Here is a 72,089-nt window from a genome sequence, read left to right on the forward strand (position 1 = left end):
ACACTAGTCAGACAAAAGTAACAATCAGTTGTGTGGTCCTTCGGTAAGCGCCACATCATGGACACTCCGAACTTCATTGCTCGCTTCTTTCCTTTCATCCACTCAGTTAGTGTTACCACACATGATACCCAATACACATGAGGTGCCCATGATTTATCTTGATCGACTAGGGGATAATCAAAGTATGCTTTGTATGCTGTCCGTATCAATTGCGAAATTGTTTTCTCTGTGATTTTGGTGTAAACTTACCATACATGTAACAGAAGAAGTTTGGATTTGTAACACAACCGAGTTTACGATTTCGTGCTGTAGCCATTGAGTTCCAACTTGACTATATTTTTATTCAAATCACAGAAACAAAATATTCTATTCACAACACGCTCTCCAATACAACTACATAAAGCGGATGAACTGCAGCAACTATAATTCCACCACGATAAAAGACAAATAACACAACAATCACGAGAAACTCCCACCGGTTTCTTTAACACGGGTAAAGACCTAGACGACTGATATACGCCACATGTTTTTCTTTTTCTTTAGTTCAGCAGTGTTGCCAGCAATATAAACAAAAAATATTCGGCTGCAACGTAGCACCGGAAGTGACGTCACGCGTACCTCGAAAATAGTACGTGCTGGAAAATTTTGCGTTACCAATTTGGATTCAGCCCATCGGAATTAGCAAAGAACAAATATTGGCACCGCAGTTACAAATTGGCTGTCATATAGTGTAATCAGTGTTCGTCGCAGTAACTGAATACGCTAAATTTGTAGAGTTAACATGAGACGTTATTGACCGGAATTGAGATAAATTGTTTAATTGTTGTTAGGTCGCGTTCGATCACTTACAATCATAGTGCTATCACCACGCTTAGTGACGTAATAAGCATAAATTTGTAGGGGTTAACAAGTAAAACCTGTAAGCTCGATGGAATTAACCCTTTCGCTGTGGAAGGAGACGGAAAAAAATTTCCCTAACCTGCGAATGTCGATTATAGTCGACGTATTAAAATTTGTCTGTATCTTGGTTTTGTCGATTGTAGTCGCCAAAGGTTTTCTGTGTGATTTCTATTGTTTATCGAAAACAATAGAACACAAAAAAATGAACGGTACAACTTTGGCAACTACTCTCGACAAAGCCAAGATACGGACAAACAAATTTTAACACGTCGACTATAGTCGACATTCGCATGTTAAGGAAATTTTGTTTCTGTCGACAAAAGTCGACTTCCTCTGTGAAAGGGTTAAAATTTATCCGAATTGGGCCAGACGGCTTGATCGTTGTTTGATCGCCACGCGCGTTGACATAATATGCATAATTTTATATGTGAAGTTAACAAGTTAACCTGTTCCTCCCTCAATGGAAGCAAAATTCAGAATTGGGCCACATTGCTTGATTGTCGTTTGAGCGCGCATGATCACCACGTATAGTGGTCATCACCACGTTATACTCACATACTTAAAGGAGACTAACAAATTAACCTGTTAGCCCATGCAGGAAAAATTGAATGAAATTGGTCCAGACCGTTTGATCGTTGTTTGATTGCCAGTAACCATGGTTTGATTGCCACTCCACGCGTTCAATTCCAATCACTTTCCTTTTGTGGTCCAAACTGATTAACTTGTAAACTGTCTCTCTACAGAATATTCATATTACGTCACTACCTGTAGCGATTAAAAGAAAGTTGCTGGAAATTAGTCGCGATGAAACAACGATCAAACGATCCCAATCAATCAATTTCGGTTATTGGGCCGAACAATTTAACTTACTAACTTTCTGCAAATTATGCTTACTACGTCACTATGCTTGGTGATCATAAGATGGTTGTTGGCGACCAAATGCAAGCAAACGACAATCAAGCGATGTGGCCTAAGTTTGATCAATTTTGCTTATAGGGAGGCTAACAGGTTAACTTGATTGTACTTTTAGCGTCACTACGCATGGTAATCAAACGCTAGTTGTTGTTGATCAAACGCAATTAAACGATTTGACCCAATTTCGATCAATATTGCTTCCATACGGAAGCTAACAGATTGTCTTGTTAGTCCCCGTACAAAATTATGCGTATTAAGTCGCTACGTGTGGTGATTAAACATGATCAAACGATCTGGTTCAATTCCAATAGTTTTCGTTTCCGTTGTTGGGGAGGGGGACTAACAGGTCAACGATGAAAGAGAAAGAGAATTATGTTTGTTAGCTGTGCTTTATCAGTCTCAATCATATTCTTTCTATGTAATACGATGTTTAATCGTCTCCTGAACATAGGTCATTTCTACTCACGGAAAGACTGGCTCACGGATATAACCTAGTATATGCACATCATGGATCTGACCGCTTCTGGGTGTACCTATTCATGGGTCATAATCTGCATGGCCCCGTCCATCAGTGGTAGGTAGATAGATTTGAAGGAATCTAGTTCCTCATGAAAAGGAACAAACCGACCTAACTGTATTTTTTTTTTTTTTTTTTTTTTACTTTTTCAAGTCAAAGAACATGCATTACACATGGTGCACTACATTAACCATGGTCGTTTTCATGTCATTGAAGTATAAAATTTTTCTCACAGAAGCTGAAAATTTTTAAAAAAATATATAAAATTGAATTTTTCTCTCTATATGTCTGCCTGTTTTGCTGATTCATTTTATTATTTTTTTCTTTTAGTTATATCACAGTTGAGCAGCATGAATTTGAGCTTTCGATGAAAATTCTGTCTCGCTTTATTACTTTCTTTTTCCTTGTTTTTGTTACATTTGTTAAATTTCCATCTATGTTTTTCTATCTTTCATTTTCGGTTTCTGTTTGCTTGGTTTGGTTGAAACCGTCGAGTGCTCTGCCCGCTTCTTTAGTTAGAAGCCAGAGTTTGGATTTTTTTTTTTTTTTTTTTTTTTTACCGAATGCGTACACTCACTTTTATTCTTTTCTGTTTTAAGCAGTGCTGTCTCTTATAACCTTTCGCTTCAATAAAATAAAATATGGAAAGGTTTTTATTCTTCTTATTTTTGCTGAGGAATTTTGTTCTACGTGCAATGCAATATTTAGTACTTTAATGATAAGAGTGAGTTCAACATCAGCAGAAACCTGGAACTCAGAAATGGTATATTTATCTGTGAGCCCTGACTTAAGCTGAAAATGAAACACATCCAGTTTTTTTTTATTGTCATTATTATCAATTGAATATTCGTGGGTGAAATGAGTAAACCCTTTGACTATCGAAGCATTAAGCCTCAGTCCCAGTTACAGGAAATCTATCCGTGTTATATAAAAATGAAAATGACTATGTTTGCGACTTAATAACTCTTGAATCAGCCGACCGATCTCGATCAAATTTTCCACATAGATGAGGTTCGGGCCTGGAACGGTTTACATCATTTCACTTTGACGGTACAGCTTACGAGAGGAAGAGGGGGAGATATCCTAAAATGAACGAAAATAGCCGATATTAATGTCGACTCCATAGTTTTCGGGGTCGCTGAGATGAACACTGACACTTCCGATGCTATTCAAATCCAAATTCATCTCCACAACTTGAGGGTAGTTCGAATCCAAAGCTTTCGGGGTCGCTGATACGAACAGTGACACTTCCGATGCCGTTTAAGTCCAAATTCCACTCTTTATGTCCGCCCGTATTCTCCCCGTTCGAAGAACGGGTATTCTACTTGTAGTGATTATCTTAAAACAGAAAAATATGTAGCCTATATCAAAAGTGTTGAAAGTAGTACCTACACAATGCCACTAAATAAACTAATAATCAAACCTTTTTTTATAGATCAGATATTTGGGGCAGCAGATAATGACGTTATAATGGTTGGGCAAATTTAAACACACTATGAATGTTCTTGAAAACAATAACTAGTTTATACAATAGTTTAATACAGAGCGCAAAATTTCCGGTCGCCACATTGCCATTGGCGACTAGAAATTTAGACCTCGCGACCAGTGTTTGTTTCTGCCTGAACTCGCAGGGCTGCCAGTTTCTGTTTCGCACAAAAATAATTGTAACTGATTAAGAGAGAACATGGAAAGGGAAGTCTTCACAACTTCTTAATTCGCCCCTCCTTTCCCACCCTCAATCGAAAACTTCATTACGAGAGTTTCAAATTTGCTTTCAGTTGTTACATTTTGTGCAGTTTTACCTGTGAATACTGCTTCATGTGAGAGAGGCTTCAGCAGTCTCAGCAGAGTTAAGACTGCCTAAAGGAATTCACTGAAGACTGACAAACTGTGTGATTTGCAGACAATTTCCATCAATGGCTTTTCACTTAAGAACTTCGATCTGAAAACTGCAATCGATTACTGGTACTTCAGTGCAAAGAGAGAGCGTTGTACAAACGCGAAGTTTTAAGGTAAAATATTTTTAAACATGTATATGAATTGACCAATTCAAAAATTTAAATTTCATTATCTTGAATCTAATTATCTGGTTTTGAAATTTTATGCTCTGATGCAATCTCTTTCTTTGTCCAGCCAAAGGCCGGGCGGGGGACCTCTCATAATTTGTACGAAAGAGATATTGGCGACCATCATTTTTGGAATGGCGAGTGCGTCAGACTCTGAAATTTTGCGTCCTGGTTTAAGAAATACTAACTGGCTTACTTTCTGCATATATTGTTTTCCTCATTGTATTTAAATTATCAAGTAAAATTCAAAAATGTAAGAGTGAGCTTAGCGCATTTATTATTAGCTAGGAGATTGCTTGTTCTTCGCCCAAAGAGAGAGTACATTTCATTTTGGACATAAAGAGAAATGGAGGCTCAATTTGATTAAAACGGCATCGGAAGTGTCACTCTTTGTCTCGGCGATCCCCAAAACAACGGATTTGACAAGAATATCGGTCATTTTCGATAATGATTAAATATCTCCCTCCTCCCCCTCCTCTAAGCTACACTGTCAAAGTGAAATGATAAAAACTTTCCAGGCTCGAACCTCATCTATGTTGAAAATTTGATCGAGATCAGTGGGGTGCTTCAAGAGTTATAAAGTTTTATTTATTTTTATATATTGTAATGTCCCACGTGATGTAGTAAACAAACAATTCTACATGCCAGTGTTTACAAACACCGCCATGTGGTTTGGCAAGAAGATTCCACACCAGATGGATCTACAATCACCTGCAGACGACTTCTTCTAGCCGCTCCCACGAAGCAGAAGGCGACAACAGAGCAGCAGCGCCACCGCTACTCAAGGAACCCTATAAATTGGCTGGACTAAGGCAATTCTATACCAGTTTTCTGGTGACCCTCCTACTGTTTGCCACGGAACATTAGGAGTAACCTAACCCCAGGCCTCTGGTCTGCACGAGACTACGCCTACCCTATCTCGTGGCTTAGCCTGCTACGGGGCTTTGTCTGGGAATCCTAACCACAGCCGCTTAAACTTTTATAATAAATGCCGGTAGTGGGTGTGGATTCCGGACACTCATTTTATTAACACTCTACCTATACCTATATGGGACAAAGGTTTAAATGTTCGAGGCTTTGACTGGCTCAGATTTGATCTGAATACTCCCCTAACGGACAGTATTTTTATTAACTGGAAGTGAATTCTTTTCAAATAGGTATGTGATTTTCTTATTTGTGAAATTAGTGACTCGGACTTAACTTTATTTTAGTGCATACCTTGTACTAGATCAGGGAAAAATACTTTTCCGGAGGACGGTGCCAATATGGATCAGAATTCACGCCCTTCTTTCAATATACAATACCTCACTAAATATTCGAGACACGTTACGGAGCACCCCGATAGATTTTTTATGCTCTTTGACCATCCTGCGTTATTGCATTCTTGGAATGCAGAGAAAAACAAAGAACTATTACTGATGTATTTACAAGATATGGCCCTCGATTCAGTATTACAGATATAAACTCAGAACCAATTGGATTCATTTAATTACGAACAATTAATTCTAATGGTAAATAATTTATTTTCTGTACCTCGGTAGCCTGAGGCAGAACTTGTCGTATAACTCTCAATTTCCTTAGAAAATATGCATCAATTGAGTCCTTTTTGCCCCGTTGAACCTGAAAAATTTCAAACTCAGCCCTATAGGCAGGTAATTTTGGTCTACCCTAGTCAACTAATTTAGCTTTTAAAGAAAAACTTTTTTCAAAAGATCGCATTAGAAACATTCACAACAGTTCAAGATTTACAGACACACTTACATAACCTGGAAAAGGCGCATGACCTAATGAGAAAGCGTGATTACGTAGAGTTACAACAGACAATTTATTCGCTTTGGGATTACAATTCACCAGTCAGCAGTTTAAATTCATTGGCAGTCGTTGACGCTTCTTTCCCTACACATCATCAACAATTAACTTATCCGTTCGAATCAATACCAACAACCTGCCCCAGTATTTCCTGTACCTTCAGCACGTCAGCTACAGGGCGCATCAAAAAATCAATTACCTCCACATCCTCCCCCCAAGTTGGTAATCCGAATATCCCTCCCGAATCCCCTGCGCCTAACACATCTGGTACTTCTAGCGCAAATAATTCATTGGACTTTAGTAAATTAGCAAATCAAATGGCCGAACTCTCTCTTCTGGTAGCCCAAAATGCTATTAAGAATTCACAATTTAGACTGCGCGGCCGTAACAACCAGAACAGAAATGGAAAGAAAAACAATTTTTAAAAAATAATAAAAATAATAGTAATCCTAGACCAGAAACAGTCACAGTTTGCGGCACGTGCTATAAAAAGTCATTCTTCCAGCGCATGTTATAAGAATAATAAGCAGGGAACCGCCTAGAGGGGCCCAAGGACAAATCTCAAGAACATGTTCTGAGGGCCGAAAGTCAGGAAATAAATGAGCAACAAAAAGTCGCAAGTACTAGCCCTAATAAACAGTTCATGACATCGCTTTATACTGTGGCTCCAATATCCGATAGAAGAGAAAACATTAAGTTGTTAAATCAAGAAAATAAATTGTTAATTAATGTAACAATTAACAAAGAAAAATATCCCGTAATCATTGACACAGGTAGGTTGGCGAGCCTATGGTCCAAAAATTGGCTTCCTCCAAACACAAAATTGATTCCTTTTAGCACCAATCTACGAGGAACTGAGAATTGGCTCAATCTACGAGGAATTGGCTCAACAAATTTTTCTAACTATTTTCGAATTTTAGAGCGCGGAGACTTTTTGCTTTTATTTGGAGAGGACATTCTAAATTGCTTACAGGCCAAAATAGATTTGCAAAATAAAACATTATCAGTATACAAGAAACCACAGCCATCGCCGTACCCAATTGAAGTTGACGCTCAAGAAAAATTATCTGCAAATGGAATTCATACAATAAAACAGTATAAACCGGCTGACGTATTTACTACTTGAAAGGTTTCCATCCCAGCCAGGTCACATTTCTTTTTACCAATTAATGTCAAGAATCGGAAAATTGATACTGAGTATTTTATTATCTCTCCATTAGAGAATTTATTAGACAAAACGGGTTACAGACTTTGCCTACTAAGGTACTTAAGAATAATTTCACACTATTAATGTCAAATCTAACTAATAGGCCAATAACACTAGTAAAAACACACCGATTGCATATGTTGAAGAGAACATTCAAGATGTAGATATACAAGGTGATTACCAAAACAGACACATAAAATGATGACACATTCTATAGAACTGAACAGGAAATTCAGGATAGGCTGAACAAGACCAAATCACTTTTTGATGTTAACTTATTCGGCATAAACCAGGATTTAACGAATGAACAGTAAAAAGGCTGTAAATGATCTACTTTTTAAATACAAGGATGTCTTTTCATATACACAAACTGACATAGGCTACTTTCTTGGTTATGTACATAAGATAAGGATAGATAAAGGAGAATCTTTCCATCAGAGGTTACCTCTCATTCCTTTGGCAGTAAGGCCGCAAATTGATTTGCAAATTAAACAGCTTTTAGAAGCAAATATTATTAAAGAGACTAGTGACAGTTAGTTCTCGTCGCCAATCCTCATAGTTAGGAAACCAAGTACTTCAGAATTCCGCGTAGTTTTGAATCTACAAACGTGCAATAAGTTTACAAAATATTTGAGCATTCCATTCCAGTCCACAGAAGGCATTTTGCATGTACTTAGAGGCAAATCTTGCAACTGGACTACCGATATAAAGTCTTCCTATTTTTAGCTATTTTTGCATCCCAAATGCCAAAAATACCTGACTTTTGAACTTAGTCATACTAGGAAGGCGTATAAATTCCAAGACTGCGTGATGGGGCATACCACTTCAGCAGCCGGGTTAAGTATAGCAGTACGCATGTTTTTGGAGGGTTTACCATCACGTATAACTGCTTTTGCGGATGAGCTCGTAATAGGAAGCAAAAATTGGAGACAACAACTCTCAGACTTGGAATTGCTCTTCAAAAGACTAAGAAAACACGATTTTAGATCAAGCCCGAATAAGACCCACCTATTATACTCAGAATTGGATGTCTTAGGATTCACAGTTAGTGGCAATATCAAAATTTCACCTGAAATTGTCAATAAAATACGAAATTTTAAGGAACCAATCTCTAAACATACCTTGAAGAGTTTTCTAGGACTCATATTCGAGGGAGCATATCAAACAATTTACGTAAAAATTGGAACCATTTCAAATTCTTTTGGAAAAGAATTCAAAATTTAAATGGACAACTCAACATGAAGAGTTATTTGAGAAACTTAAGATGGATATTATTGTCCCCATCTTTGTTTCATTTCGATCAGTCATTGGAAATCCGAGCGTATTCCGACGCATCCTCAACCTCAGTAGGCGGGATATTGGCATGTTACAACCCCAAAACTAATTAGGAACATGTTATTTCCTATTGTAGTCGTCGCTTTACCAAGACCGAGAGAAAGGCCTCAACATGGCAGAAAGAACTATATGCATTGATATATGTTCTTCGAAAATTTCGATATTTCTTAGTGAATGGAAAATTTAAATTATTTATAGACGCTAAATGTTTGTCTTCACTCAACATCCAGCCAAACAAGGTCAGAAAATTTACTCGCTACAAGATATTTTTAGCCGATTATAATTTTGAGATTCAACTCATTAAAAGTGAGCAGCATCCTGTAGACATTTTTAGTCGCTTAGAAGACAAGCAAGATATACAGCGGGACTAAAATCAAGAAGTTTATAACTTCTCGGACACAAAGGACGCTAAAATTTTTGCTTCGCACTCATTTTAGCTCACCTTTCAAATTGACCAGTCCATGACGTTAACAAATTTATCGGAGGAACAAAGGAAGGACCCTTCATTTCCAGACATCGTCACTGTTTTGGAAAATAAAGAATCCAATAAATTGTCTACACTCCGTGCGGCGAAATATTTTTCTGTTAAAAATGGACTGTTATATAGAACTCAGAAACACCCTCAATTAGGACTGCTATATTTACACTTTGTGTACCGAAATCTTTACTAGGCAAATGGTTTGATGCTATCCATAACAACTCAATGGCACCCCATTTTGGGTATACTAAGACGTACCAGTCGGCACTCAGAAAATATTATTTTCCTAACATGAAAGCTTACATAGCAAACAGAATGAGGACATGCAATCTTTGCCAAAGACTCAAGAAGTTACCAGCTAAGCCGGCGAGCCAATTGCTTCATCATTCACCTAAACCTATTGCGACTGCCTGGCAGTGCAATTCTACCAGTCGGAGAAGGAAAATTCAAACACATACTAGTCGCTATTGAAATGTCCACACGATTTTCTGTGACCAGCATTGTAGACAGCATCACATCCGAAGAAATTGAACAGTTTCTTATATATGGCATTATTCTTAAGTACGGAGCTTTTTCCTACCTGTATTTAGATAGACACCCTGTACATAATGCTAAGAGACTGCAGAACCTACAACTTTGAACTTAAATTTTGTCCAGCATATGATCACAAAACTCTAGGTGTAGTGGAAACATTCCATAGAATAATACAGAACGCTCTTAATATTTTTGTACAGGAAAATCAAAATCATTGGCCAAAACTAATCCCGTATATAACATTTGCAATTAATACATTCGTACAGACTGGAACTAATTCAAGTTTTTCCTTGCGCACGGATACGAACCTAAGACCATCTCTGATATTGCGCTAGCATCCACTTCGATATTATGTGTCGACAAAGCACACCTGAATAAGATACGTGGAATTGTACAAGTTAATCTAATTGCAAGTTATAACAAACAGAAAAAATATTACAACCTTAAACATCAACAGACTAATTTTCATAAGGGCCAGAAGGTACTTGTATTTTTCCCCCAATCGTCAGATTGGAACATCAGAAACTTTCTCGGCTAGATACGTCGGACTTTAGAAATTATCGAAAGAGTTAATCCTAATCTTTATAAGGTCAGATTTCGCGACTCATATCGTCAACGCATACAGGAAATTTCTGTAGATAGAATTAAATCGTATTATGGAGATATGGACGACACTCAGCACGAGGATAAATAGCATTTTTCTACACGATAGAAGACATCTATTTAAAATTGTATATAATAGCCAAGGCAAAGCGGAAGATATAAGATAGGATCTGAAATATTTCAATTTTAAATATTTCTCTTTTTTCAATCAGCAGCATGAAAAAAAGAAGATCAAGATAACGAAATAAACTCATCTAACTTATTTAACTCAATTGGCAAAGAGCATTGAATAGCATGAAAACATTTTAATCATTCTCGCTTCTTAATTTGAAAAAAATTAAAGTACTCACCACTAGGAAGAGGAAACACGAAGACAAACATTCAGACAGATAAAAACACTTTTAATTGCGATACAAATATTTTTTCTCTGTTTTACAAAAAGTTGATTGATTTATTCTTCAACTGAATGAAAGAACGCTGAATTTGCATTTCCGTATTTAAAAGGCGGCTGTTCTTTACAAGGACAGCTAACCTATGATTTTACATTTTCCGCGATATTTTTTCCACTCTGAACTACATATTGTCACCGACATTATGCAACATAAATATTGTATAGGATTTTCCAAAAGTCAGAACCACTGTTACATTATACAGGATGACCAGGAATTCAGGACCACCATTATCATCATCATTGGCATTTAAAATTAGATTATTTTGTTGAAAAACATATTTTTAGTACAAATATTTTAGAAACTTCACACCTTATACAGGGTGACCAAGAAATCACGCCGTTTGAATCACAAACTTTCCAATATAAATTATCTTTATATCCCTGTGATAATTGCAACCATTTCAGTATTCGTAACTCTTATTATTTTACACTGCTCCACAAAACTTAAGCAACCCGAGAGAACATGGCATAAGTGACGTGTGGGGCCCATTCCACACTAGTTAGTGGCATGCACATACACAGAGACACACAGGCAAGTCGAGCACCCACTCTATCGCATAAGCAGCATCGTTGCAAGCGCGGTGAACAACTTATGCCATGAGCCGTACACCACAGCCCAGTAGTGTACGAGGCTCCAAGCATTGAGTTACTGGTTCTTGTGTGGGGTACACACCTTGCAATGGCTGGTAGACGACATTTGAGTGACTTTGACCGCGGGCAAACAACTGGGCGGTGGAATTCGGCCGATCGCAAGTGGAAGTGGCGCAAGAATTCAACGTGAACAAAAGTGCTGTGTCGAGGCTGTGCAATCGCTTTCAAAATGGAGGTGACGTCAGTAGACGTCATGGAGGAGGCCGTCCGAAGAAGACGTCGCCCGTCGAGGACCGATTTCTCACAATTTCTGTCAAACGTAACCGTCAAGCTTCATGCTCTCACCTGGCCAATGAGTTGTTTCAGGCTACAGGACAACGCGTGAGTCGTGAAACTGTTCGTCGGCGACTCAATAGAGCAGGACTGTATGCAAATTGGCCTGCGCTGTGTGTGCCATGAAACTGGAGCACAAACGTGCGCGTTACACATGGTGTCAGGAACATGTTGTATGGGGAGAACACCCGTCTCGCGTGTCATGTTCTCCAATGAGTCGAGATTCAGCCTGTCTTCAGATTCTGATCGGTCTTTAGTGTGGAGATAGCCAGGAGCACCCTATCATCCAAACTTCATTGCTAAACGGCCCTCCTATGGCGGTGGTTCCATTATGGTGTGGGGTGGAATTATGCTGGACGGGAAAACAGACCTCCATATTGTGCAACATGGCACTTTGACAGCACGACGGTACCTGTATGAAATTCTCAATACACATGTGTGCAATTTCCGCGGAGCATTTGGCCCAGACTTCCTGTTCATGGATGACAATGCCCACCCACACCGTGCACAACGTGTGTCCGAGTATCTGGAGAGCGAAGGCATTACGCGTATTGCATGGCCTGCATATTCGCCGGACTTGAATCTCATCGAGCATGTGTGGGATGCTCTTGGGCGGCGAATAGCGCAGCGCAGTTCACCAGCACACACTCTCCCTGACCTGCAAACAGCTCTCCTCGAGGAGTGGCGCCATCTGCCGCAAGACTTGACCAACACTCTGATTTGCAGCATGGAGGCTAGATGTCGTGCCTGTATAGCTATTCGTGGTGGTTACATGCCATATTGACTGCCTATGCCTTCGCACAACCCAGCTTCACCTGTTGAGGTATCGTAGTGCTGAACATTTTGGTCACCCTGTACATCCTAACTGTATTGTTCGTCTTCACTTGTGTTGCATTGTGCATCTGGACCGTCTGTTTGTTCATTATACTTGGTGCAGTGATCGTGTCGTTTTATTTTCTGCCACTTTCTTCGAGTTGCTTAAGTTTTGTGGAGCAGTGTATATAAGCTATATCTCCGTCTTCGCTCGATACCAAGAACACTCAAATGCTCTCGTTTAGATATATCTCCTCCAATTCCAGTGGACACATTTAATACCATTCATACAACTAAAGAGCAACCGAATCCACAGACTTTAACACTCTTCACTATAAGTGAACAAATATATGTATATTAACGTCAAAGCTAAAAACCGCAATAACTCGAGGGAAGTGAAGTTACATATAAAATACAGCGATCCTGCTTGTAATTAGGGAACTCTTTAGTGCTTTCTTCTGCTACCTTATTAATGCTCCGAAAAGTGTTTTTTCTGTCTTATTAACGTTTTAGTGATTTTTTGTGTGATCCCTCAGTGTTGCCAACCCTCACAAAAAGAAAAACAAGCCAGGGGGTGTAATGTCCCACATGATGTAGTAAACAAACAATTCTACATGCCAGTGTTTACAAACACCACCACGTGGTTTGGCAAGAAGATTTCATACCAGATGGATCTACAATCACTTGCAGACGACTTCTTCTAGCCCCTCCCAGGGAGCAGAAGACAACAACAGAGCAGCAGCGCCACCGCTACCCAGGGAAACCTATAAATTGGCTGGACTGCGGCAATTCTGTACCAGTTTTCTGGTTACCCTCCTGCTGTTTGCCACGGAACATTAGGAGTAACCTAACCCCAGGCCTCTGTTCTGCTACGGGACTACGGCTATCCTATCTCGTGGCTTAGCCTGCTACGGGGCTCTGTCTGGGAATCGTAACAACAGCCGCTTAGCCTGTACGGGGCTCTGTTGGCCACTTAACCTGCCTTAGCTTGCTACGGAGCATTGGATCCTTAATACTCCTCAGCTTAGCCTGCAACGAGGCAACGAGGCCTTACGGTCAAAGACTACCTTTAACTAACCCTGTATACTAGAGAGATTATTTGTACAGTATTCTGTAAAAATACTTTTATAGTGAAACTTTTATAATAAAAGCCAGTAGTGAGAGTCGATTCCGGACACTCTTTTTATTAACGCTCTACCTATACCTATATTCGTCAAAGTTTTACAATATCTTTCCCCTCCCTTAAGTTCTACCGCCCAAGTGAAATCATAAAAACTTTCCAGGCCCTAACCTCATCTATGTTGACAATTTGATCGAGATGGATCCGGTGGTTTAAGAGTTACGAAGTTACGAACATAGTCACTTTCAATTTTATATATTAGACTAAATATATTCGAAATATTTCATTTTTATGTTCAGTTGCTGTTAAATTGAGTAGTCACCGGGATGTAAGGTTTCAGTGAGTCCATAAAATGGCAGGTTGTTCAAGTATTTTGTTTCTTCTATGAAATAAAGTTGTTCTATAATCTTAAATCGAGATCCTAACGAGGAAATACTCATCATGTAATTAGAATTATATACTTATATTGCCTATGCGGTGGTGAACACACAACCAGCATTACCATATAGATCTACCTTGATGTGCAAACAAGGCAGAGTATAGACATGAACTGATGTTCTGAAAATAAAAAAGTTTTCTATTACTTCTAAACGGCAGTAAATAAAGCTTTTGTGTCCTATGTATATTTAAAATAATTAAAAATAATTTAACTGGATAATAGTGCTTTGTTAGGAGGTTTACAAAAACAAGATCAAAGTTTGCACGTGCTTTCGATGTGTCTGGCTGAGATAGAGAACATGCTACATTAAACTGGTAGTGTTTTGTGTAACGCTGATTTTCTTTCTTTCTTTTAAATAAATCTTAAGAAATCAATGATTATAGTGATTAATAGGTTTAATAAAGCATTTTTAATGAGCTTGTAAAGATTTTTCTTGTTTCAGTTTCACTTAGGGTTGTTCATGCTAACGGAATATAAATAAAAGTTTCAATTTCAGGTACTTAGAAAAGAGAACCAAAATAGACCTACATTTCAACATATTGTTTCTGTGCCCAAAATCGGAAACCATAATTCGGTGTGCTTTGGGAAGAAAACTGAAAGGTATTTCGTTATATTCTTCCGTACGCAAAACCGAAAAATATAATTTGGTGTGTTTCGGAAATAATATCGAAAGAATATTCGAGACATTGGTTCCGTACACAAAATGAAAACTATAATTGTATCGTCAGCTCTAAGAAGGAAATTAAGACAAGAATTGACAATTTTACTTTTTGTACTGTACATTATCTCCTACTTTGTTTCCAAGCTTTGCTTTATACGTGAGTTGTAGTGTATATTTCTCAAGTTCGAGTACAAATTTAATGATTATTTAAGGAAAGCTCTATAAATTACTCAGTTTTCTTCCTCTATTTATCAACATTTTATTTTCTGGACTTATTGCCTTTTTAAACCTGGGATTCAATTCAGTGTGTTTCGGGAAGAGAACAGAAATACTTTCCGACATACCGGTTTTGTGCAGTAAACTGAAGTCTGGTTCCAGAATTATTAACTAATTTTTGTCTTGTTCTTTTGATAATGTTGTAGTCTTACATGGCTGTTTTAAAGAAAATTATACTTTAAGCGTAAATTATTTTCAGTAAGAATACGTGCATCATCAACTCAAGTAACCAATCAACGTGCTATAGCTACTCGTACATGTGGCTTGTTTAGGTCATTTAGAAGCAAGACGTAACAAATAATATCAAGAGTCGAACTGTACTTCTGGCGATGAACTATTTTACGTAGATGTATATGTGTCACTAACTTAGAAACCAATCACTATGCTTTAGCAAAAAGTGGACTTATTTATGGTTCTTTACAAGTAAGATGGAATGGGTAATAGTAAAAATAGAATTATTTGTTGTTGTACTAAGGAACTACTTTACGTAAAAGTACATGCGTTAGTAACTTAGTAGACAAGCAACTTACTTTAGATAAAGGTGGCTTTGTTCATGGTCATTAGAAGCCATGAAACAGATAAAACGACACGTTATGTATGCTAACGATGAGTATTATTTTATCTTGCTACGGAGCTGATAATATGTAATTTTAATTTAATATTCAAGAGTAGTTCTTCAATTATATTCTTAATTTAATGGTATTTTCCAAAATAATTGTTGTTTCGTCAATTCACTTAGCTATTCATTTCTTTTCTTTCCAGGTGAGTACAACTCTACGAATAAGAGTTAAACCATCTTCCTTGAACTTTTGAATTTTTCAGTTAATAAATTTAATGTAAGTACATTTTATGAAGTTATTTCAAATATATTACATGAGCTCACGAGGTATTATTCTTTTATATATACTATGTAAGTTTCGAAACATATATAGTAATGATCAAAGACACTATTACCAGTGCAAATGTGCATGAATCTTTGCAATAGGGATGGAAGTGTTTGAAGAGAAAATGAGGTTTCTAAGTACTATGTCTTACACTTCACACGCATACATATGCTCATAGCCTGAAGATATTACTGAGGAGATATGATTTCAGTCAATCATTACGGATGGTAATATGTAATATTCACAAGGGGTTCCCCTCAATACTACATACTACTGATGTGCTCAATACTACTGATGACCATATTTACTATTATCTACAGTATTATCTGGTAGTATAATTTATAGATTACATTTACTGAAACCTACCAACTTCAGGCACAAAACAATTTTCTAGATACATTTAATTAAGTAGTTTTTAATATTCAGGAGCATCTGAGTACTAATGCTCTGTGATGCCAGATTTAGATCTTGAATTCTCAGTAAATCACACTGAGAGAGCAAGGAGAAGTTACCTATCCTAGCATTGATAAAAGACGGTAGTAACAAGCAAACATGGCGTAGTGGATAGTTTTGTCGATACACTTCGTATATTCATATCTAATCGTACACTAGTGACATATGTTTCATTCAATTCCATTTACTTAGTACCCACCCCTTCTTTGCTCAACTTATTCTCTCTGTCCTGGCTATGATCGTAAAAGACCACTCCTATATCATATATTTAATAGTTGGTCATAACTGATGAGAAGCAAGAGATACACTGTTCCTATATTTCGCTGCTTACCGGTAGAAATTTCTTTGGACGTTAACAACATGCTATAGAAAATTATTTCAAGCTTCTTGTGATGAAGCTGGCATCCTTACCAGCTTAAGAAATACCGTCAAGCCACCAAAAGTTCTCGATGTACACACCTTGTCCTTAGCTATTCTCCAGCACTTTCACTGAAGGAGATTGCGTTGAAACACAGTTTGATCAAGTCCGTTTCATTCCTCATGACTGTTGAATGTATACGTCTGTCGACACCCCAACATTAGTCTCTCAAGAACGGGAACTCAAAAAATCCATCAGGGATGCAACAAGGAATTTAATAGGAATCACTGTAAAAGGATTGTATGAATTCTCATGTCACGTGCCATACGTTACGTGTACGTTACTGTTGACTTTGCTATATGACTTGATGTCTTGTGTAAGTGAATGAAAACCCGGAATGTATATCTACCATATACTGAAGGAATATTGTGGCGGTACAATGGCTTTAAAATTTTAATTTGGCAATACACCACATTGATTTTCACCTTTCTGTTTACTTTACTTTACGTTTGACATTTTAAAAATAATCACAAACATAAACAGGGCATGATTTGAATTTTGTTTTAGGTATCATGCCAATAAAAGGTAAGCCTTGCCTCACCCTAACTGAAACCAATCATAAAAATAGGAGAGAAATCAATCACAAACAATTATAAAGATGTATTGAAGCTTAATCGCATATTCACGTACACAGTCAGAATGATCTCTGGAATCACGGGGACGATAGAAGATGGTCCTCTTCGGATCACATTCTAAGAGGTATACCTATACCTCGTCTAGAGTCACTACAAAGTTCTACCTATCCCCAGTAAGATGGTGCTCATACAGCTGTCGATTGTTCGTTTTCGTCTCTATGATGCACGAGGAATGGATCATATGAAGTCAATCCTTATCCTTCTTTACCACATATACATTTTGCACAATTTTGCGATTTACGAACATTGTACTGCCCTTCCTGTTGTATTTGAGTTTGTGGGTTTTCACGTCGCACCAGGAAACGCACATCGAAGGTACATCCGGATCTCCAATATTTAGGATGTCCAGTAGTAAATGGCGTAGCAACAGCAGGAATGTCCGTTTGGTTACGATTCAACACAGCGTTGATCCCTATCTTTGACTCACGAGATCCATTTGTCATACACTGTTTACCTATTTAACCAATGTCGGAAAGGGTGCGAATATAGCCCTCCCAAAAGGCCGTAATTTCCTAAGCCATATGACTGCTCACATTCATTAGAATCATCCTTCTTACAACCCAACACAAACATTTTCGAAGTACCTGGAGTAACTTCTCAAGCTTGTCCACGCGTGCTATTATCTAGCATTTATCTAGCAATTGAATTCATTACCACAAAGCTGAAGTAACTTGTATATTAATTACAATTATCTTCTATTTTTTATTCTTTCGTTTCTTAAATTTTCTTTTCTTTTCCTTCCTACTACAAGACATCAAGAAATTGTATTTACAAAATTTTATGTTGTTAATCTTACAAAGATAGATTTAGAAATTCTTGTGTACTGCATAAAGTAATCATTTATAGCTCTCTCGTGGCTATATTGTTAGCTTATACGCCTTCACTATGGAGACTCGGGTTATATTTCTGGTGGGAGCTCATGTCATTTGAAGTTCACTTAAGCTATAGGCCCACGTCTCATATTTCCTTCGTGCTCAAAGTTAATTAAAGCAGAACTTTTGACATGGATGTGCACCAAGTAATTAATAAAGAACATTTCATATAAGTGTGCTCAAAGGTAATTAATAAAAGCACTTTACATATAGTTGCGCGCAAAGGTAATTAAAGCCCGCCCACACTCTTACTTCAACATTCTCAGTGTTCATTTCATTGGGTTTTAAGTGTACTGAAATATCAGGTAAAGTGCTATTTGAGTCAACTAAAAAATTACGGATAACAAGAATTTATAATGCATATCAATTGAAGAAAGAAAAGGAACCAGTCCCACTTTATTAGGCTGTACGTAGGCTCTAGATGTCTCATAACTATACCTATGAGTTGTAGTGAGACTTGAAAAGCTACTCCGGTAATAGGTCCTCAATAAAGCTAGAGATAAAGGCATTGAAAGTTTCTGCACGGACTACGCATCAATAATGATTGGCAGTGAACCTTCATGAATTATAGCGACATTGAGCTGGAAAGCCATCACTATATAAATATATAGTACCAGTAACTGCTGCATGAGACTGTCTTGTACATTTCTCGTATAGTTATAATACAGAGTATTCCATAATTGTTGGTGCAGGTTTGATGTTGGTAACTGTTACATAAAAAGCCAAATGAATTGTGTAACTCAACTCAATGAGAGAAGAAAATGTCATTATAAGATGGAGGTTTCCCACAAGAAACTTAACAATTGAATGAAGATGTTGAAAAAGAATCACTTGAGAGACATACTCAATTTTTTCTTCAGCATTGGTTATCTTCAGTATCGATGGGCCAAAAGAAGTAGTGAAATGTAATTAAAGTAATCTCTTATATACTTCCTATCGATAAGTTACTGTATGTATGAAGGGATTGCTCTAGCCGAGTTGTTACTGTCATGTTTAGTAGTTGAAGCGGAGCATTGGGTATGTCGTTTTCTGTATTACTTCATAGAGTCGCCAAAATACAAAAACAATAAAGACATGTAGACATGTAATTTCATTTCAAATTTGTTATGGATACTGCGCCTTATAATTTAAACAGGATAGAAGCGTAGGTTTGAACGGATTGGTAGCCTTCGGTTCTTTGAGACTTCCGTGAGGCTGCACTAGAATTTAAAGGAATGACAAAAATAGCACCCCGAAGTTCTTCTTATTCTTGTTTGCAGAAGGTAATTTTTTAGGAGGTATGAGGGTGAAATGTAGGAGGATATAACTTGCAGCCGATGGTCTGTTGATTTAGATATATATTAATATTAAACCACATTATGTATGAAATGTGATATCAACAATAATTTTAAGAAAATACTACTGATTTTGTCGTACTTTGGAATGTACATGATATGAAATAGAAGGAAAAAATAAAATTAAATTTCTTTTCAAAAGGACATAAAAATGATAGGAAACAATATTTTTTTCTTATCGTTCTCGAGAACAGTAGTAAGGTACAGTATTTTCCTTGTGCTCGTTATCAGAATACGATGTCAAAGGAAAATCTACCACAAAGGACGTAGCTGTTGAAGATTGCTCTACGTCAGTGCACTCTCTTTAGAAGACTAAATAGGAAGAAATGAAATAATCAGAATTCGTATGTTACTCTAAGCGTACAAGCTAAAGCAAGATTTTTTAAAAAATCTAATGTGGTTCTTTGTTTAAATTTTCCAATTTAATCTAGGTTTAAAGCTGACAACAAATTCTAATTGAAACCTATATTAAAAGTCTAGAACAACTAAGATAATGGCGATATATCTCAAATTTGCAAGCTTGATCTAAGACTTGAAATCAAATTCTGTTTTTCATAAACTGGCATTACTGGCATTCAGTTTCTTTGACAGAAGTCACGTAATACGATTAATTTAGCTTTATTAAAGGACGCATCTACTTTTGTTTTATTCACTTGCTTCTATTTTCTTTATTTTTTCCTTAAGTTTTAAATAAAAAATACAAAAATACACTCAGCCAAAATGGGTGTAATTTATGCTACTTTGAACAAACATACACACATAAACTATTGCTATTGTATAGGTTTATTTCCGAAAAAAAGAGAAAAATTTAAGCATTTATATTGGTCAATCAGTCAGAGCGAGAATTTCCTGGATTTTAACATTTTATTGAAAAATTCCCTTTTCCCTTTTTGCTACATTTACCTACGAAATTTCCCTAGATTAGGAAAATTTCCCTCAAACTGCGAACACTGAAAAGAACAAAATAATCAAGGGTTGTAAACCTCTCAAGACCTTGTAACACACAAGTATAATAATACACACCTTTCAGTACCTGTGATCAGTGGTGCTAGTCTATTTTTTTAACAACCGGTTAATTCTCTTGTGACATGTAGGACCTACACAGCATACAAATGGTGTGACGAAATAATGTTGCACTTCGAATATCTTGGAAACAAATTATCCAAGATAGATCGTTGTCAAAAAGTATTTAAAAGACATTCATCCAGCAATGGATCGACAATTGTAAATAATGGTATGCGTTAAGTCTTAAATTATGTAGTAATATTTTTTAAGAACTGGAAACACTGTTTCTACATAATTTAGATTTCATTTGTTATTCAAGATGGAAAGTGTTGAAGAGAGACGGTGCATAAAGCACGAGGCACGAACATTTCTTCCATAATTTTAAAGTTAAGTTTGTTACTTAAGTGCAATGAACACAGTGCAGTTATTATATGTACTTTGTGGTTTATTTGAAGTGTCAGTTGAAAACCAGCGATTAGTAAGTTACAATAAAAACTAAAAACAAGTATTGGAAGTTTCCATTGTTAGAAGACAGTCCATTACCAGTTAAGTAAATGGCGAACATTTAAGAACATAAGCATAAACAGTTTTTTTTTTTTTTTGGTCCTCCAGTGCCGAATGGAGGAAGTGTTGTGCCAAGAAAAAGAATAAGCGAATTATTCAAACATTCATATTGACTATGTGTGTGTAAAGACAGTGAGTGTTAAGAATCAGAAGCAAAATTCACCTAGTGGACTTATCACGTACGCGCCTACGCATTCAACTGTGCATTGCAATCTGAAGAAAAACAAAGGCGACATATAGCAGTCACGTAGCTAAGTATATTTTTTTGTTTCTTTTTACTTGTGTAAAGGTCTGTTGTTATAAGAACTTCAGGTAGAAATATCACAAGCAATGGATTCAAATACAAATACTCTTATAAAGGCAAGAGGCTTAGCTAAAGCTTCCCTTACAAGAATGAAAACATTTGTTGAACAATTTGGAGCAGACGGTGATGTAATGCAAATTAAAGTTAGGTGTGCACGTTTACCCAATATATTCAAAGAATATGATGAAGTGCAAAAACAGCTTGAATTAAAGAACGAAAACAATGAATATACACAGGATAGAGAGCTGTTTGAAGCTACTTACTACGATACTCTTGCAAAAATGACGTCAATTGTTGAAACAGCTGAGAAGGCTAGTAGTAGCAATAGAAGTTCGTCAGATGATTCAACCGCGAATACAGGGTGTCTAAAATTACCAGTCATAAAGCTACCAACATTTAAAGGTCAAGTTACAGATTTCAGACATTTTCATGATACTTTCAGTAGTTTGGTTGTAAACAATCAGAGTTTAGATGATATTCAGAGATTTCATTATTTGTTGTTCTCGTTATCAGGTGAAGCAAGCAAATTAGTTGAGAATATACCAGTGACAGGTGAAAATTTCAAACTTGCTTGGGAAATGATATGCAAAAGGTATAATAATCCAAAGCTAATAGCAACTGCTCATGTAAAGGCATTGTTTTCATTACCGGCTATCAGTAAAGATTCAGTGGCGGACTTACGGACATTATTAAATCAAACTATAAGTAACGTAAATGCACTTAAGGCGTTACAGTTAGATACTCCTTTGGAGGATATATTGTTATCGCACCTAGTTTTGGAAAAGCTAGATGAACAAACACGTAAAGACTTTGAAAATCAAACAAATAGGGAACAGTTTGCTAGTTTAGAAGAACTTCATGTCTTTTTAGAAAATAAATGCCAGGCCTTAGAATTGGTAAAGTCTACGCAATCAAAGTCGCATCTCAGTAAATCTAATGTTGTTAAGGATGTAAAAAATGCTAGACAATCTTATGTGAGTACTAATGTTTTGTGTTCGTTTTGTCAACAAAGTCATGCGTTACATAAGTGTAATGAGTTTCAGAAATTAAGTGTATCCAAAAGATTAAGTTTTGCGAAACAGAACAAACTTTGTTTTAATTGTTTGAAAGTTGTCAACCATGTAGCGAAAGATTGTTCGCTAAGTGCATGCAAAATATGTACTCTCAAGCATCACACGTTATTACACAGTGATTTTAAGAAATCACAGCGTAATTATGCTGCAAGTGTTGAAAATGATTTTGTTACGGAACCTATAGGAAAAAAGTCAGTGTCTCAAGGACAGGAAGTTGTTAATACTAGTACTTATTGCTCTGTGAAGCCTAAAAGTAATGTGCATGTTTTACTTTCAACTGCAGTTGTTCAAGTTAAAGATTGCAATGGTAAATTACATATGGTTAGGGCTTTGCTTGATAGTTGTTCACAGTCTCATTTTGCAACAGAATCTCTCATTCAAAAGTTAAAATTAAAGAAATTTCCTATCAATGTTCCTGTACAAGGTATTAATAATGTAAGCTGCAACGTTAAATACGGAAGTAAGTTACAAGTATTCTCTGCTGTAAGTGATTTTAGTGTAGATGTTGAGTGTTTTGTATTGCCAAAAATAGCGGGAAATTTACCTGATGCTGATATTGACATTAGAGAATGGAACTTTCCGCCGAATTTACAGTTAGCGGATCCTAATTTCAACAAGTCTGGTAAGATTGATTTGTTGTTAGGTGCTGGAATTTTTTTAGTCTACCCAAAGCAGGACAACAGGTGCGTCCAGGAGCATTTCCAGTTCTCCAAAATACAGACTTAGGATGGATAGTTTCAGGACAATATTAGATGCTAAAGCACAACAACTTCACGCCAGAACATCGAACATTCTTTTTGCACAACAACGATGATTTAAGCCATCAGCTGCAGAAGTTTTGGAAAATAGAAGATATTCAAGAAACTCCCCTATCCAAAGAAGAAAGGGAGTGCGAAGAACATTTTATCGCAAACACTAGAAGACATTCAACATGACGCTTTATAGTGAGATTGCCATTCAAACAAGAAGTGATCCAATTAGGTGATTCTTATAAGATAGCTGTTTAGCGTTTACAACAACTAGAAAAAAGGTTAAATAGATACCCCAAGTTACGCACAGATTATGTGGCATTCCTTGAAAAGTATGAAGCTTTGGAACATATGAAGGAAGTGGAAGGCAACTCTAATATTACTCAAGGATATTACTTGCCTCATCATCCAATTATTAAGGAAGCTAGTACTACTACGAAGACTAGAGTAGTATTTGATGCATCCACATGCTCAACTAGTGGCATTTCACTGAACGATGTTCTCAAAGTTGGTCCAACTGTGCAAGACGATTTGCAGTCAATTATATTAAGATTTCGCACCTACCCTATAGCTTTTACTGCAGATATAGTGAAGATGTATCGACAGATTTTGATTGATGAGCGTGACTGTAAATTCCAGAAGATCTTGTGGAGAAGATCAGAAGAAGTACCCATTAAGGTATATGAATTAAAGACTGTCACATACGGAACAGCCTCAGCGCCTTTCCTTGCTACTCGCTGTCTCCAGCAATTAAGTGCAGAAGAAACTTGTGAACATCCGAAGTGAGCACAAGTTCTCAAGAATGACTTCTATATTGACGATTGTATTTCAGGGGCTGAAAGTTTGGAGGAAGCTTTAAAGATAAAGGACGAATTAATACAAATGCTACAAAAGGGTGGTTTTTCGCTAAGAAAGTGGTGTTCCAACAGTACTGAGTTATTGGAATCCATCTCTGAAGAATTGAGAGAAACACAACTTCCATTACGCTTAGATGATAAGGGTCAAGTCAAAACATTAGGATTACTTTGGCATCCAGCAACTGATCAACTTCAAGTGATGAATGGATTCACTCTAAATCAAAGGTCGAATAATAATTTAACAAAACGCAAGATGTTGGGTATTATTGCTTCAGTCTTTGATCCTTTGGGAATTGTTAGTCCAGTAACAATCGTATGTAAAATAATTCTTCAAGATCTGTGGCAAGCAGGATTGGAGTGGGATGAAACACTTCCTAAAGAACTACAGCAAAGATGCAAGACAGTACTTGAATTCATTCCTTCATTATCAGATGTAGACAGAATAGTTCTTCAGTCGGGTACCTTGATAGACATTCAAGTTCACGCTTTCTCAGACGCTTCAGAAAAGGCTTTTGGGACATGTGTGTATTTAAGATCCGTCAACAAGGATGGTGAAGTTACTTCGAAGCTATTATGTGCTAAGTCCAAAGTGGCGCCCATAAAGAAGATTTCCCTGCCTCGCTTAGAGTTATGTGCATCATGTTATGTGTGTATGTATGTAGAGTTATGTGCAGTGTTGTCATCAAAACTTGTCAAGAAGGTAACTAAGGCATTAAAGCAACGAATATCCCAGGTATACATGTGGACAGATTGTATGATGGTCTTAGCATAGTTAAGAGCAAGTCCAAATAGATGGAAAACATTTGTTGGCAATCGAGTTGCTGAGATACAAGAAGTGGGAGGGGAATGGAGACACGTCGCTTCAAGCGAAAATTCTGCAGATATTATATCAAGGGGAACAAGTCCTGATAAGTTAATACATAATAATTTGTGGTGGAACGGTCCTCAATGGTTACAGTGTTCTTCACTTGATTGGCCTAAGACGGAGCCTGCTCCACTCAGAGGGATTCCTGAACAAAAGAAATTAAAATCAAGTTACTTAGTGACAACTCAAGATAATAGTATGATCGAAAGATTCTTTACTTTGAACAAACTTCAGAGAGTCTTGGCTTATTGCATGCGGTTTTCCAAGAATGCTAAAGTAGAAGCATCAAGAAGAAATGTAGACGCTCTTACTTTGGAAGAAATTCATTGAAGTTTCAATCAGACTGATACGAGAAGTTCAAAACTCAGTTTATGCTAAGGAAATGGCTGGTCTTAAAGAAAGTGGAAGAGTTAGCAATAAGAGCAAACTCTTGTCTCTTAATCCTTTCATATGTGATCAACAATTGCTAAGAGTTGGTGGCAGATTAAAGATGTCTGAACTTGAATTTGATGCTAAACATCAAATTATTCTACCACCAGATCATCACCTAACAAGACTAATTATAGAACATGAACACAAGCGATTGCTACATTCTGGATGTCAGTTAATGCTAGCCTCACTAAGGCAAAGGTATTGGATACCGAATGGTAAAAATGCCATCAAGAAAGTTATTAGAAGGTGTATTACATGTCAAAGATTAAAGGCGTCTGGATCAGAACAATTAATGGGACAAGTACCAAAACATAGAGTAGAACTAACAAGACCTTTCACAAATTCTGGAATTGACTTTGCCGGTTCTATTTACATCAAAACTGGTACCAGCAAATAAAAAACAAAGGTGAAGTGCTACATTGCAGTGTTTGTGTGTTTAGCAACAAAGGCTATCCATCTCGAAGTTGTTAGTGATCTTACTAGTCAGGCAATTTTTAGCTGCTTTGAGAAGATTCATATCTCGTCGAGGTAGATGCAAGCATATCTATAGCGACAATGGAAGTACGTTCATTGGTGCAAACAAGGAACTTCAAGAAGTCGCAAAGTTGTTGCACACAGCTGACCATCAAGAAAGGATTAAGAATTTTGCAACTACTGAAGGAATCCAATGGCATTTTATTCCACCATATTCGCCCAACTTCGGTGGTCTTTGGGAGGCTGCAGTTAAGTCCTTTAAATACCACTTAAGAAGAGTCATGGGAATGTCATATCTCACGTTTGAAGAATTAACAACATTAATCACACAAATAGAAGCTTGCTTAAATTCGAGACCTCTTGTAGCATTATCCAATGATCCTAATGATCCAGTAGCATTAACTCCTGGTCATTTTCTTATTGGTCAACCATTGACAGCATTACCAGAACATGACTTACATCAGGAGAAGATTAGTTCAATTCAAAGATGGCAAAGGATCCAACAACAATTTCTACAGTTTTGGAGAAGATGGCATATGGAATATTTGTCACAACTACAAGGAAGAAATAAGTGGAAGAGAAGCTGTGCCAACATACAGCCAGGTCAATTGGTGGTTCTCAAAGAAGATAAGCTACCTCCTCTATCGTGGAAATTGGGAGTCATCACTGAAGTGCATTCTGGACCTGACGGTTTGGTTCGAGTGGCTACTGTTAAAACTTCCAATGGTTTATATAAACGCTCAATTAGAGGACTTTGTGTTTTACCAAATAATGATGAATCGTAATGCAATTCATTTTAAAGTATATTTATTTCCTGGTTTACTCTATTTTATTTGTTGTTATGTAAGGTTTGTTTTCTTTCTTTTTTTTAAAAAAAAAGTCACTAGCCCTTTTTAGCGGGCGGCATGTTAAGTCTTATATTATGTAGTAATATTTTTTAAGAACTGGAAACACTGTTTCTACGAAATTTAGATTTCATTTGTTATTCAAGATGGAAAATGTTGAAGAGAGACGGTGCATAAGGCACGAGGCACGAACATTTCTTCCATAATTTTAAAGTTAAGTTTGTTATTTAAGTGCAATGAACACAGTGCAGTTATTATATGTACTTTGTTGTTTATTTGAAGTGTCAGTTGAAAACCAGCGATTAGTAAGTTACAATAAAAACTAAAAACAAGTATTGGAAGTTTCCATCGTTAGAAGACAGTCCATTACCAGTTAAGTAAATGGCGAACATTTAAGAACATAAGCATAAACAGTATGTATGAGTTTCAAATATAAATAACTTTCACTACTTCTGTCATATGATCCCAATTCTCATTCTTGATATATGAGCGTTTGAGATAAGGAATAAACCTCTATACTTTCGAAAGATTTACGTTTAACCCTGTAAGAATTTCTAAGAACAAAGAGACTTAAAATTCACCATTCCCTCCGCCCTCCATTAATCTTCTCGTATGTAGAGAGCAAAGTAATGTTCTTCAAATAGGCTTTTAGCTGTGAAAAATTTGTATTCTACAAGCTCTCCCTTCCAGTTGAATTTGCAATGCATACACTTGCTATGCTAATAGAAATACAAAAGATAAATCATATCTGCATGGTTTATTTTCGATTGCTGAAAATGGGTTCTGCTACGCGAAGTTGCCACCACCCATTTTGTTTTTGATATAAATTGTTTATAAATCCTGAACAAACGAAAATTTTATGAGACCAATCGTGAATCGTGAACAAACGATCTGCATGCATTCAAAATTGTGAAAATGGGTTCTGCGAGGTTTAAACACATACTTTGTTTGGCTTCTTTTTTTCATGCTTGGCTGGTGATGTGTGTGTGTAGGTGTGTGTGTGTGTGTGTGTATAGGTTATTTCGGTTTAACAAACGGTTCTGCGAACTCGAAATATTTTAACAATCGGTTCGCCCGAACCGATGCGAACCGGCTGAATAGCACCACTGCTTGTGATTAAAATGAATTATACTCCACTAGGATGTAAGAAACCTCCTGAGTTGAAGCGTACTACCCTGAGATAGTGATGCCTACGAGACAAGACTAAAAACATAAAGAGCTTCTTCGTAGCTAAAGACTTAGTGTTCGCACCTTTGGTGTGGGTAAACTCGGGTTCACTTCCCAGTGTAGTCCGAATGCTACATTAAGCTGTAAATTTATGTCTTATGTAATCTCGCTGCTGAAAGGGACGGGAAACTGAAATCCAATCAAAAAGAAAAGAGAAACATGAAAATTCTCGTAGCATTTTCGAGACAAGACAAGAAATTTTACGAGTCTCGTTGATAACATTAGTTCATCCAGTCTTATATCTTGAACACTGTTTCAATGTTCCATGACTGATAGTATAAAAACAGAGATACGATAAAGCGATTTTACAAACAAAAATATTCAGTCGCCAATGGCGATTTAAGTACTGGAAGTTTTGCGCCTTGACTTAAAGTTAAAAGAAATTAATATATACTTTAATACTTGGCTGGGAAAATGACTGCATGAATGAAATGAGAGCTTTTTAAATAGATGCGGTTAAGTCCATCAGCTCAGGAAGCACAGCTCTGTACCTTATTTGCGCTAACACAATTATAAAGGCTGTCCATAATGGTGGGATACATTTTATTTCCAATTTGGAGGAAGGATATGAATAATCTTATCTACTTGGACGTTAATGCATGTGAGTTTATTTTGTCATTATTTTTTGCTGGTCACTAGTCCTTGATGATATCTGAAATCCCAAGGGAAATTGTGTACGTGTTAGAGGTACACTTTGCTCCTGAAGACTTAATCATTGCTGCACAAAGGAAATTCAGACAACACTTCAATAAAAACCTCGTTTGATGTACATGTTGATTAGTTTTAGTTCATCCTTTGTTTCGTAGATGTTAAGGACCTTATCTGGATACAGTATCTTTGACAATCGTGATAATTTATATCTATGCATTTATCTTTAACTGACTTCTTGACACCAAGGAAGATAATTCTCAAATTACCTCCTGCACAGGCATGTCAGATGCGTAATATCAATGAATACATGCTTTAGAGTTTTGTTATATTAGTATAGATTACAGAAATCATTCAGCTTTCTTTTCAATATATGAGTCAAATGAATTATAATTGTATGCTACGTTCGATCAGTCGCTCGTTGCTTGCTTAATTCTAATTTAACCCTTATCCGGGCAACCGGGGCCTCCCAGGCCCAGTAGCTTCATTTTTCTAAAATTTCTCAATAACCATACATATTTCGAAGACATAAAATACTGAATTCTTCTATCTTTCGTCGAAGTTAAAATCATGAACATATCAAGTTGATAAAGCTTTTTTTTTTTAATTTGAAAATCTTTTCCTGACGTAACCGGGCAACCGGAGCCTAGGAGGCCCCGTATAACTTTAGTGAAATTCCTGTCAAATATTAGATCAAATTGTCACATAATTATATATTGAACACGTGACTATTGTAACCTTTAGTCGGAACAGTATGCGGCAACAGACATTGAATTTTGAGTGTTCTGCACTTAAAATATATACTGGGCCTGACAGGCCCCGGTTGCCCGTTTACGTTACAAAAATGTCTGGACCGGATTTGCTATTCTGCTTGGTCGGCTTACAAAAGCGTGACACGAAGTTTCGCTACTTGACAAAAATATATACCAGTACATTTTAGACTAATCTGAACAGTAAGTGATAATAGGCATTGATTTTTGTGTATTCTGCACTTAAAATATATACTGGGCCTCACAGGCCCCTGTTGCTCGTTTACGTTACAAAAATGTCTTGCCCGGATAAGGGTTAAAAAGAAGAAGGAACTAGGAAAAATACAAGTCAAATTACTAGCGATTATAACATTTCGTAATTCATTATTATTAGGTCTATTATTATTATTATTATTATTATTATTATTATTATTATTATTATTATTATTATTATTATTATTATTATTATTATTATTATTATTATTATTATTAGGTCTCGTATTACTTCATTATTACTCGCTAATACCGTAGTATTTTGTTCATCTCTCTGAAAAATAACAGAAGCGAGAAAGAGAAAATTCGTACAAAATAGTAGAAACGAACAAATGCTTCAATGTCAGAAAGGTCATTTCCTAAGGGAAATATTCTTCTCACTTCCGTTGACACTGTTTTCCGTAAGTTTTCCTTCTCAATACTTCATTCTCTTCGTTTAAAATGAAACTTCAAGGAAAGTTTGAATAATGCTACGCTCTTGAGTTTTCCATCATTTTAAGTGTAAACTTCAAATAATATTTTTAACGTTACACCCAAGACATTTGTATGAATATTCTTAATAATTATTGCATCCTGGGAGTAAATGTGGATCGAATCTCGTAATCAACTAATGCATGACAAACGTATTTTTCATAAATGCAGTAAATGGGATTCTGAAGCCTAGCCTTAAAAAATAAATGATTATGTTTGAGCACAGAAATCACTGTATTTATTTAATCTCAGTTGTATAAATGTACGAAATTAGAATACCAAAATTCTTCTTACAGGTAGTACGCTACGGCATTTCGACTAGAATTTTTAGAATTTTATTCATATATGTTAGATTTGCTATATTCGCAATTCAAACTGAGATTTTAGCATGGGATACTAAAAGTCACATTGTGAGAATGAATTATACCTGATGCAAACTATACTAGTTCTGCCACAATGGAATATATATATATATATATATATATATATATATATATATATATATATATATATATATATATATAAGGTAGATGCAGGTAAATACGCCATGTTAAGGGTTTTTGATTGTTTATAGCCTTAACTTTCATGATACACAAAGAACAAGACATGTGCGTTGTAGGGTAGCCTTTTCTGTGTGTAGAACAAATTTGACAATGATGCGACTCACTTGTTTTTTTGTACTCAAGGCAAAAGAAAAAGTATTACAAAGTGGCGTATTTACTAAAACATGCAGGTAATTACGCCAAATCTAGAAATATGTAATACTACCAGAAATCTGTAATAAATCTTGCAGCTGCTTACATCGTCTTTATTATACGAACTCAAATATTACTACCAACATAGTTGAAACAAAAAGTGCAAGACGAAGATAAAAAGATAAAATGTAGAAACGATAATCACCAAACTTGAAATGAAGTTCCAAACTGAAAAGTTTGTCCAAAAGAATATAAACAAACAGTGTCATTGCACTGTAACTTAAAAAAAAAAAACTACATCGATATTAAATGGAACATGTGAGACAAATGAAAACATATTTGTCTTCTGCAGTCAGTCCTTCAGAAGCCATGGCGAATTTCACTGCACCATGCTAGGTATTGATTTAGTAGTCATGGAATCACAAATACTGAACTTACACTTACAAAACAAAGTGTTCCTAGACGGACACGAAATAACGAGTACATTACTGTAAACAATCTGCAACGTTCTGAGTTACCACGGTACTAATAAGGGATTCTTACCTCTATTGAAATAATAACGTCCTTCCTCGGAACCTTCGCGAAGCAAACAACACTGCACGGCGTGGCAATCTCAGCGCTGCCCCCCAGAGTATCCGTCAAATCGGACTTGTCAAAGACCGTGGCACATATTGGAGGCGGAGTATAGCGGATTTTGTCGGAAACGTACCAGTACCGAACACTTGGCGTATTTAGCTCCACTGGCGTACATAGCTGCAGTTACCTTATATATATATATATATATAATGCATATAATGGGAGAAGTGAGTAATGATCAGGAAAATTAGAACTGGTAACACAGCGATTGTTTACATTTTGTAAGTAGACTTACTGATTCAAACCAGCAGTTAATTGATGTATATAATAAACTTTTCGGTTGTAGGTAAACCAGGAGGTACCAGGCGTCTTTCTTTATTCGTAAATAAGTGGACACGTATCACTGTCAATGGTCCTTGTAACTTCGGAGTGGTATAGGCTAAGTAACACCTACTAGACTAAAACAAAGCTGTTGTCAAGGAATTACCCAGGAAAAAAAGGTTTCAATATTATTAGATGTAATCACAATTATTGTCGTTAATGTAATGTGAAGTGAAGCGGATAACTCGAGATGGGAGAAGCGGGTACAGACAGTGATAATCAGGGTTGGCAAGGTAATTTACTTGTTACGTATTTTACGTAAATTACGCGTAATTTACTAGTAATATACGTCATGTAGAAAACCAGTTTTTTACGCAGACGTAGAAAACTATATTTCTTTCATTAAAACTAAGATCATTTTGAATAGTCGGTTATATTGTAAGTTTAATTTTCTTATTTAAGCATTAAAAATTATTATCTTCTAAACATTATATTTAAAAATAATGATTTCATGCCAAATCATAATAATAAAAGATAATTTTGGATAGCCCCTTGCCGGCCCACTACTACTTTCCACCTATTAGCGCACACCCAAGCACAACCACCCAACATATAAGCACACACATTAAAAATATGTGTTGGTTCGGATATGTTTGAAAGTATCAAGTAACCTTTTGATTATAACAATTTATTGTTATACCTTTGCAGCTTTTAATATAAAACTCGAAACATTTCAGTATACTTTGAAACTTCTATTAGAAAAGAAAAAGAGATTGACTGTTAGGCTCATTTCCCCTTCATATTACACACTAACACACAAACATAACTGATACGAAAAAATACTGATCAGAATATTGAAATAATGAAATTTTTAGAATAAACTGATTTGTTTTTCTTCCACGTCTCAACGGTACTGTATATACCACTTCACTTAGCACTGGGACATATTGAATTTTCGATGTAAAAGTTATTTTAGATTCTCATTTTAAACACGCACAACTGAAAAAATATAAAAGCACCCAACAGAACATTATACTAAATTTTTCGGACTGAACTAATTTATTTTGCTCTTTTCTTCCAAGTCCAACAACAACATTATATATATTACTTCCCTTAGCACTTGACTATCATTTGAACATTTAATGTAGACATTTTTCATGCTCATAATAAATAGACAAAACTGAAGAAAATACTCAACAGAATATTGAACTACTTGTTTCTTCGTTTTTATTTATTTATTTATTTTTCTTTTTTTTTTTTTTTGAAAGAAACAATTTGTCTTTCTTCCTAGTTCGAATACTGAATATACTTCACTTGGTTCCAATAAAACTGCGTATATCATTTCATTTAAAACTTAGCCATTGTTTTAATTCTAAAAAAAAAATGTTACATGTCATTTCCATTATAGTTTGGTACAATTCGAACACAATACTCTTAATCACACTAATATTCATAACTTGAGTGGTCTTGTAATTTGAGGGTGTAGTATATTTGAAGTAGTTTCTTCGAACGTTCGAAGCTGAGCCGGTTTCTTGTGACGTTATGGACAAAGGACCAATTTGAGAAAAAGTCTTTCAATTTGCGCTGAAGATGCTAGGATGTTCAGTCACTTCATAGCAAATTCCGTCAACTCCTTATGTTGCCGAGTAGCGAAATACCAGAATGTGCGTGGTGTTGTAATTCCCTTCTTCATAAGTTCTTCAAAATTTCCACATTTTCCCCGATATTGCTGGTAGCTAGTTATTCCTGAAGGGCCGAGATTTTCCAACAGAAACTCCTCTACTTGTTCGTGATGCTTTTCTCAGACATTGCAGAAAGTCGTCACAAATGGAGACCACGAAGGCTTACCATTGTTGTTATATTGCACAATAGTTTCTACCATGGCTTCTCTGGCATAAAACATTTCTCGATTACAGAGGGTTTAAAACATGAAACATGATGAAATGGGTTTTGAACAGTTACGCATGCAAACCGTATTATACAATGCTACTTTACAAAGTCAATACAAAATTCCCAGTTTATGCTTACGGATTAAGTTTTGCAAAATCCAGCTAGATTCCATACAATTTTAGGAAGAATTTTTTTAAAGCTCAGCGTGTAGAACGTTTTCTTTTAGTTTGTAGACCTGTTTCTAATTTTCTACGTACTTTACGTATTTTACGTAAATTACGCGTTTTTTACACGTATTTTACACGTCACGTAGAAAACCTTTTTTTACGCGTAATTACCCAACCCATGTGATAATATCAGAGGGTGGCGTGGGGAAGAAATTCCTCCGAGGTATATATCCAATCCTGCTCACGGATGTTACTCGTATTTTCACAGTGACTCCCTCGTGTAATGAAGTCCTATCCCGGAGGAATTCTTCTGAAATCATCATTGGTTATAAATATCAGTACTTGACAAAAATCAACTAACATATTAAAACATAGTAACTTACTAAGTGCTTGGCATAACGAATATTATCTTGGTGTTTGTTATAAGAATGGGTTCGTTAGTGGGAAGTGTTGGGAGTAAGCTTACATATGTAGTCAATTGCTTTTGTTACTGTTATTGTAAGAAGTTTCTACTATAATTAAAACCTTGAAGAAAAAAGATAAAGGACATTTATCTATTTCCCAAACAGGCAAGTATTCCTTCGGCTCCAATCTACATTATATATGCTACAATACATGTGATCCAATCTACAATACATATGCTTGTTATTTATGAAAATGTGTAGAGTGAAAATAAACCTTTTTTTTATATACTTTTCTCTGCATTATCTGGCCATGCATATAGATTGAGTTGAATTGAGTTGATTTTAACGTCCCGTTCAGCAGCGAGGCTATATGAGACGTGGACCTACTGATTAACGTGGAATCCGAACCACATGAGCTCCCGCCGGGAATCGAACCCGGGCCTCCCACGCCAAAGGCGCGTACGCTAACCGCTTAGCCACGGAGGAGCTCCATGCATATAGATAGTTTTCCATCGAAAACGCAGTCTTTACAAAACTAATTCTTTACGCCTAAAACTGTTTCCAGAGTTTACAATGCATCAAAGATACAGTAAATACGCGTTTAAACAGTAGTAGAGTCTGTTATTTTAATGTTGTTATAGTATGCCCACTTTGCGTCATAGGTCTATCGGCTTCTCACACCTTTAAATCACGCACTATTAATTTCTGTACCTATTTGCACTATTTCACTTGTGATAAATAATAACTGAATGGAAATAATGCCTGTGTAAAAAGCAAAAAAAAAAAAAAAAAAAAAAGTCCCTGATATAGGCACAAACAATTTACTGTATTATTTCGTACATGAGCAACGCTTTTCCAAAGATGATATAAAAGCTAAAAGTCCGGCTTATCAACGCAAATGACAAGTAACTCGTAAAACCAATAACATAGCAACGTTTATCTGGTACGTACATATACTTATGTAAGCATGGTTGCTACTTTTTAATGGATTCCGTTACTTATCGTTCAATTAAGTAGTAGTTAATATAATTTTTGGTCTTTTTAGCGAAGGCTGATACGTCAAATATCATGTAATTAAAATGTTCTTTTCAATGTCATATATTTACTGAAGAGAACATCAGAGCACCAGTATATATATTAGTGGCTAGTCGCGGCTTACACTTTCTGAAATATAGAAAGAATATATTCTGGCAAAGGATTATACACTCATGAATATTGTAGAAGTTTTATTATGACATATTATCACTCCAATTGAGTTGATTCTGAGTTTACAGTCTCTTTCAGCAAAGAGGCTATATAAGACGGGACCTACTGATTAACGTGGAATCCGAAGGATAAGAGCTCCAGCCGGGAATCGAAGCCGGGTCTCCCACGCCAAAGGCGCGTAATTATCCAGCCATATTATTATTTATAGTATTACAAGTAATATGTGCGGTAACATTAGTAGCGCTGTTAGAATATCACAAACAGTATCAGACAAAGTTTGCTACTTTTATGTGAAGCATAAATGTAGATAAACAGAAAAATCTATTGCAGAGAATTCAAACTATCAAGTTTATCAGATTGACAAAAATGATATATCTTCATACGCAATAAAAATTGTTTTTCTCGAAAAATACGCATGTCAATTTAGATTTAAATATATCATTTTGTTCAGCTTGATGCGATCTATCAATTAATAATGTTAACTTTGAATTACATTATAAGAAAACGAAATATAAAGTTCAAGAGTTAACTATATAGCCACTGTATACTGTCTCCTTCTTAATGTCACAATGAAAAGCTTGACTAGTGTATATACTTTTGTATTAATTTTATTTTGACATTTTGCGTGATTCTCGTACAGCACCTATTTAAAAATATACACAAAAAATCGTTTGTCTGGATTTGTTTTTCAAAAACTAGTCATGAGAATTTTTACTCTCACAAATCCATATATCTCATTTACCTTTCAGTATAATATTGGTGTGTCTCATTTTGGACACTTTTTTCATTAAACGGAGATAATATTGTAGAGTTATTATTATTGTAATTGCCAGATGGTAGCGTTGTGCGCTTGGAGAACATGGTCCCGGATTCGGGTCCTAGCGATGGCTTATGTTTTCGGTGTTGCTAGAGCTCTATTAAGGCTGTCTGATTTATGAGCAAGAAAACTTCGAAACTACAAGAAATTCATAGCTCTATGATATGATGCACTGGTTCTACTTAATATTAAATTGAGCCTTCTTTATCCGTCAAGCCATAGCTTCTCTTTGATTGTAGCACTACAGATTATTATTATTATTGCTCAGTTTAAACCGATTTCAATTTAATCATCTGACGGCCGTCTCTGGCAACTTCAGATTATTTGAATTGCTCTACTCCAAATAACTTTCTGACCACATGACAGAAGACTAGTATTATTGATTTTTGTATATTTGTTCGGAGTCAATGGCACTGCTACATCTATGAAAGTTACTTGTACTTCTTCGTCTATTTTATTGATAACAGTGATGTCGAGTCTGTTTGCAGGTACTATTACATCATTACATCTGCTTCAATATGTATTTACAGTAGTTTCGGATTGGTATTACTCGACCCTGAATGGCCATCATAAATACTATTGTTTCAGAAAAGAGTCCAGTTTTCTCGAGCCAGGCAGTTGATTGTCTTTTATCTGTGTTACTATCCTTTAAAATGATAATAATAATAATAATAATAATAATAATAATAATAATAATAATAATAATAATAATAATAATAATTGAACTCATTAAAAGTAGTGACCACAGCCTAAACCATAATTGGTCATGAATATACGAACAATGTACTCTGGAGGATTGCATTATAGTTAATACAAAATAAAACAAAATAAACTAATTAAAAATAGTAAATCAAAATAATTCAATCAGATACAATATTATATAACATACATAAACTTTACATATTAATAATAAAAGGTTGATTTCAAAGTAAAATTTCCAAATTACCTCCATACAAATATGTATTACATAAATTGAAAACTGTGATATAATATATGACAACCAAGGTTCGTATATACACTACAGGTTGCGCCAGCCCAATCGTTGGATGTGTGACGTCACCAGGTAAGCAGACGCGAGTATTTTCTTGCAGCAAAATTCCCGTCCAAAGCCACAAAATTTCCCGATGTGATGCAAAATTTCCCGCTAACCTAAAAAGATATAGTTTACATCTAGTAGTAAACAATTTTAAAAAATACCGCTTTAGACAGACTATGATGTACAATGGAATTCATTCTCGTAGTATGAAAAGGTATTATTTATAGTTATGCATGATAAGGTAAAAAACATTTTTTTTTAAAAATACTGTGTACACTTTTTTGTAACGAACAGTATGTCGTTCTTTATGGGTCTTCTTCCTTCTTTTAGGAATTGCAGTTTAATTTAAGGTGCAGATATCTGTAATGATGTGAGGTGGAAAATTTTCCATTTGGGAAAATTTTCCGGAAAATTTTCCGCTATATTTTTCCGGAAAATTTTCCGTTCTAAAAAAATATCAGTAATCAAGTAACAATTCCTCAGCAATCACAAAATTGGTTGAATTCATGTACAGAAATGTTAAAAAGTGAAAGATCGTTTAAAGAATCTGAAAATTTTCAAGGCTCAGGCAATTTTCAGTACTATGTAGGAACAAGTTAAACAGTTTTTCATGAATAGAAATATTTTCTGTCTTATATGGAAAAGTTGAAGAACTTTTTGTGAGTCGGAAAATTTTCATCATTTTGAAGCGAAAAGTAAAACAACTTTTTGTGAATCGGAAAGTTTTATTGCTCTGTAGAAGCAAATGAAAGGAATTTTCATGAATCGGGAAACTTTCATCACGATGGAAAAAACTTTTCATAAGCCGGACAATTTTGGATATTATGTATAGTGATGTTAGGTGGAAAATTTTCCACTATATTTAACTGCACATAGAGCTACAAAATTGAACTTCTGTAGAGGAAAGTTAGTCAGCAACAAATTATAATTTTCCAATTAGCTTTCGGGAACCGGAAAATTTTCTAATATTACAAGTTGGGAAGTAACATTTTACACAGTGTTTCTCTCTCTTCATAGGCGAGCTCCTTCGTTGCTAAGCGGTTAGCATACGCGCCTTTGGCATGGAAGACCTGGCTTCGATTCCCAGCGGAAGCTCATGTAGTTCGGATTCTACGTTAATCAGTTGGTCACGTCTTATATAGTCTTGCTGCTGAAGGGATGTTTAACTCAAAATCAACTTAATTCAACTCTCCCTCTCTCTCTCTTTCTCTCTGTGTGTGTTTGTGTGTGTATGCAAAGTGCAGAGAACACACATTGAGTTCGTAGAGTACAAATATCCCATTCTATTATTTAAAATTTCAATCTATTAGAAGTCATGAATATTTTCCGATTCATAAAAAACATACTCCACTTATTCCTACATCATCGTTTAGCCGTAAAATTTATTGGTAATAAATATTGTCTTAAAAAGTTTCATGAAGTGAAAATCTAACGATTCTTCATTTCAAGAATGTTTCAAAAACTTCAATGCGTTCTTCCCTCAGAATCCACCTTTGGTCTTACAATATTAGATTTCGTCAGTTTAATACGCATAAGACGGTTTTCTCACAGCTTTACTACTTTTATAGATTTACATACTGCAACATTTATAAATAAGTAGATATAATATAAAGTTCATACTGTAAAATTTTGACTACCCAAAATCCAAGTTTAAGCAATTCATGAAAGCAAATACTGACCATTTTCTGGAAATAAACATTTATTTATTTATTCATATATTCATTCAGAAAAGAAAGTGAAATATAACTAATAAGGAAGCTGATTTGTGTAGTTGTTCTTCAAATAAAATAATGAAAGAAACATAAAAACTAGCACTATTAGCGTTACGTTCTAAAAGCATGTTCCCTGCACTCGATGTATGTTCCCTGCACTTTACTCACACACACACACACACACACACACCACACACACACAGAGGGAGAGAGAGAGTATATTTTTACTTCCCAACTTCAAATATTAGAAAATTTTCTAGTTTCCGAAAGCTAATTGGAAAATGATAATTTGTTGCTGTCTTACTTTCTTCTACAGGAATTGAATTTTATAGCTGAATGTGCTGTTAAATATACTGGAAAATTTTCCACCAAACATCAGTATACATAATATCCAAAATTGTCCGGATTATGAAAAGTTTTTTCATTTGTTTCTACATCGTGATGAAAATTTTCCGATTCATAAAAATTCCTTTCATTTGCTTCTACAGAACACTAAAACTTTCCGATTCACAAAAAGTTGTTTTACTTTTTGCTTCAAAATGATGAAAATTTTCCGACTCATAAAAAGTTCAATTTTTCGATACAAGACAGAAAATATTTCGATTCATGAAAAATTGTTTCACTTGTTCCTACATGGTACTGAAAATTGTCTGAGCCATGAAAATTTTCAGATTCTTTAAACGATCTTTCACTCTTAACATTTTTATACATGATTTCAATCAATGTTATGAATACTGAGGAACTGTTACTTGATTACTGATATTTGTTAAGAACGGAAAATTTTCCGGAAAAATATAGAAGAAAATTTTCCACCTCGCATCACGGCTAAACAACGATGTAGGAATAAGTGGAGTATGTTTTCATGAGTCGGAAAATTTTCCGTTTTAAAATTTTCCGGAAAATTTTGATCACTCTACAGGACAGACAATTTTTCGATTCATGAAAACTTGTTCCACTTGTTCCTACATAGTACTGAAAATTGTCTGAGTCATGAAAATTTTCAGATTCTTTAAACGATCTTTCACTTTTTAACATTTCTATACATGATTTCAATCAATGTTATGAATACTGAGGAACTGTTACTTGATTACTGATATTTGTTAAGAACGGAAAATTTTCCGGAAAAATACAGAAGAAAATTTTCCACCTCACATCACGGCTAAACAACGATGTAGGAATAAGTGGAGTATGTTTTTATGAATCGGAAAATTTTCCGGAAAATTTTCTGGAAAATTTTCCGGTAAATTTTCCGTTTCAAAATTTTCCGGAAAATTTTCATCACTGGATATCTGTCCCTGTCGTCTGTCACCAATTATCTAAACGATATCAATCAATGAAAATGATCATAATTTAAACATAAATAAATGATTTAAAACAATAAACATTTCTGCTTTTCGAATATTTTTATTAGTTTTGAAGATATTATAGAAAAACTAAAATTAGCGGTAGTTTAATTTCGCTGAAGTGAAGACCCTTAAAGAAAGTCCTCGTAAAGTGAATCTGCACTCATGAATGCAACTCCTACCCTGAGAAACAATTTTTAAGGCATTAAATTAATTTCGTGAAGAAATAACTACATATAACAAGATAGCACATGATCGTTCCATACACATCATATACAGGCATATTGTCAATCTGTACGCAATAATCTGAGCATGCGCCAAAGTAATAACATGCCAGAATGTCTTAAGAAATCTTTTAAATCAAGAAAAGTGAAAAAATGTTTGCTTTTTTAAAAAAAAAGTCACGGAATATTCTCAATCTACGCCAATTTTGGGAAGTCGCCTGTAGTGCTTAGCACTAATATTCTTTAATCTTATAATTATACAAAAGAAATTACTGCTAGTATGCATCAAAATAATGTCAATTGCTTTCCGTGTCCACATACTCAATTTTAGTGCCACCGCATAGCGATTTTCATTTGTTTTATTTGATATAATGTTGGATAGAAATAGAACAAGTTCTAATTTAGAGCAGTTGTGTCAAATGTTGTAACCAACCAAAAGTTGCATACAACTTGGTATCATAAATGTTCAAATTCCACTTTGATGAAATATTTGATACAATATATGATGGAATATTTGTTCGTCTATAGCGTATTTAAAAAATTTGAGAATGTCTCCATTTCCCGTTTCCAGCCTATTTCAAAGAAAAATTCCCGCATTCCCGCCAGTGCTCAGAATTTCGCATTTTACGGGAAATTTCCCGCAAACTGGCATCATTGGCTTGGCTGTGCTTACCACATGACGTCACACGTGTTCGGCATAGTTCGTAATCTCAGTTTGCGGCGCCCCCCTGATGACAACAGTAACATATAATAACACTAATAAAATTAAACAAAGATTTATTAAGAATATTTATAACAAAAGAGCATAATTAGGTAGAAATAAACATATATCAAACAAAACACAATTAGAATTTCATAAACAATATATCGGACAGGACAACGGCAAAATTATATATTTATTTGATAATACATTCTGAATATTGCTTTTTTAAGTAAAGCAAAATTTTCATTAAATAGATCAATTCTTAGAGATTTTTTGTTCATATTCCCCACACTATTAAATAGTGGAGCACACGTCGTTACAACAAATATTTCTATTATTATTATTATTATTATTATTATTATTATTATTATTATTATTATTATTATTATTATTATTATTATTATTATTATTATTATTATTATATGAGTATCCTAATAATATATTCCATCTCCACTCTAATCTCTACACTAAAACCAAAAAGGGTTGGGATTTACTGCTGCTTCAAGCTTCAATCTAGAGATAATACTACGACACACAAACATTACGACATTACTATTCAACACTATTTAAACACTGTTATTATTATTATTATTATTCGTACCGTACTTTACATGCAGTACATTGATGTAAACAGCTTGCAGCCCTAAACAACATGATTTCATAAAAGTTTAGTTTTTTTTCTTTGTTGTTGTTGTTTTACATCCCACTACTTACATAAGTTGTTGACGAATAAATAATGAAAAAGAAAAATTATGAAATCATTTGTCGACCATAAACTCACATGGTCAGAGATCGAACCAGAGGCTTTTCGCAAAGCCATCGTCTCCCCATATGAAAATTTGTGTGTATGAGTTAAAATTTTTGAGTATATTGTAATAGTTGAATTTGATATTCGAGATGTTTGAAACCCATTTTGAAGTATTTCCAGAAGATATACAGTACATAACGCGACAGATAGTGTTAACTTATCAAGAATTAAGATAATTGATGTGGGTAGCCTGTTACATTGTCTACTTGATACACAAATAAAAGAACATCAAGTTGACCTTTTGAATGTGGTTATCGCTACTCGATTCAGTCAGAGCAGCTTCATATCTCTCAAAACTTTATTTTCACGTAGTAGTTGTTCGTTTTGAGCAGGAAGGAAAGTTTATAGAAAAAATGGGAGTAATGTCGCCAAGTTCAACGAAGCTGACTGTCATACATAGATCATAACTAACAACGATATGGATGGTTTACTGAGTTTGTATGCGAGGGGTCAGTTGGTAGAAAGTTCAGAGGTTTCAGAAGTTATTACATATAAAGACACACACACACAAAGACAGGAAGAGAAAGAAAAAAAGAGATCGCGCGAGAGAAATCAGTTAATGAGGAGAGGGGTATAAAGAACCTCCTAGTTACTAATTAATTCACGATGACACTACATTACTTGTGTGTTGGAAATTTTCAACGGATGGCTGAACGACATTGCAATAAAGCAGAGTAGGAACAAAAACCACCTTTGCTGTAGAGTTCTTGGAAATTGGCTTAGAAATCTTGATACCTAAACCTTCTGGTTCTTGCGATAAGAATATAAGAAGATTATGCCCCTTTTGCATGCTCTTATTAAGTTAACCGCAGACTTTAAGCATTATTACTAAACGTTCCTCTGGATATAGTGATAGCACATAATAATACTGTAACCTATTTTAACAATAAGAAGAGTGTAATTAGAATTTAACGGTATAATTAAAGAAACTTAGAGAAGATGGTATTTACGAGTAATTAAATTTATATCGCAAGCAAATACAAAATGGAGTTTAAGCGATATTTCTGTCTGTTGCAGATACTGTTAACTCATTCCTATGTATATTTATTGGGACATGGTCGCTCTGGTGTGAGAGATTCCTTATTCGAAGATTTCTTCGGAATTTCCCTGTTGTTTAACTATATTCTCATTTACTAATTACTTCGTAATTTCTTACTTCCATTAATCACCCGTTTCCTTAAGCTTATAAAGCATAAACGTTCGACGTAAAACAAAATTCCATTTTATTTTCTACGTACGTGCAGCATATTCACTCAGAAAAGAGGATAGAAATTTGTTCTTTGTTACTTAGTTGAGGTTTTATGTTTTCAGGTGCAGAGTAAGACCTAATCGTCTATCTCAGTTCTTATTATAGATTGTTTTGTAATAATCGAAATTCATAATTTATCTAAGTATCCAATGTATAAATTGAAAGCTTATTGAATTATTGATAATTTTTCAAAATATTTACATATAAATTTAGATTGTCATAGGCGAAAGTGTTTCATTTCACTGGTAATTGTTTCGAGAGATCTAATAATCTTCTATATCTTAAAACATTAACTATATAATTCGATATATTACAAACTTGATATACCAATCAATGTTATACGGGTGTGGTTTGATATTAAAGAAGACAATGTAGGTTTTTTAAACATAAATTATTTTTCGACATAGTTTCCTCAAAGTTAAAATATACCTTTCAAATATTTTCCATAAATTTATTCTTCCCGTGTGAAGACTAAGTATTTCAGCTAGCTATGCTATGGGATGTTTTATAATAATGACAATTAACACAGAATGTAAACAAAGTGAAAACAGATGGAGCATAATTTCATTTTCAATAGACTTGGTTGAAATTTGATTTCGTTTCAAATTTACGGGCACAAAAAACTCACGTTTTTTGACGGAATCTTGCTGTTCTTCAGGTTTTGGCCCAAGAGTTAATATCCTAAAGTTCCGAAAACTTTAAATGAAAAATAATAACACTCTCAAGTGATGTATAGTGAATATTCATAATTCTTGCTAACATGTTTTTCGCTTATCATAAAAGGGTCTGTATAATATCCAGTTATTTTACCTATCCCTTTTGTTGGTGTCATTTTATCTTTCCCATGAATATGAAAGTATTCCGATATCTAACATCTATGCCTGAAACTGATTGTAAGCTCCCAAAGCTCGCTCATTTATAAGAAGCTTGGTTTACGAAATATTTGTTTATATATTTACCCTGTCTTGAAGCCAAAAAGTCTGAATATTGTAAAGTTTATCTTGTGCAGGAGTTGGTAGAGCATAGGTAGAGGAAATTACAGTCTGGAATCTTTTCCCACTACTGGTTTTTATTATAAAATCCTCTATAAACTGTATTTTACAGAAATACTACCATAAAGTATCTTGTCGAATATAAGGCAGGGAAAGATTATCTAAGGCCCAAGCAGCCTAGAGCAGGATATCTGCAGAGCTCCGAAGTGAAATAGGAATCCCCAGTGCTCCAAAGAAAGCAGAGAGGGTCAAGAATCACAGAGCTCCGAAGCAAGCTAAGTGAGAAGAAGGAAAGCCTAGAGTTCCGAAGCAAATTAGAAGTTTCGAACTAGATATCTCCTAGAGCTGCAGAGCAAGCTATACGAGGAATCCACCAGTCAAGACTTGTAACTGTCGTTGAAATCATCTCGGTTATATGGACACTCCAGGAGAGGTGTGGGTGCTGCTGTTCCCTCGTGGTCATGTGACTCGTGGTGGTGTTGTCGTCTCCGTCGTCTGTAGCTGTACTACTCCATACTAAGATGCACGTGCTGGTTGTTTATAAATAGGAGCACATGTTGGACGTTTATAAACACAAGCCAACATGTTGGGTGTTTGTAAACGTAAGATCAAAAGTTGATTGACATGATTCATCAAGTAGATCCATTCATCAGAAATGGTAGAAATCAATCCTTTTCTATAGAGAAAAAAAAGAAAGAAAGAAAGAAAGAAAGAAAGAAAGAAAAGAAAAGAAAAGAAAAGAAAAAGAAATGGTAGTAAATAGCAAGAAGCAGCTTTCTGCAATCCATTCAGCGTCCTAAGATGCGTTTCATGTCCATTTTAAGTTCTCTACTGAAACAGAAATGATAGAAATCAACTACAAATTTCGGTTTTCAATATTGATCTACTTAGAGCAAAAACGATAAGAGATAGCGAGAAGCATCTGTACGAATCTCTTGATCCATCTCCTCTTTATGCACTTATTGGGCACGCTAACTGAGTGATAGAGTGTTCACATTCATACGGTCCCAAGTCCCACCAAGTGAACTTTTTTGTTGGACAAGCACCGGTGCATGTATTTTTAACTCTCCTGTTTCCTCCCAGTTTCTTCATTTTATCATTTTCATTCATCATCTTAATCACTGTCTCCTTAGTTTTCGTAGCTTCGGAGCATAAACACAAATCATTCAAATAAACTAACAAAAATTTTAATTTATTTCAGCCAGACGTGATCACTTCTGGTTGGAATTTATGTCCCTGCAGTTAGAAGTCTGTAGTACAGCGGTTTCACAATGTGAAACAGGAATAACTTGTCTATGTAAAAGGAGGATACGATGACCCAGTACTAGAATATTCACCTCTGGATCAAGCAGTTTCTGGCTCGATCCTAGGCCACACGAATTTCTAGTGGACACCATCATATTTGTGGCCTTTCTCGAGGTTCTCTCGTTCCCTCCCACATTGTCATTCTATCAATTTCACCTTCCTTGATCATCCAACCCCTTTAGACTAATGGGCATGCAGTTGAAAGTAAAACTAGAAATTTAATTTCAGTTCGTGTAATCTAAAAGGTATAGCCGGATAAGGGAGGTCAAAAGTGCCCTTATACGGATTGTTGCGATATTTATACCAAAGGTACTTTATATCCAAAGATAACTTTGGGCAGGAAATCAACTGCAAATTTCTTCGAATTTAAAAGTTGTTGAAAATTCGAAAATCAAAAATTGTTCACATCTCGGAAACGATTTAAGTCACAACGCTGAAACAAAATATGAACACACTTTGCTTAAAGGACTTTACTGAAAACAATGAACAATGTATTTCTTCCTTCAAATTTCTAGCAAAACGCTCGTCGAAAATATTCGGACTCAAAAATATTTTTCCTTTATGTTTGAGTCCCATGGTGATTGGATCGGTGTCAAATATAGAAGTAGGAGAGGAAAAAATAGAACAGGTGACTAGTTTTCGATATCTGGAGAGTATTATTATTAATGATATAACATCAGATATAGGAATGGCAAAAGAAGCGTTTAGAAGGAAGAAAATCCAGTTTTATGGGACCATGAATAAAGAGTTGAGAAAAAGATTCATGAAATGCTTCGTGTGTAATACTGTACTCTACGGGTCAGAAGCATGGACATTACGCAAAAATGATGAAAAACGACTGGAGGCGTTTGAAATGTGGGTATAGAGAAGAATGGAGAGAATTAGCTGCGTCGAGCGGAAAACAAATGAGAGGATGTTAGAAATGATGGGAAAGAAAATAATTTTAAATATTATTACGAGGAGGAAGAGAAACTGGTTGGGACATTGGTTAAGAAGGAACTGTATCATGAGTGACGCTTTAGAGGTGGTCGCAGGAAAGAGAGGGAGGGGGCGAAGGAGACTACAATTAGTGGACGATTTTAAACCAGAAAAGTTGTACGTGAAGACGAAGAGGTTAGCGGAAGGCCGTGGAGCATGGAAGCTTCTCAGTTGCAGCAAGTGACCTGGCAATAACGGTAGAATACCTATGATGATGATTATGTTTGAGTTACCACCTTCTATTTTCCACCATAGATACAGAACAAACTGCCTATAATACATTTTGACAATAATTTGATACCCGCGGTGCACCTTGGCGTAAAATATGGAGAAAGAAAGTCAGATGTGCCTGTAAATATACAACCGTCATTACACCATAAGTGTTCGGGCCGGCACGAATACTATCAGAAGTCAAAGATGGTTGATTTTGAGTTTCGGACTCGTCTGACTAGATTTTGAAAAAATTAACATTGCATAATATTTGTCACGTAAGCTATCACTAAGTAAGGATACCGAGAAAACTCCGTTATCCGGACAGCAGTATATTGTACAAATATACGCTACTTATAAGTTTATTACGTAAATCCGTACGGAGGATACGTTATCCATATGTTACAAACGTATTGCCTTTTCCCGCTTAGATATTACATCATGACACTTCAGGATGCCTAACAGTCTTCCGTATACTACATACCTACGCGTATGTTACATACCTCAGCTACATGTTATATACGTCTATCTGTATGGAAGATCCTGACCGCCTATATACATTTACTTGTTTCATAGGGAAAGTATGTATAGATCGAACACTTATACGGAAAGTATTATAAAACATACGTTTTCAGCTATACGTTTGCTGTAGGATGTTACCTATAGTTAGTGATGTGAGGTGGAAAATTTTCCGCGGAAAATTTTCCGTTCTAAAAAAATATCAGTAATCAAGTAACAATTCCTCAGCAATCACAAAATTGGTTGAATTCATGTACAGAAATGTTAAAAAGTGAAAGATCGTTTAAAGAATCTGAAAATTTTCAAGGCTCAGGCAATTTTCAGTACTATGTAGGAACAAGTTAAACAGTTTTTCATGAATAGAAATATTTTCTGTCTTATATGGAAAAGTTGAAGAACTTTTTGTGAGTCGGAAAATTTTCATCATTTTGAAGCGAAAAGTAAAACAACTTTTTGTGAATCGGAAAGTTTTATTGCTCTGTAGAAGCAAATGAAAGGAATTTTCATGAATCGGGAAACTTTCATCACGATGGAAAAAACTTTTCATAAGCCGGACAATTTTGGATATTATGTATAGTGATGTTAGGTGGAAAATTTTCCACTATATTTAACTGCACATAGAGCTACAAAATTGAACTTCTGTAGAGGAAAGTTAGTCAGCAACAAATTATAATTTTCCAATTAGCTTTCGGGAACCGGAAAATTTTCTAATATTACAAGTTGGGAAGTAACATTTTACACAGTGTTTCTCTCTCTTCATAGGCGAGCTCCTTCGTTGCTAAGCGGTTAGCATACGCGCCTTTGGCATGGAAGACCTGGCTTCGATTCCCAGCGGAAGCTCATGTAGTTCGGATTCTACGTTAATCAGTTGGTCACGTCTTATATAGTCTTGCTGCTGAAGGGATGTTTAACTCAAAATCAACTTAATTCAACTCTCCCTCTCTCTCTCTTTCTCTCTGTGTGTGTTTGTGTGTGTATGCAAAGTGCAGAGAACACACATTGAGTTCGTAGAGTACAAATATCCCATTCTATTATTTAAAATTTCAATCTATTAGAAGTCATGAATATTTTCCGATTCATAAAAAACATACTCCACTTATTCCTACATCATCGTTTAGCCGTAAAATTTATTGGTAATAAATATTGTCTTAAAAAGTTTCATGAAGTGAAAATCTAACGATTCTTCATTTCAAGAATGTTTCAAAAACTTCAATGCGTTCTTCCCTCAGAATCCACCTTTGGTCTTACAATATTAGATTTCGTCAGTTTAATACGCATAAGACGGTTTTCTCACAGCTTTACTACTTTTATAGATTTACATACTGCAACATTTATAAATAAGTAGATATAATATAAAGTTCATACTGTAAAATTTTGACTACCCAAAATCCAAGTTTAAGCAATTCATGAAAGCAAATACTGACCATTTTCTGGAAATAAACATTTATTTATTTATTCATATATTCATTCAGAAAAGAAAGTGAAATATAACTAATAAGGAAGCTGATTTGTGTAGTTGTTCTTCAAATAAAATAATGAAAGAAACATAAAAACTAGCACTATTAGCGTTACGTTCTAAAAGCATGTTCCCTGCACTCGATGTATGTTCCCTGCACTTTACTCACACACACACACACACACACACACCACACACACACAGAGGGAGAGAGAGAGTATATTTTTACTTCCCAACTTCAAATATTAGAAAATTTTCTAGTTTCCGAAAGCTAATTGGAAAATGATAATTTGTTGCTGTCTTACTTTCTTCTACAGGAATTGAATTTTATAGCTGAATGTGCTGTTAAATATACTGGAAAATTTTCCACCAAACATCAGTATACATAATATCCAAAATTGTCCGGATTATGAAAAGTTTTTTCATTTGTTTCTACATCGTGATGAAAATTTTCCGATTCATAAAAATTCCTTTCATTTGCTTCTACAGAACACTAATACTTTCCGATTCACAAAAAGTTGTTTTACTTTTTGCTTCAAAATGATGAAAATTTTCCGACTCATAAAAAGTTCAATTTTTCGATACAAGACAGAAAATATTTCGATTCGTGAAAAATTGTTTCACTTGTTCCTACATGGTACTGAAAATTGTCTGAGCCATGAAAATTTTCAGATTCTTTAAACGATCTTTCACTCTTAACATTTTTATACATGATTTCAATCAATGTTATGAATACTGAGGAACTGTTACTTGATTACTGATATTTGTTAAGAACGGAAAATTTTCCGGAAAAATATAGAAGAAAATTTTCCACCTCGCATCACGGCTAAACAACGATGTAGGAATAAGTGGAGTATGTTTTCATGAGTCGGAAAATTTTCCGTTTTAAAATTTTCCGGAAAATTTTGATCACTCTACAGGACAGACAATTTTTCGATTCATGAAAACTTGTTCCACTTGTTCCTACATAGTACTGAAAATTGTCTGAGTCATGAAAATTTTCAGATTCTTTAAACGATCTTTCACTTTTTAACATTTCTATACATGATTTCAATCAATGTTATGAATACTGAGGAACTGTTACTTGATTACTGATATTTGTTAAGAACGGAAAATTTTCCGGAGAAATACAGAAGAAAATTTTCCACCTCACATCACGGCTAAACAACGATGTAGGAATAAGTGGAGTATGTTTTTATGAATCGGAAAATTTTCCGTTTCAAAATTTTCCGGAAAATTTTCATCACTGCCTATAGTCGTATTTTAAGTTCAAAAACTACAGAATTTACATATGTAACGTAAGCTTTTACGTACCTTACATGTTTTTATTTCTGTGTAACGGGGAGAGAATAGGGGTAGCAATTATTAGATTAAAAGTATATGGACTTTTCATTTACCCAGAAGCGAAGAAAATACAAGGGAAGAAAGAGGAGTGGGGTTGCCATTGTTATAAGATACCATATCTATATCTCGAAATCCCTCACGGATAGAGACATAAAATTTGGTGTTTGGAGTTTTCATATAAAAGAATTAAACACGGGTTTCAAAGTTTTTAGATATTTTATCTAGAATAGAAAAAAGGGATGAGGGTGTTTACTTTAGATACCCATAGGAGACGATAGAATTTTCTGTGAAATTTCGAGCTTAACGAATTCTATATGAAAAATGCAGAAGGACGAAAATATTGTCCACAGAAACATATGGAGGCATTTGCTAGTAATAAGATAAGTTATTCGAAAGTGGAAAAAAAACTTTTTAGATATTTTTAATGCTGAAGTTTCAAACTCTAAATTAAACTGTTTTTACGTAAAAGTGTGTTATCTGCATACAGTATATAAATATGTGAAATATAATAACAGGTCCGTATATGTTGTGAAAATGTAAACTCGTCATGATATTTTATCTATAAAATTACTTGTAAAACAAATTGTGAAAATGGATTAATGTTTCAAAACAACTGTCAATCTAAGTGTTACTGTACACACTTGGATTGTTCAGGGGATATATATATATATATATATATATATAACATAGCAAGAGAGAGAGAGAGAGAGAAATAATTGTTTATTCCAGTAAATACATGTATGATAGCGTTTGTATAGGATGAAAAAAGGAGAAATGTAATAAGAGAAAGTTAACTCAATATTTAAAATTGGATCATTAAAAGGGAATTAGCCGTCACTAAGCAAAATAATACCTTGAATTTCCGGACTCATACTTCAGGTCTTCGGTAAATGCAAAAGCTATCCATGGACACAGAACGTGTAATATATATATATATATATTTATTGTGTATATGTATACAATGTATGTATACGAACTGTGTATCTCTCCGCTCGAGGCCCTGAGCGCGGCGCATTATCGACTAGTGCTATGCGATTGGGTGGAAGAGAAACCTGGTTTAAATTAGCAGAATGTAACATTAGAACTGGTATACGTAAAATCTTTTTGGTAATTAAATTAAATATTAGTGAATTAATACATCTTAACAGTTCTTAATTTTTCTATTCTGTTGGTAGTTAACTTTGTAGTAATTCCTTTCGTTCGCACAACGATATATATATTTCTTGCAGCCACGCTATTGATGGTGATCATTATGATACGTGATAGGCGATACTTCCTAAACTTCTTGAGTGGCCACTAGAAACAGTGTTCTAGAAAAACATACTTAAAATCATCTGGATCCGTTGAACGAGTTGACCTTACCCCAGAGAGTAGATATATAGTACCATACGATTGTCTGTAACATTGTATATGAAATTAATTCATTTAGAAAATTGTGACATTAAGCATGAAATATCCATATATAAAGATACTCAAGTACTGAAAGCGAGCAACTGACAACTGTATTAAATTCTATGATTTATATTTTGTTTCCAAAATAATAATGTCCAATAGTAGTCAATTGAAACGGTTAAAACATTTTCTAACCTGACAAACGTATTTCACAGTATGCTATAATTCCATTATCTTCCATCATCATCACTAATTTTCAGTTTTCTAAGATGTTGATCACGGTCATAAATAATTGGTTTAGACTTCTCTGATGACTATTTTTTAGGTGAATGGACTAAATTATTTTGCTTTCGTTATTAATTATAAAATAGAATTGAGCTGGTTATATTGTAGCTTAGTATACAAGTATATGGTATTACTCGAAAGGCTCTTTTTCTTATGCAGACGAACCATAAGCCTAAGATAGTTAGGGTACGAACTGGATTTTCTAACAAGTAACACTTCGCTTTTTCGAATCCGAAATGGCAGAGTGTGACACATATTCTGAAGGAGTCAGTCCTAATGGAGCTGCTTGTGGATTTCCAGCTTCATTGACCAATAGATTCAGGAGTTATAGGCTTGTAAAGCTAACATAAGAATCTATGATAAATATGGCTTCTAGACATTTCTTTGAAGTTTCTTTCTGTTAATCTAAGTATAGTGGAACACTGTGGACGAAGACGCGTTACAAGAGTATTCCAGAACGATACCAAGAACTTTGCTGGAATATATATTGCAGTTACCTTTGTCAATATATGGAAAAGAGCTGAAAAAAGAAAAATGAGGAAATAAAAATATTTAAGTGAACGAATTTGTTGATTCGCAAGTGTAATTGTTATTTAAATAAAGTGTGTTGGGTGTTGCGAAAATAAAGTAAAAAGGGAAAGTGAATAGTAATAAATAAATAAGTCAAGAGTTAGTAATGTTTTCGGCCTGAAGGTGTCTGGTAATCTTGCGCGCCTCATGTTTTTGAGCAGCTTCTAACCAGCACGTCAGATCCATGGTAATTTTGCCAGAGTAACTGATGCTGAGGCTTGAGGAAAGTGCGGTCGAGAATTTGTATTATTATTGATTCCTATGTTAACTATACAGTCCCATAACTACTGAACCTATTGCTGACTGACGCTGGGAACTTTACGTATCTTCATTAGAACTAGTCTTTCAGGATGTGAGACACATTCCGCCATTCCTAATCAAAGGAGCGAAGTTTTACTCATACTTGTACTTTTATAAGCTTTCCTAATTTCTCACACATTTTTTAATCACATCACATGCATGTGGTATTACTCGGAAGGCTGCTTTACTGTACAGACGAACCATAAGCCTAAAATGACTGGGGTACGAGCCGGATTTTCATTTTAAAAAATAGCAATATTATTTGAAACATATATGAGCGGTTCGGGCAAACATAATGGTAAGCGTCACTTCTGGTAAAATTGAGTTCCGGTTGAACAATAGAACTATGTAGTTTAATTCTGGAAATAAACTTTCAAAGCCATGAAATTTGTTTAGTACGGTATGTCTCAGAGTTTATTAAACGCCTACAGGAAAACTAGGAAACTCCGTGACGGTAATACTGTAAATTAAGGATTGTATACAGACCACAAAACATTCTGAATCCAGGAAAAACTTCAGATAGTTTTCCAATACTTCTACGAATGCTATAAAATGAAATAATTGAACGTAATGTCAATAGTGACTCGTTATTTTAGTGATTTTTAATTTTTTCAAAAAAGTGTTTAAGTAGCATCTCCATCTCAAACCGGAAACTTTTTTCTTGTAGTGTCGCATGCTAATGATTCGTACAAACACCAAAATGAATCTGGGATGTACTTGGCCCGGGGGATATAGCTTGCCGAACTTTGCTCTAGATCTCAACTCAACTCAAATAAGTCAATTTTCCACTCTCACACAAGGGGAGGGGGAGAGGAGTAGGAGGGCATCTAGCTTTTAGTCTATTTTACCCAGAGTAAAATAAAAATATGTATAGTGTTGTGTGTAGATGGACAGTCAGAAAGAAATGGCATCTTCTGTGTGTTGGCCTGAACTGGTGGTCTGGATGTATGTTGATGATGAAATCATATTCTTCACTTGTTGGTGATTTAAAATCCATGGAGTGTGCTAGTCAGAAGTTCCGGTGTTTAATCCAAGAACTGGTGTGTGTTTTGTTTTTGGTTTAGATGGATGATTTATGTGGGATGGTGAGTTCTTCTGTGGTTATGAATTGTGGATGATGATTGTGGTTGAGTGATACAAATGTCACCATGCGTAGATGTCTAAATGTTGATCTCTTCATTAAGAAGTTGTTTTGAAGCTAGCTGAATAGCCTTCATTAACAATGCTTGTTGGGCAGGAACAGTAGTCATCATTACGATGGATGCCACCCATTTCATAATCTTCTTTCTGGCGGTTTGAATGGCTTCTTGAAGAATTGTTTCAATTAGTTGAGTTTCAAGAGCTTGCTCTTCTCTGATTGGCCGATGCTTTCTTCTGGTTGAGTTACTATTGTAGAAGCCGTTGTCTGGAACTATACCTGATAAGAGCCGGAGTCACTATGAGCGGGTGATGGTTGAGTGAAAATGGTGTTTGGAATTCGTTTGTAGACTGGTTGAGTAGATCTTCTAGGGTAGATACTGTGGCCAGTTCGGTAGCCAATGAGCTTTCAAGTAGCATAAAACTTAGGACGTATAGGCTTGTCGCACTCCTCGTCGTGACTCTCTCTACACCTGTAGCAAATCTTCTGGTTAACACAAAAATAAGTTGAATGGTCATATTGGTAACAATTCCAACATGGCTATGGTGTTGCTGTGGCCTTAGATGCTTCAACTTTGAAGTGAGTCTGGAATAACTGGATTCCCTCTTGATGAGATGATTGATTTGTGCAGGATTAGTAGTGAAGAGACGCACTAGAGGTACAGGACCATTCTTGCCTTGGATGCGAGTGATGTTTTAGAAATCCACTGTCTTTGGTGAGTTCGGTCTTGATGCGTGGTAATGGTATCCGGGAGTCCATACCTTTAATAACACATGAATATTTGGTGCGTTTTATGTTCTTCTTTGGCGGTGAAGTTTTATTGTTCAGGAGATCAGAGTTCTTCTTAGTATACTGTTGCGTGTTTGGTGACTGATCTAGGTGGGTATTATTCTTTGTATGCGGTCGTGTTATTAATTGTGCTATTTCAGTGTTCTTCTTGAGTGTGCAGATGATTGAGTTTTGTGAATGGTAACAGTGTTCTTCTGTGTGTAACTATTTTCTCAGGATGAAGTCCATAAGCACTCTTCATGTGAAAAGTATATAACAGACGTATTGGTGGGCTTTGCGGGAGAGAAGGTGGTGTTCTATCCGTGCGTTCTTCTGGTTGCGTACCTGCATACAGAGAATGGAGTTTATCTGCTTCATCATGTGATCGCTGGATGATCATCTTGGCACAAGGTCCGAAGACAGATTCTTGAAAGTGATGAAGGAAGGCATCTTTTAATTGCTCTTTGACATTCGTATAGAAAATTGCAAGTTTCTAAGTGCAGTATTTTGTAAGATATTTATGAATTAAATTTTACATGTTACCTTATGGAGATTGTGAAGCATCTGATGATGGATAGGCATCCCCTTAATTACAATAATAGAAATATTACAATATGTATGTTGCATATATGAGTCGAAATGTTCGAGGCAGAAATTTGAAAAAAAATGAATCTCCGTTTTACAGACTGGACACCCAATTCATTGCTAGTAGCGGTTCTTACACACAGCTGAAGTTAGTACTTTCAGTCTTTAATGATACATCGGAGGATGTTTGGATAGATTTGAGCAAAGCACGATATGTTTCCGGGAATGAGTCATGGTGTACATTTCCTCATTGTACACTATGGCTTTCAAGTAATGCTGAAAATAAGACAAGAGAAAATCAAGACTGGACATTTAGGGCTCACTTATTCGGCCTTCATCAAAAATTTAATGCCTGAGACGTTTTAAGCCCAACCATATACTGGCCTCTCTACAATAATGAGGCTGTACCCATTCTGATGAAATTAGATTGAGGATTTTCTTTTGGTTCTCATGCTTGGAGGAAATTTTTCCTTGTGGAGTATTGACAAGTATGTTATCAGTAAAATCTAATTTTGTTATCTAAAACAGGTATTTCGATCACTGACGTATATAATCACTTCAAATTATACCAAAGAAAGAGTAAGTATAAAAAGAAACTGGCATAGTAATTACTGGAGCTGATGTGAAAATTATGATATGAGACAATTTCCTTTTCATTTCTAATAATATATCCCAACAGTGAGTTTGGAATATTTTCTGTGTTTATGTTGAAATGCTGTATATGTGTATGTACTTTCTTTCCTAGGAGGTCTTACGTTTGATTGTGTTGACTTTTCTGTCAAGCTTGCATTTTCAAATAATTTAGTGACTGTCTTTTAGTACAATGGACGGACCCTCACCATGATAGTCCATACACGTGTCCTTCTCTACATATTCACATTATCCTACCTTAAAAACGAGATATTCTATCGTATTTTTTCGATGTAATCATAACATTTTGTATGCTAGTCTTGTCAGTGTCTGTTAATACGTTAGTGTATGGGGCTTATCGTGATTTTACCTACAAAATGTTTGAATGGTGTAAAAGTATGGCTGGTTTTAACTTTTGCCGTAGAACTCGTTCGTAAAAGCAGTTCAGATGGTAGTTTTCAAGCGGCAGGTGATGCTTTACCCTTTCCACGGCCTTCTTCCTCTGGCTTGTCTTATTGTTTCCAGAAGAGAAGACCTATTGTTAACTGGTTTCTAGCTAGTCATTGCATTTTTCTGAAGTTTTCTAGTAGTATCACCCGGAAACATCATTGCAATGTAGTTCTAGTGTTTCTATACATTCACTTTTTCGCCTAAATCAATTCCACGAAACGAGGAATTATACCCTAATTAGAATGTATTATTCATTTCCATTGCATCATCATCATCATAGGTATTCTGCCTTTATTGGCAGGTCACTTGCCGCAGCTGAGAAGCTTCCATCCTCCACGGTCCTCCGCTAACTTCTTCGTCTTCGCGTATGATCTTTCTGTTTTTATCATCCATTAATTGTAGTCTCCTTCGCCCCCTCCCTCTCTTTCCCGACACCATACCCTCTAGGACGTCCCTCGTGATACAATCTCTTCTTAGGCAATGTCCCAACCAGTTTGTCTTCCTCTTCCTAATAATATCTAAAAGTGTTCTTTTCTCACCCACCATTTCTAACACTCTCTCATTCGTTTTGCGCTCGACCCAACTAATTATTTCCATTCTTCTCCACACCCACATTTCGAAGGCTTCCAGTCGATTTTCATCACCTTTACGTAATGTCCACGTTTCCGCCCCATAAAGTACAACACTCCACACGAAGCATTTTATGGGTATTTTTCTCAACTCTTTATTCAAGGTCCCACAAAACAGACTTTTCTTCCTCCTAAAGGCTTCTTTCGCCATTCCTATCCTTGCTTTTATTTCACGTTCGCACTTCATGTTATTACTAAGAATACTACCCAGATATCGAAAACTATTCACTTGTTCTATTTTCTCCTCTCCTACTTTTATATTTGACACAGACCCCTTCGTTCCAATCACCATGGCTTTTGTCTTTCTAACATTTATTTTCATCCCATATTCTTCAAAGCCCTTTCTCATTTTTTCTAACATGTTATTGATTTTCTTTTCAGATTCTGCAACAAGCGCCATATCATCTGCAAATCTTATGCATCTAATCATTCTACCTCCTACCAAAATACCATCATCATCATGTAAACTCTTTTTCACTATCTCTTCTAGATAGATATTAAATAGTGTTGGCGAGAGGCAGCATCATTGTCGAATTCCCCTTCCAATTGTACTCTCTTCCGTCAGTTCTTCCCCTATCCTAACACTTACTTGTTGGTTCATGTATAAGTTTCTTATAAGTCTTCTATCTTTCCATTCCAACCCTACCTTCGTCAGAACTCCCAACAACAATTCCCTACTATACAAATAACCTACTGCTTCTTCTGCGGCTTGCTGTAAGCAACGTTTAAAATGTTCCCACCGTGCGTTACTACCTGCACTTATTCTTTCCTCGTTTGAACATTTTTCTTCGAATTTTTTAACGAAAAAATTTCTTATTTCCTCGTTTTTCAACTTTTCGGTATTCAACACTTTGTTACCTACTTTTCTTCTGCCTACATTTTTCAGTTGAATATCTACTTCGGCCAGCACAAGATTATGATCAGAGAAAATATCAGCCCCGGGAAGGGTCTTCGCGTTCTTTAAGCTATTCCGATACCTGTCCGGAATCATAACATAGTCTATCTGATATTTTCCGCCATCTGTTGGTGATTTCCATGTATATCTTCTTCTCTTGTGCTGATTGAACCAAGTGTTCCCAATTACTAGTGAATTCTGTCTACAGAAATTCACCAGTCCCTCTCCCCTTTCATTTCTTTCGCCTAAACCATATTTGCCTACGATACTACCTTCTTGTTTTACACCCACAACTGCATTGAAATCTCCCATTAGAATTATGCATGCAGTGAGGAAAAAATAATATTTAATTCCCACATTTCCTCATCAGAATTCGAACACGATAAGAGGTCCTTCGTGGCTATAGGGTGCGCGTCTTCGGCACGGGAGACCTGGTTTGACTCCCGGCAGGATCTCATGTAGTTTGACTTCTACGTTAACCTGTATGTCCACATTTCATATAGCCTCGCTGCTGAGAGACAAGGTAAACTCAAACTCAACCCAATCGAACATTGCGCCTTTCTACCAGAAATGTAAGATTAAGTTACATATTTGGACATTAGACAGATTTTTTTTAGGATAGCTGTCTAGGTAGGTAAGTTTAAGAATACAAAAATAATAATCCTTACTTGAACAAGGTGTGCGAAACCGATATCATCCTAATAAAACTGAGCAAACAATTGCGTGGGAGTATCGAAATTCACTGAAAATGCTTGGTATTGTTTGACAAAGCACCTTTTCAGTTTTACAAAAAAATGTAGCAAAAGATGTTCAGAAAGTCACTATTTTTTTACTCGGTGTTAACATTACTCATGAAAAAGTAAACGTGACAAACCACAGTATATAATTTTTGTTTGTTGGTGTATTATTCCAAATGTCACATCGCTGCTAATGTTTACACCTAATTAAAATCCTGATTCGCCATTAATTCTCACATACTAAGTCAAAATAGAACAATACTTGTGCCACTCATTTTTGTGTGGTCGTTTTCCATCCGTAAAGGTTCTGGTCCAGTCCCAGGTGCCGACTATGCTGAATATTTTTCCCGGGGCTAGAAAAAATGCACGGCCTCTGCTAAGGAGAAAATACGAATCACGATTCTCCTGCATTATATCCATCATTTAAAAAACTGATTTATGCTAATTTATTAAGAAGGTGGATGTGACAAACGAAAAAAAAATGTTTAATATTTTAGGTCATATTGTATCGTATGATTAAGATTCTTTCTAGACAGCCAGTTGAGATTTTGATCTGAGTTGAGGCCCCGTCCATCTGGAGATCCAAGTCTACAGCCTTCCTAAACCCCCTTAATCCGACCCTGTGTTTGTTGCACGGCAAGAATATGTTTATGTCATTATTCTTTGCGAAAATTTAAACCGCTTTGCCCCTTAGAATACGCATTTCAATCAAAGTGAAATGATACAAACTCATGTCAGCTCAAGTGCTAACTTTAAAAGATAATTTCAAATGATTCACTCATGTTTCCCGGATGATTAGACCGATAACCTCGAATTCATTTTTATATATTGAGAAAAAGGATTAACATTGCTCCTTTTCTCTCTTTAAAAGTGAAATTTCTGAAAATGCTGTGGCATATTCTCACTTGTTTTGAATAAGGAGTTTGTATATCAAGTTTTATATCCCTAACATGCTTGCAACCTTAAGAGATTTCGAGATATGGCAGTCTTATTAAAACAGTTGCAACTTCCGCTTTTTTTATTTCCCTTGCATTGGAAATATCATAAAATGCTGAACCAGGTACCCGATTATTTTAAGTGGCAAGTTCATATACCGAAGTTCGTGTTTTTTCCTTTCAGGTATTCGGAGATATCGGAACTTTAATATAATAGTTGCCACTTCTATTTCACCTTCCCCTTCATCGTCGATTTTTCAAGAATCCTTACTTAATAGGACATTATATTACAAAACCTATGGAGTATCAAAATTTCAAGTTTCTTGCTTAAGCGATTTGGCCTGGTCGTTGATCAGTCAGTCAGTAACTCACTCACTCATGACTTCTTTTTAAAAAGCCTAGAATCTTCTATTATTACTCGAAATTAAAGGAAATGATCCGATGTTCGCTCTTACTATGCCTCGAGTGTTTGTATGTGTGTGTGCAAACTTGTAACATCGGGAAAATTTCACCCTCCTTTGCTCCCTTATTCTTTATAGACAGCACCTCTAAACAATAGGCTTATGTCGGAAGGTGAGGGGAAACCAAAAACTTCACTAAAATTGTTTTAATTAATGTTACGGTTTAAGCCCTTCTGAACTTCGTAACAAGAAATTTTCTTTATACCAATATTGATCTGATTTACCTCGCGGACTAATTTGATATCAAATGTTAATTTATATTTTATAGTTGGCGTCATTTATATTGCATCTAACGACGTGAGAATGATCATGTTTATACTAATCCAGGAGAATTGTACACGAAACAAATTTCTCCTCCTGAGATGGTGAGTCTTATATTTCATTAATAGTTCATTAATATTTCTTATAGTTCATTAGATAATCTGACTGTGTTTTGGGTTTTGTGCAATCGTAAAATATTCTTCTTCCAATTGGATATTATTCTTTATGATCTTATGTCTCTTTTTTGTAATTCTTGTTGATGATATGCTTCTTCCTTTTATCGCTCTAAATTCATGTCTCTGTCCAAGTACTTCTATTTATTATGAGTCTTCACTTGGTTTCTTCAACAATAGGTTTATAGCGTTTGCATTTTGTGGCCTTTGATTGACCCATCCTACTTGAGCAATAGAAAGACTGGCATTTGAGTGCTTTCCTCGGCGTAAGATCGTAAATTGATGCAGAGTGTATGGGCCGCAGTACAGGAGTAAATTCACCACGTGCGTTACCGTCGTAAACTCACGATAGTGTATGGCTAACTTTACATTTCTCACATGTATGAATCAATTCGTTAATACTATCTGTAATTTGCATAGAGGTTTGCAGAGCTGGAGGCAAACCAGGATTCATGTGTATTAATCACCTCCTCAGTACCCACAGAACGCCTACCCTGCAAATGTTTCTTCATATTTTGGGAGAGGAGGTAATTGAATGGAGAAAGCTTTGTATATATGATGAGTGAGGCAAAGACTGGCGCACAGAAGTGAGTCTGCTGCTCGAAGCGCCAGCATTGTACGCTAGCAATATATATTTCGAGAGGAAACCTCGTCTCTGCTTTAATAACATTCCGTAATTTTTGCAGCAGATTCCTGTAATATGTTGCTGTGATTGTAGTTTCTTATTGTAAGTAATCACATCTTTATGCTCCCAAAACAGGTCAACATGACCTTGTTGAATGAATGGTGCTCTGTACACTTCTTCAGAGTGGAAGATGAGGTGTATTGCATTGTTTTATTGATTTCTTTAGCTTTAGGGTCAAATAGATAACCCAGAATTCTTCCACAGCCACTGATCTGTTAAAAAAAAACATTCTTGGCCTTGAGTACAGATCCAAAATGTTTTGTGAATATTGCACACGTTGCTATTTGGGAAACAATGTCAACAATTGGAGAGCCCACCTTGCTAACATTTTGCTCATATGCAGAAAGTCATGAGGTGTGAACACATCATCTTACTAATGTTTATCTGCCTAGTTAAACTATTAACATCCACACGTCTATCCTCAAGCACTAGCCACGCAACTATTATCACCACGCGTGGGTTTGTAGCCGTTGAGAGATAACCTTTTCTTGGATTATTCCGTACACTTGTGCGGCGACGTTTGAATTCTTTTTACTATGTCATAAGATAGCAATTCCTCTTCATACACAGCTGCCATGTCTTTATATATCATTTCTGTCCATTTCCCTTGAACATAGAGGAATCGACTTATAGCTCGGCATTCGATTTTATACAATATGCTGCCACCGCCTGGTGTCCTGGCTGCAGTATAAGTTTAACACGACCTATAAAGATAGACAAAAAGTGTTGCATGTCGAAAAAGTATTTCATTATCTTCTGAGACAAGCAGATGGAAGAATAATAGTTTCAGAATAACTTCAATGCCTAAAAATGTGTTAACAAGAAGCAGTACGCAGAAATTCACATTACCTATTCTATCTTTATTTTCAACTCATGGAAGGTCACTCAAAAAACTAAACTAGAACGAGATCTAGTTAACATTCCATTAGTCTATTGCATTTCTTTCAATTTTACATATTCTACTATTAATAACCAACTTTGTAAATGGAAGCAATTAGCGTTTCAGCAATATCAGCATTGAAAGCAAGACGCGAATATCAAACATTAAAGTCAAAGACGGAGGCACGGATTCATCTGTTCTCTGTTTCATTTAGTGATTACTCTGCGTTTTAGTTCCCCATTAATAGTTGCTAATGTATTCCAGAGTATTTATCCTATTTTTATTCTACACTTACGCTTGGTTTTACAGTTTTTTTAATATTAATTTATGTAATTAATTTATATAATTTCCTTTCTTTTACAGTGTGTGTGTAAGTGTATATTTTAAACTGAAAATCTTATTTCTGCTTTTCTTCTTATGAATTCAAGAAAGATGCAAAGACGGCTGTATATAAATCAGACTTTCCCAACTGGATTCTGTGTAATGTTACAGATTACTACTTGTTTGTTCAGTAAACCCTACAGATAGAATAAGGAAAAAAACTAAAGTTAATAAAGGAGAATGGCAAATAAGAGAGCCTTTTGTTTTCCAAATATACTTCTCGTAAATTAATTACTTCTCATATATGCTAGTACTTATTCGCTCATATACGCTAGCACTCATATATGTTATATTCCATTCCACGTATCTCGTTTCCCCTCCCCTTCTTTGTTCAACCTGTTCTCCTTATACTGGCTATGATCTGTGAAAGCTTGATCCTACGTAATACGTCAGCCAGTTGGAAAAATCATGCATTACCTGCATCTATGCAACCCAACTCGAACCAGTGCAATACAAGGTTGCATACCACACAGGGATTCGGATTATTCATGCTTTATGCAATAAGCATATTTAAATACGAACAGTAAGATTTTAAAATCAGATCACAGTTCACTTTCAATCTTTATATATAAAAATGAAAGTGACTATGTTTGCGACTTAGCTCTTGATCAAATTTTGAACATAGATGAGGTTCGCGCCTGGGATGTTTTTTATCATTTCAATTTAACGGTGCAACTTAAGGGTGGGGGAGAAGAGATATATAAAAGTGATCGAAAATTGACCAATATTAGTGTCGAATCCATAGTTTTCGGGGACGTTGAGATGAACAGTGAGACTTCCAATGTCGTTTAAATCCAAATTCAGCTCCGTAACTTGAGGGAGGGGGAGAAAACCCCCTGCTTCTCACACGGCCAACTTTATATGGCAATGTCTCGAGTTGGAAATCCCAAAAATTTATATGTTTTGGTTGAAGAATGCAAGACAAAAAACATCGTCTATCAGACAGCGCCTCAGTAATGGTAAATGTGACTAACGGAACATACTACTAATTTTTATTTTAACCCAGCGAAGCGGATAATTGACGCTAGCCCTTTTCATAAATATCAAATTTTAAATATACTACTGAGTGAGTTCTCATATACATTGCACAGATATTTCTGCTCTAGAGCATGGCACAAACCTAGTTTTCAGATACATAAACATTTCTATTTACACAGGGCAACATTTCTGTAAATCCATTCACTAAATCAGAAATACATGAAAACAGAGCGAGCGAGTTTAGAAATTCGTACTCTCCAGGTACTATGAGGAACTTAAAAGCCATAACGAATTCTGGAAATTAAAACAGTTTTAAGAGTGTGTAAACACATTCAGTACAGTAAGGTAAGCATAATTTTTATTAGTACTTTACGCAAAGTTCAATAGCAATTGTAAATTTTAAATGAGATCTAAATGTATTTCTGTTACTTGAATAATTAATACTTATAATCCGAAGACCATATATAAATTTCTACGAACGTAACGATCGTATGTAGGCGCTAAGTAACACGTTAGCAAACTTTCCTTTACTTCAAATCATTCCAGAGTGTACTCCTACATATTTCACTCGAGGAATTGAACTACATGTTACAACAGCGATTAGTTTCTCCAGGAGAACTATTTTCTTTGTACATAAAATATTTTATAAATGCAACTACCTTTATGTGTATGTTTCCAACTCTAATTATGTAAATTAATATGAAATTAATTATGAAATTAGTAATCATCTAAAATTGCAATATTAATCACTATGCTTCATCGTTGATGTAGTATATTGAAGACATTTTGACATTTATGTATTTGAATGTAAATGTACACTGTGCATTGAAGGCGGACGTATGCAGGAGGTAAATATGCATATAATACAAAGAAGCAAATGATGTTTTATCTTTTTACGTAATTTCAGACTAGCCATTTTGAAGATAATATTAAATCGAACTGAATATTGCCGAAAACTTTGAAGTAGGTAAAAAGACAGTTCAAAATCTCCTCACCGTAAGTACCCACATTCTTACTGTCTCCTTTGTGTTGATTACTCCTTCTTTCAAATATTAGTGGATGGTCAAGAATACAGAAAATGTTAACAGTTTAGAGAAAGAGACAGATAATATGTACAGTGTCGCATACATGATGAAATCACATGTTCTGTTATTAAAATTCGTATTACGAATTCAATCAAAAAATTAATTATAACAGAACTTATTTTTCCTTGCAACTTGATAGAGGGAATTAAAACATCAAATGCCAATAATCTCACATGAAAAGCATGTCTCAAGATCCAAATAGAGAGAATGGGTAACTTATATCCTGAAAAAGAAGAACACACAGAAATTCTAATACCTTTCATTCAACACACTAACGTGTGTGCACTTCACAAATAACTTGTATTTTGAATATGAATAAAATTTCCTTGAAATAAGAACCAAAGAACATGTACTTTCCGAAACAACTTTTAATGTCATTCTGAAAAAAAAAAAAACTTCATTTCAAAGAACTTAACAACTTCTTAGAAGGAAAGGATATTTCTTGGAATTTTAATCTTTCTCACAATTATAATATAAAAGGCGCAGCAACACAAAGATCAAATCACAAGTTGATAATGTTCTGCAAAGTTCGTTAATCAAAAGAACGAAAGAATCAGTTTTATTAACATTAGAACGAAATTCATTCATACAGTATGTTTTAATTTTTGTTAATTTTTTATTAAGTCTCACTCACACAAAATTCAGGGAAGTGTACATCCAACTAACATCTACTGGAAAACCATTTCCAAAAAAGTAACTTACTTCCACTCTCAGATGTTAATAGGTTGTGAACCATGACGAAGACACACACAACATTCAATTTGGTTTTAATATACTACGACTTTATCTCACAGTTAGAAACAATATTAAGTATAGGTTAGAGCTATTATTTCTTATACCTGCAACCTATACTTAATATTGCTTCTGACTATACAAAGTACTGTTAAATGGAATCGTAGCTCTACCTACGCCTTTCAATATAGGTGAGAATACTGGATACTAACAGTTTGTGACACCATAATTGTTGGAAAATCAAGATTCTGTAATGTGTGAAGTGACAGGTAGGCAGTACATTTTAAAGAGTTTATTTCACCAAAACTCATTTGTATATTTACTATATCCGCCCAGCCAGGAGACAAAAATATATTAATCATTCACCAAATTTGGTCAGGATGTGAAAGGTCAAACGTTATCAAGAAAGTTCGTTTTGGGGTCTGATTATCAGACTAGAAGTGGTAGAAGTTAACCATTTTAGGTTTTAATGTTGATCGCTGTTGAGCAAAGACGGTAATAGATAGAAAATACAGTTTTCTGCAACCGATGAAGCGTCCAAAAACACATTACGTCTTCATCTTTGACTCTCTACTAAAACCGGAAATGGTTGATATGCACTACAACATAAAGATTCAGTATTGATCTACATAGGGAAAACGAAAAGAGATAGCGAGAAACAGTTTTTTGGAATCGATTTAGCGTTCTAAGAATGGATACTATCTTCTCTCTTAAAAACCTGTTAAACCCTAAATCGACCACCTTCGCGTTTAACATTGATCGCCGTAGAATAAAAGCCGTAATAGATAGCAAAAATGGATTTCTGCAATCGATTAAGCATCCCAAGAATATATTCAATCTGTACTCTAATATCTCTACGAAAGTCGGAAGTAGTGGAAATCAACCACTTTCAGTTTAACGTTGATCGCTATAGAGTAAAAATGATAAGAGATAGGGGGAAGTTGTTTCCTGCAATCGATTAAACGCCTTAACGATGGAATTTGTACGAAACCACTATGACTTCCGGTTTCAATATTGCTCTACGTAGAGAAAAAGCGATTAGGGTCCTGTTTTATTGTTGATTAGTCATAGAGTGAAAACGTATCAGATAACGAAAACCGCTTTTGTGCAATCAACTTAACGTCCCAATATTATGTTCCATTTTCACACTAATCTCTTTACTAAACCCCGAAGTGGAGGTAATATATTTAAACTACGATTTTCGGTTTCAATAATAAATGAGAAAATATCACATTAAAAAAAAACGAACTCCTTCGAGTGTTGTATACGTGATACTGCTATTGTATTGTATTTAATATCATAGTCGTCGTTCATTTGATGTTTCTTTTTCTTTCTTTTTTTTTTTAAAGGTGTATCGTGTGCAGTCTACGAAATTCATCCGATTTAGACCAACTTTAGTATGAAGCTATACTTTGGCCTCTTAATATGAAGTATTTTTATGTCAATATTTGGTTCTAAAAAATGAAATCTTTCAGTTTAATGCCCCACGATTATGCCTTTTCGGCTGAGGGAGATAGATGATTAAAGCAAGTGAGTGATGATTGAAGAAATGGTGGAATGAAATTGTGGGAGGAAACGGAGTAGCACAAGAAAATCAATGGACATGACGCTACCCACTACAACTTTACTTAGTCGGAGATGGAACCAGGGAGCGCAAGCACTAGAGATTTGGTTCTCGACTTATAGGCTATGAAATTGGAGTTTATAATTAGTCTAGCTTTCGCAAAATTTACTATTGTTGCTTAGGACAAAAAATATGAAAAACATATTGAACAAAATTTTTAAACGTTAATTAAGCCCAGTCCATGGTGGTTTTGTAGTAGAATGCTCACTTCTGGCACGTAAGGTCCCTGATTCAATCTCAGCTCCCACCAAGTGGGCTTAGCGATGTTCCATTTCTTTCTATTTTCGTCTTCCACCAGTATCATCCACCTTATCATTATCGTGTCTTTCAGCCCCGGTGCATAATCGTAGGACGTTAAACTCCAAAGAAAATTAATACTATCCATATTTACAATAAAAATTTGCTAGAATCTATGAAGGAAGATTTCTTCCAGAATTGGAAAACATTACTATTTAAGCGTTAAAGTACCTTCTTTCCAAAATTGACATATTGTTTATTATTATTGTGGTTTAAAGAAATCTGCTACAAGCTCAGTGAAACTTCTGAGTACAAGTTTAAACCATTAATGTAATTAGTATATTTCCGAAGATATATTTATTTACAAATACAACCTTAATGAAAAAAGAACCGTTCCCTATTTAACTTTGAAAAGCTATGTTATCACATTTCAGATCATTTGTACCAAATAAAAATATGTTTTATTTATATCTTTGTTGTAAGCCCAATTAATAAAATACATCGTCCAATATTTTAAGTATAAGCCATTTAAAAACAAAGATGGTTGGAAAGTTTTCTTTAAAAACAAAAATGTACATTTGGTAATCAGTGTGTTCGCATTTCATAAGTTAAAAAAACTGAAACTGTTAGAAATGGTACTATCTTTGATGCGTCTGTAAACAAATGGCAGTACTGAGTACGTGAACAGCACAATTAAACTTCTTATTTCACTGCATCGAACGAACGAACAAAACCAGCAGAAAAAATTGGGTAACGGAACGCTTTGTGAATACGCAATAACAGAACAAGGGTGTGGTTTTTCCGCTGTCGCCTTCCTACAAAGTTTATTCTTATCGAACAATGAAATGGAAATTTGGTGGTCAGTGAACAAAGAGGGAGATGGTAGAACGATGCGGTAGAGATCGTATACTTAAAAGGTTTCCTCGCTGGAAGGAAGATCTATTGTTATGTATGCGTTTGATCCGTTTGTGACATCTGAACTAATGTCCTTCTATTCTAGCTACGCAAACTCCAGAAAGTGAAATAACACAGGTCAAGGGGTTATGTGGCTGAGGGAAAAAAAGATCACCTCAACACAGGAGGAAATCGAAACAAATGACATTATCCAATAGTTTTACTCAATTCCATTTACAAAGAGAAATTTTACCAATAGTCTCTCTCTCCAAGCTATTTCACCGAAAGGGAAAGAAAGACTGCAGTTTGGTAAACAGAGATCAAAAAGATGTATACTAAAGAGAAACAAACATGTAACATTTTGAAATAAACTTTCTGAAACAAAAAGTTGTTTCTCTTTATCGAAAGTTTTTTTTTAAGTTAAGTTGAATTAGACAACAAATTGAAATGTTGTTCAATATATTATCTAAAACTCTCTGTTAATTTGATTTCAGGAAATTGTAGCCAATTGTGGTCACGAATAATGGTCCCTGTGGTTTGGTCCTGAATCTATATCTGTCACAAGTTTCTACTCTAGAATGTGTGGCATGAGCTAAATTAGCTTGTACATGTTTCCACATAAGTGTTTTGATAGGATTTTGAGAATTTGAGACTACGTTATGCATAAGTTTCTAGGTATAGGAGGTTGCATTTAATTGTTGCAAAATGAAATGAAATCTTTGTTTAACGTCTAATGGTTACTCTGTGTAGGCTAAAGGAGACGTTGGTAATAATAATAATAATAATAATAATGATGGAATGGAGAACCTGGGAGAATAACGAGAAAACCTGAGAAAATTCACACATTCGCTGATTATCCACCACAATTTCCACTTAGCGTGAACTGCGATCGAATCAGGGACCCCGTGCACCAAAGATAAACGCTCTACCACTGAGCTATCGTTGCTCCCTATAGAATGCTCGCGTCTGTCGAAAGATATCAGAGCAGAAACGGTAGAAGATAGCGAGCAATGTTTTTTTTCTATGATTATGTTTCTCAAAAATAATTTCTATCTCCTCTCTTAACCCTCTATTCAAGCCGAAAATGGTTGAAATCTACTACGATTTAATCTCCACAAATAGCAGGAAATGTTTTTTGACAGCCATTTAGCGTCCCAAGAATAGGTCCCATTTTCAGCCTTATTACTTTAATGAAACTAGAAATAATTGAAAATTTCAACACTGAATGTTAAAGAGAACTAACATTAGTACATAATAAGAACAGGTTTTCAGATATGGATTAAATGTTAAAAAAAAAAAAAAAAAAAAAAACTTCCATCTTCAACCCTCTACTAAACCGCAAGTGGTGGAAGTCAATCTTTGGTTTCGGTTTTGAATCTTCTTAAAATAAAGATGATAGCAGATAACCAAAAATGATTGCTCATTTTGGATTCAAGAGCTTACAGCCCAAGAATAGCTTACATCTCAGTTCTTACCTTACTTTGGAACCGCAAGTAGTATAAATCTACTAGTAGTTCCGGTTTCAATATTGATTTCCCATGGTATGAAAACTATAAGAGTCAGCGCTTTTCACATGGAGTCAAAGTCTTACAAGGCGTGTTCAAAAAGTATCGAACCTTTGGTTGGGAAAAATACATTTGTTGATTTGGAAATCCGAAACACGGATATCCTTGAAAGTAGTCTCCTTGGTAATGTATACATTTCTCCCAGCGCTCCCGCCATTGTTGGAAGCACTTCTGGAACGCTGTTTTCGGAATGGTGAGCTACAGTCTGTCGCATTCCGCATGATGTCTTATTTCACTCAAATCGAATCCCTTCTAGTGGCATTTTCAGCTTGGAAAATAACTAAATGTTTCACAGAGCTATATCGGGTGAGTAGGGAGCCTGGCGACACATAGAAATGTTTTTGCCGATGAAAGCTTGAATCAAATTACACAGACACTCTATACGTCCCCAAATTATCTTTCAAAATTGAATGTACCGATTTGATTAATGGTTTCCCCTTGGATATCGCCAACCTCTTGGCTAACTCTGACGCAATACGCGTATCGCTGCTCAAGTTTCTCCGTCGTTTTACGAAAACCTGAAATCCGACGACTGCTCACTACGCGTCTCCGCTCGTTGGGCGAGTGCCAGCGACTAACGCTTTCTGCAGACGGGGAAAATGTGCGTGCGTAGTCCTGCCCCCCCCCCCCCACCATCACGCAGTTCTTTGAAAACAATTTCAATCGTTTGTACTTCGTTTGCTCCCATTTGCTCCGCAGTAGCTCCGTTTGCTCCCTTACCGTTCCCGAGAAAATGGAATCTTAAAGTGGGGGGCCAGAACAACGTCGTTCCAGCCCCCCACCCACCCAACTAAAAATAATAGTTGAGGGGAACGGATGGTGGCATTCGTTTGTACTTCGTTTGCTCCCATTTGCTCCACAGTTTCTGCGTTTGATATCCTACCGTTCCCGAAAAAAATAGAAATATAAAGTGGGGGGGGGGCAGAACGACATGGTCCCAGCTCCCCCACCCAATAGCAGAGAGAAACGGATGGTGGCATTCGTTTGTACTTCGTTTGCTCCCATTTGCTTCGCAGTAGCTCCGTTTGCTCCCTTACCGTTCCCGAGAAAATAGAAATTTAAACTGAGGGGCCAGAAAAAGGTGGTCCCAGACCCTCGAATTAAAATCAGTCACAGAGAGGAAAAGATGGTCGCATTCGTTTGTAATTCGTTTGCTCCCATTTGCTCCGCAGTAGCTCCGTTTGCTTCCTTACCGTTAACGAGAAAATAGAACCTTAAAGTGGGGGGGGGGGGCCAGAACAACGTCGTCCCAGCCCCCCACCCAACTAAAAATAATCGCTGAGCGGAACGGATGGTGGCATTCGTTTATACTTCGTTTGCTCCCATTTGCTCCGCAGTAGCTCCGTTTGCTCCCTTACCGTTCCCGAGAAAATAGAAATTTAAACTGAGCGGCCAGAAAAAGGTGGTCCCAGACCCTCGAATTAAAAACAGTCACAGAGAGGAACAAATGGTCGCATTCGTTTGAACTTCGTTTGCTCCCATTTGCTCCGCAGTAGCTCCGTTTGCTCCCCTACCGTTCCCGAGAAAATAGAACCTTAAAGTGGGGGACCAGAATAACGTCGCTCCAGCCCCCCACCCAACTAAAAATAATCGCTGAGGGGAATGGATGGCGGCATTCGATTGTACTTCGTTTGCTCTCATTTGCTCCACAGTTTCTACGTTTGCTCCCCTATCATTCCCGATAAAATATAAATTTAAAGTACAGGGCCAAAATTACATGGTCCCAGCCCCCCAATCAATAGCAGATAGGAACGAATTGTGGCATTCGCTTGTACTTCATTTGCTCCCATTTGCCTCACAGTTCCTAAGTTTGCATCCTTACCGTTCCCAAGAAAATGGAACTTTAAACTGTGAGGGGCCAGAAAAAAGGAACCCAGAAACTTCGAGGGGCCAGAGAAAAGTTATCCCAGCCCCTCGAATTAAAAAAAAAAATCACAGAGAAGAACAGATGGTCGCATTCGTTTATATTTCCTTTGCTCTCATTTGCTACGCAGTTTGTCCGTTTGCTCCCCTACCGTTCTCGAGAAAGTAGAATTTTAAACTGGGGGTTCCAGAACAACATGGTTTTTGCCCCCACTCAATGGTAGAGAGGAACGGATGGTGGCATTCGCTTCTACTTCATTTGCTCCCATTTGCTCCGCAGTTTTTCAATTTGCTCCCCTGCCGTTCCCGAGAAAATGGAACATTAAACTGGTGGTCCAGGAAAGCGTATCCCAGCACCTCGAATTGAAATAATTTCAATGAGGAACGGATGGCGGCATTCGTTTGTACTTGGTTTGATTCGCGGTAGCTATGTTCACTCACCATTCCCGAGGAAATGGAACTTTAAAGTGGAGACTAGAACAAAATTTTCGCAGCATCCCACTGAAATAAACATAATATCATAGGGGAGCGGATCGTGGCATTATTTTGTACTTCTTTAGCTTCGATTTGCTTCACAGTTACTTGGGTTGCTTCCCTAACGTTCTCGAGTAAGCAGAACTTAAACACGTGATCTCAGCCACCGTCTCGACGTATATAATCGCAGAGGGGAGTGGATGTTGGCTATATCTCGTTTATTCATATTTGCTCCACAATTGCTCTGAGTACTCGTCTACTCCGATTGATGTTAAGAAAGAGGAATTTTGAAGCGGCTGGTGTGGAAATGTGATCCCAGTCCTCAACATCCTAAAAATCGGGGAACA

This window comes from Thermobia domestica, chromosome 4 (assembly GCF_964235325.1).
Source record: "Thermobia domestica chromosome 4, izTheDome1.hap1.1, whole genome shotgun sequence".
NCBI classification, from domain to species: Eukaryota; Metazoa; Arthropoda; class Insecta; order Zygentoma; family Lepismatidae; genus Thermobia; species Thermobia domestica.